This window comes from Cyprinus carpio, chromosome A7, assembly GCF_018340385.1.
Source record: "Cyprinus carpio isolate SPL01 chromosome A7, ASM1834038v1, whole genome shotgun sequence".
Lineage (NCBI taxonomy): Eukaryota > Metazoa > Chordata > Actinopteri > Cypriniformes > Cyprinidae > Cyprinus > Cyprinus carpio.
The window spans coordinates 10,530,493-10,602,581 of record NC_056578.1 but is presented as its reverse complement, the minus strand read 5'-3'; the positions used below and the strand labels follow the sequence as shown (position 1 = coordinate 10,602,581).

The following is a 72,089-nucleotide window of genomic DNA, read 5'->3' as shown; positions in this document are numbered from 1 at the left end:
TTATTAATGACATTTCGTTCTGCCCCTTTTTCTGAAACAACCAGTCAAATTTCAAAGTGTCAGTGTTTGATCTTTAAACACTGCCGTATATATAAAGAGGAAGCAGCCTGAAATAAGACATACTACCAAATCGACACTTTCAGCCACATAACCAGGGACTTTTAGTTCTTTTAAATACATATTTTAATTGTATTGTGTGATAGTAATCTAAGCTTAATATACTGGATCTGTTTTACCGAAATCGTTATTAGAGGACTGTACTATCAAATTAACATCTTTCTTATACGATTGTAAGTAATCCCTTTAAAAATTCAAGAACTTTACCAAATTAATGATAGCAAAACGTTTTTTTTTTCTTAGCCTACTGTATTGTATTATTTTATTAACAAAATTTGGCTAATGAGTTCTTTTATCTCATTAAAATACTTAGATTCTGATGTTAAAACAGTCAGCATGTTTAAATTGTTAGAGTCTAAAAGTCATTTTGTCCATTTAAACACACTTGCATGTTCCAGACTTCTCTATACATGTGTGCTTATTTCTCTTTTAGATTAAGTACAGGTGCTACAAAATGAAGTTTAGAGTTTTGTCTACACTTTTTCTCCTCACATTTGCAAGTATGTTTAAAATTGTATTTTAATTGACCATTTTGTTAATTATTTCTGTTTGTTACCATGTCACTTTTTTGTTTTTAGATGGAATATGTGAAAGTGAGGTTTTTATTCATCAACGTCCGTTGCTAGTTGCTGAATTTGGAAGCAGTGTGATTTTACCCTGCTCTCACTCAGACGACTTTATAAACTCTGTTTCATGGTATAAACATTCTTTTGGCAAGAAACCACTTCTCATAGCATATTCAGAACATGGCTCTGGAAGTATTACATATCAAAATGGCTTTAACAATTTAAATAAATACCATATCAGAACTGGAAATGGCTCTTTTAATTTGACTATCATACACTTGGAAGAATATGATTTTGCAACCTACTATTGTGCTGTGAGATTCTTTAACATTGTTAAATTTGGAGAAGGGACGATTCTTCTACATAAAGGTGAGTTTATGACAATATTCTGAGCTTCACATATGTGTGTGTTGTTTTAATGTATTAACAGAATGTTACATCTCTTTCAGAGAGTGACGGAATAAGAAGCACCACAGTTATCCAGCAGCCTGTATCTGACAGACTTCATCCAGGAGATTCAGTGACTCTGCAGTGTTCGGTCATCAGTCAGATCTGTGCAGGAGAATACAGCGTCTACTGGTTTAGACATTCATCAGGACATTCTCATCCAGGACTCATTTACACCCGTGATAACAGGAGTGATCAGTGTATGGAGAGATCAGAGAACGGCTCTTCTGCCCAGAGCTGTGTCTACAGTCTCTCTCAGACTGAACTCAGACCATCTGATGCTGGGGTTTATTACTGTGCTGTTGCCACATGTGGGAAGATACACTTTGGAAATGGAACTAAGTTGATTATTGAAGGTAATATTTGATTTGCTAGAAATTATTTTTAGTACCGCAATGTCTTTGGTCATAAGTTGAATGTTATGTATTTATTGTAGCACATGAAATCTCACATCTATGTGACTATTTCAGATCTACAGTTCATGTGGAACCCAATTACTTTAGTTCTGGCAACACTGAACATCATGACCATGATTGTGATTACAATTCTGCTGATAGTGATTCAAAAGATCCACATTAGAGGTATAGTTGTGCTTCTTTGTCTGTACATACAGGTCCTTCTCAAAAAATTAGCATATTGTGAAAAAGTTCATTATTTTCCATAATGTAATGATAAAAATTAAACTTTCATATATTTTAGATTCATTGCACACCAACTGAAATATTTCAGGTCTTTTATTGTTTTAATACTGATGATTTTGGCATACAGCTCATGAAAACCCAAAATTCCTATCTCAAAAAATTAGCATATCATGAAAAGGTTCTCTAAACGAGCTATTAACCTAATCATCTGAATCAACTAATTAACTCTAAACACCTGCAAAAGATTCCTGAGGCTTTTTAAAAACTCCCAGCCTGGTTCATTACTCAAAACTGCAATCATGGGTAAGACTGCCGACCTGACTGCTGTCCAGAAGGCCATCATTGACACCCTCAAGCGAGAGGGTAAGACACAGAAAGAAATTTCTGAACGAATAGGCTGTTCCCAGAGTGCTGTATCAAGGCACCTCAGTGGGAAGTCTGTGGGAAGGAAAAAGTATGGCAAAAACGCTGCACAACGAGAAGAGGTGACCGGACCCTGAGGAAGATTGTGGAGAAGGACCGATTCCAGACCTTGGGGGACCTGCGGAAGCAGTGGACTGAGTCTGCAGTAGAAACATCAAGAGCCACCGTGCACAGGCGTGCGCTTTTGAACCAGAAACAGCGGCAGAAGCGCCTGACCTGGGCTACAGAGAAGCAGCACTGGACTGTTGCTCAGTGGTCCAAAGTACTTTTTTCGGATGAAAGCAAATTTTTGCATGTCATTCGGAAATCAAGGTGCCAGAGTCTGGAGGAAGACTGGGGAGAAGGAAATGCCAAAATGCCTGAAGTCCAGTGTCAAGTACCCACAGTCAGTGATGGTCTGGGGTGCCATGTCAGCTGCTGGTGTTGGTCCACTGTGTTTAATCAAGGGCAGGGTCAATGCAGCTAGCTATCAGGAGATTTTGGAGCACTTCATGCTTCCATCTGCTGAAAAGCTTTATGGAGATGAAGATTTAGTTTTTCAGCACGACCTGGCACCTGCTCACAGTGCCAAAACCACTGGTAAATGGTTTACTGGCCATGGTATTACTGTGCTCAATTGGCCTGCCAACTCTCCTGACCTGAACCCCATAGAGAATCTGTGGGATATTGTGAAGAGAAAGTTGAGAGACGCAAGACCCAACACTCTGGATGAGCTTAAGGCCGCTATCGAAGCATCCTGGGCCTCCATAACACCTCAGCAGTGCCACAGGCTGATTGCCTCCATGCCACGCCGCATTGAAGCAGTCATTTCTGCAAAAGGATTCCCGACCAAGTATTGAGTGCATAACTGAACATAATTATTTGAAGGTTGACTTTTTTTGTATTAAAAACACTTTTCTTTTATTGGTCGGATGAAATATGCTAATTTTTTGAGATAGGAATTTTGGGTTTTCATGAGCTGTATGCCAAAATCATCAGTATTAAAACAATAAAAGACCTGAAATATTTCAGTTGGTGTGCAATGAATCTAAAATATATGAAAGTTTAATTTTTTATCATTACATTATGGAAAATAATGAACTTTTTCACAATATGCTAATTTTTTGAGAAGGACCTGTATACTTTATATCAACTAGCTTAATCTTTTCACAGAGACACATACATCATCATCATATTTTAACCATAAATTTTGATTTGTATTTATCAAGATACCTTGAATCATCCCAGAAATCAGTGGAAGAAGGTAATTACTTTTTCTTTTCTCACAGTTTAAATACAGAACGTGATTAAAATACAAAAATGATAAAACTGTCTCTACTGTAAATAAGGTTAGGTTTTAATTTTTAACTATGCAATACTAAATTACTTCAGCTTCCATGAAGGTGAAGTATTGAACTACAGTAAATACCAAAGTAAAACTGGGATTGCATTCAGATATTAAATTCAGTTACTGTTAGTGATTAATTTTTTTGCAGAATTATTATATTGCTTGAAGTGACTGAATTAACTTTACACAAAACTGTGACTTTGTATAGTAGATTATACAGCAGATTTGTAGCAGAATTCAAAATTATGATTTTATTTCCAATTTTTCCCTTGGCAGATCATGGATACTGATACCTTAAACCAAGAAGAGACACAAGTCCTTTATACCCAGTCCATCAAGCTAGTTGACAGTAATGATGGCTGAAAACATTATCATTGCATAGTTGTTGAGGACTGATGATTATGTTAGCGAACATAAGTTTTTTCTAATGACTGAAATGTTTGTAATATGCGTACAAGTTCACATTTTTATATTGCTTTGGATAACAGCATCTGCTAAATTAATTCATGAAAATGCTGCATTAATGGTTAAGTTCTGTTATTGTTCTCTTGCTTTTTAAGTATTTTATTTAATGTTCGGACACAAATGAGACTTGAGAAATATTTTAGGAAAAAAAGTCAAAACTGAGAATGTGGTGGAAGAAACATAGAATATCTCTTTACTGTCTTTCTGTAATTTCTGTCAAGACTGCATAATAGGAATATTTTATGCCTCAGAGTTTGCTCTTTAAACTCATGAGACTTAGTTGTGATTCTCATGTATTTCTCATTTTAGTATCAATGGTGTCTCAGATGTTTCTCCTAAAATTCCTTAGGATAAATAAAAGTAGACACAACTGAGACATGAGAAATATCTGAGAGAGAGGAGTACAAAATGAGAATGGACTTTGAGAAATATGGGAGATCTCTTTATTGTCTTGCTGTAATCTCTTTAAAGAACCCATTATAAAAATGTTTTACAGTTTGCCCTTTCTTTATTTTTTCTTGATTATATTGGGTTTTTTCACCTTTAATGATCAGGACAGTAGGAAAAGAGATAGGAAACGATTGGACAGGTGAGAAGGGAACAGGAGCAGGAAAGTAGCTTCAGCTGGGACTTTAGCTGTCTGAGTTGTAGTTTTGCCTTCACATGGATGTGCTGCCCACAAGGCTATGGCTCTGACAGGTTATTCTGCTCAGGATACCAAGGGCTGATTCTCTTATATGTCTCAATGAGATAATCAGCTTTTTCTTAAGATGTCTTCAATTTTATTTTAGGAGAAACTTTAAACATTTACTAATATTTTAAATACTAAAACTATGGAATTTAAATAGTATTAAACATTTCAGAATATCAAGGGTAACTAGTTTATATTTATCTTCCATGCCAGGCAGCATTGTATATACAGCTAATTTTCCAAGACTTATATAAGTGCAAGATGTTTAGTATAAGATCAGTTCTTTCTTATTAACAAATGTAACACTAGTGTACATGCCCGGTTCAATGGGGGCGCTAGAAAGTGTTCAAACAAAATCAATAGCATCCTTAGTTAAAGCTGTAAAAATAGCATTTCATTGCAAATTTGGCAAACTATCCAGTGTGTTATTTTTAATATAATAAAATAAGAGATTAATTGTGCAGCACTGAGAACTTCATTGATTATAATGTAACTTGAGGTTGCGATGAACTAAGAGAGCGCTCTTTGCGCCATAGCAATGGAGGGTCTTATACATACACACACACACAAACACACGTATATATATATATATATATATATATATATATATATATATATATATACAAGGGAGAGAGAGAGAGAGAGAGAGAGAGAGAGAGAGAGAGAGAGAGCACCCTAAGTGATTTGAATGTGCAGTCAGGCCTGCTAGTGTACCAGTGTCTTTTTTTTTTTAGCATTAAAAGGTTTGTCTTGTACAGCCCATTTTTGCATGCCTGTTAATATAGGTAATGTTGTCCTCTGTTAAATTATTGCGCAATAAAACACTGTCTACACAAAACAACTTCAAATATGAAAATGCATATATTGTGTTTGATTGAAATGGTGTTGATAAATAACATTATAGCTAACCAGAGGGGAGACAAAATAAAATAAAAAGAGATCTCTTTAACATCCCAAATGTTTCTGCTAGACAGACATGAGGTTACTTTAACATCAAATAGAGACTTCTCAGAAAATCAAAAGTGAGACCTCTTTAACATCTCAAATATTTATCCTAAAAAATGAGGTTAAGATGGAAATTTTTGCTTGAGTTTCATGCTTCTCAAACTTGTCACATTTGTCACAATGCTCTCACATTTGTCTCCGTTAAAGTTTTAGAAGAGATCTCATCATCACACGCTTTGTCGGATTTTCTCCTAAACTAAACATGCTGGTGGTCTCATATTTGTCTCTTCCAGTGATCCAAACAAGATCTCAGCAACATCACACACTGTACTCAGATTTTTCTCCTTAGCTAGAGACACTGGATCTCTCACATTTGTATCCTCAAAAGTTTTGAAGAGATCTCAATAGTGTGTTACATCTAACGGGCTTCCAGCTGTTCAGAGCAGACCGCGTCACTGAGTCATCGGGGAAAACGAGAGGCGGTGGATTATGTTTTTATATCAATGAAGGCTGGTGTACAGATGTGACAGTTTTAAAGAAGATGTGCTGCCCAAATTTGGAAGCTCTCTTCATTAACTGTAAGCCTTTTTATTCACCCAGGGTGTTTTCCTCATTTATTCTGGTGAGTGTGTACATTCCTCCTGACGCGTGTGTGAGTGCCGCGAAAGAACTGTTGGCCGATCAGATCACACACACACAGAACAACGTTATCTGGACTCTTTCGTTATCGACCTCTGTGATTTTAATAAAGCTAATCTAACCCGTGAACTGCCTAAATATAGACAGAACATCATATGCCCCACCAGAGACAGCAATATACTGGACCACTGCTACACTGTTTTAAAGGATGCATACCACTCTGTCCCCCGAGCAGCGCTGGTATTCTCTGATCACTGTCTGTTTTATCTTCTACCAGCCTACAGGCAGAAACTCAAATCTGCTAAGCCTGTAGTAAAAACTGTAAAGAGATGGACTGCTGAAGCAGAGCAAGATTTACAGGCCTGATTTGAACTTACTGATTGGAGGGTTTTTGAGGCTGCAGCTACTGATCTGGATGAGCTTACTGACACCGTGACATCCTACATCAGTTTCTGTGAGGACATGTGTGTTCCCACCAGGACTTATTTAACTTTTAACATTGACAAACCTTCGCCAGGCCAAAGAGGATGCCTACAGGAGTGAGAACAAAGACTTGTACAAACAGGCCAAATACACACTAAATAAGGAGATAAGAGTGGCAAAGTTAAACTACTCTGAAAATCTAAAAAAACAGCTTTCCTTCAACAGATCCCTGGAGCTATGTGAAGTCCCCACCTGCTTCAAATGTTCCACCATCATCCCTGTAGCCCAAGAAACCAAAAATCACAGGACTTAATAAATACAGACCTGTTGCTTTAACATCTGTGGTCATGAAGTCATGTGAGAGACTGGTGTTGGCCTACTTGAAGGGCATTACTGGACCCTTGCTGGACCCTTACTGAGCAAACAGGTCTGTGGATGATGCAGTCAATATGGGATTGCACTACATCCTCCAACATCTGGACAAACCAGGGACTTGTTGCAAGGATCTTGTTTGTGTTCAGCTCCGCTTTCAACACCATCATCCCAGACACCCTTCAGAATATACTAACTCAGCTCTCCATGCCCACCTTCATCTGTCAGTGGATCACCAGCTTCCTGGCAGACAAGCAGCAGCTGGTGAGGCTGGGAAAACTCACATCCAACTCCCGCACAATCAGCACCAGAGCTCCACAGGGCTGCCTTCTCTCCCCACTGCTCTCCTCCCTCTACATCAATGACTGCACCTCTAAAGACCCCTCTGTCAAGCTCCTGACGTTTGCAGATGATACCAGTCATCGGCATCATCCAGGACGGAGACAAGTCTGCTTATAGACAGGAGGCTGAGCAGCTGGCTGTCTGGTGCAGTCACAACAACCTGGACCGTAACACGCTCAAAACTGTGGGGATGATCGTGGACTTCAGAAGAAACCCCCTGCTCTCCCCTGACTCACCATCATGGACAGCACTGTGGCTGCAGTGGAGTCATTCAGGTTCCTGGGCACAACCGTCTCTCGGGACCTGAAGTGGGACATTCACATTGACTCCATTGTGAAAATGGCCCAGCAGAGGTTGTACTTCCTTCTTCAGCTGAAAAAGTTCAACTGGCCAAAGCCACAGATGACACAGTTTTACCCAGCTATTACTGAGTCAGTTCTGTGCTCTTCCATTACTGTCTGGTTTGGGTTAGCCAACAAATCAGATTTTTAGAAGACTGCGCCATATTTAACAATAAGATAATCAGATTTAACAGAGTGTTAGGACAGCAGAAAGGATCATTGGTGTGCACCTGCCCAGTCTTCAGGACTTGTACAACTCCAAAGTGAAGAAACGGGCAGGTAACGTCATCAAAGACCCCTCTCACCCCGGACACAACCTGATTGCACTTCACCCCTCAGGCAGATGCTACAGATCTCTGTGCACTAGAACATCTAGGCATACAAACTGTTTTTCCCCCATGCCATCTCCAGCTTAAACAGCTAACATATGAATCATTACCTGTGTTCATTTCTGTAATTCATTCTACATCTTTAATTATTGCCTTTCTCAAGTATTATGTAAATACATATGCATATCTCTTAATTTATACAGTTCTATATAGAGTAAAAATGCACAAATCTGTACATAAATCAATCAACTGTTTCAGATTCATACACATTATTTATTTTGAAGTCTTACTATTTACATGTTTTTTTTCTCTTCTCATGTCAGATGTGTACAGTATGTATGTATGTATGTATGTATGTATGTATGCCTGCATGTATGTATGTACCAGGAGCACCTTAAAAAAAAAAACACACAACAAATTCCTTGTGTGTTAGCGCACACCTGGCGAATAAAGCTAATTCTGATTCCATAACATCATGCATTGTGCTCAGGTTTCTCTTAAGACTCTTGGGGTCTTATATTTGTCTCCTTTGAAGCTGTATAAATATCACAACCACTTTACAAAGTGTGCACCAAGTCAAGTACTTGAAAGGCTCTAAATAAAGGGGGAAAACAAATAAATTCAGAGTTTAAGAGGAATCATGTAGAAATAAGGATAATGTTACTTTTTATATGATAAGGTTAATTTGCTTGGGCACAATTTGTTGTTGGAAACATTAATGTACCTAATGCCTTTATTAAAAATGATTTACAGAAAAAAGTAACCCTGGAGCTTTTCTTTACTGAAAGGCAAATAAATAGCCTATGACTCCGTCTTGATTATTAATTGACTAATTTGATTATTAATATGTTATATGTATTAATGTACTTGATTGCAAATTATTGCACAGATACTATTTAAACTGAACTGAGCTGCATGATGACATCACTGAATTCAATGATGAACTGCCTTTAACTGTCATTTTGCATTTTGCATGTTTTCCTAATGAATGTTGTTCAGTTGCATTGACGCAATCTTTTTTGTTTAAAGCGCTATATAAATAAAGGTGACTTGACTTGACTTATATGTGTTGCCCCCTTGGACAATAATGACGACAAACCTTTGCTTTTCTGTAGATTTATTCACCCAGGGTTTTTTTTTTTTCTGCAACAGATTTTGGCTGTAAGCTTTAACACCAACAATTCCTTAACCGCCCTTATTCTCTAACCTTTTTACTCACATGTCTTTCTTCACACAGTGCCACCAACAGTATACAATTTTTTTTCTTACATATTATTAGTGCAACTTATCTACAATAAAGAAAGAAATTAAACCAATTAAATAATTATTTGAGGTCATTACACCACCCCCCCCCCAAAAAAAAGTTACAAAACATTTTTTTTACTATTTCTGGGTAAATATTTAAAATGTAAGTTCCACTGACAGTGTAATGTACATGCTTTCTCACTGCTTAACAATACAATCAACATCTTCTACTTCCATACAATTGTGACATTACTACAATCATCTAAACTTTTAGACTTGATGTGTGTTGAGAGGTGTCTTGTCTTTAGGCTCACTGGTGGGCCCCCCAAAACATCCTGTAATGACAAGTGGACACAACCACATACACCTCCACAATGTATTGACACGTTTTCAATGTCACTTTAGCACTGCATTAATCTCAGAACGTTTCATCTCCATACTGGTTTAGTGTATATAAAGGTATGCAGGAAAAATGGTCATTAAAGCAACTTATTTCGCACAATTGCAGCTCGTTGAACGGACCACATATAAATCCTGAGCTTTGGCTTGACATCGCATGCGATTTACTCATACAGTGAGAGTTGGTATTTAACAAAAACGTTGCTGTAATCACACAGTGTATGCGTGGCCTAACAGAACAGACGTATGAGGGGAGCGTGGGAAAGAAACAGAAGCCATTCTCCATATTAGAAGTCAGTGTATCATCAGAATGAATTTAAAAATTGATATCAAGTTAAAACACTTACAGTTACTTTAAGCTGGCATATTTTTTTTAGGCAGCCTATTTATTAGATTTTCACTTTTATTCAATGTCTATATGCTACAGAAGCATTTAATTGTAAATAAAATTATTTTTGTTCTTGATAATAGATTGTGCTTGGTCACCAGCTCTGCTTGTGAATATCTACATCTCTAAAGGAAATTTCGCTCTGCCCCTTTTTCTGAAACAACCAGTCAAACATCAACATGTCAGTGTTTGATCTTTAAACACTGCCGTATATAAAAAGAGGAAGCAGCCTGAAATAAGACATGTTACCCAATTGACACTTTCAGCCACATAACCAGGGACTTTTAGTTCTTTTAAATACATATTTTATTTGTATTGCATGTTAGTAATCGTTATTAGAGGACTGTAATATCAAATTAACATCTTTCTCATAAGATTGTAAGTAATCCCTTTAAAATTTCAAGAACTTTATCAAATTAATGATAGCAAAATGTTTTTTTTTTTCGTAACCTACTGTATTGTATTATTTTATTAACTAAATTTGGCTAATGAGTTCTTTTATCTCATTAAAATACTTAGATTGGGATGTTAACACAGTCAGCATGTTTAAATTGTTAGTGATCTAAAAGTCATTTTGTCCATTTAGACACACTTGCATGTTCCAGACTTCTCTATACATGTGTGCTTATTTCTCTTTTAGATTAAGTACAGGTGCTACAAAATGAAGTTTAGAGTTTTGTCTACACTTTTTCTCCTCACATTTGCAAGTATGTTTAAAATTGTATTTTAATTGACCATTTTGTTAATTATTTCTGTTTGTTACCATGTCACTTTTTTGTTTTTAGATGGAATTTGTGAAAGTGAGGATTTTATTCATCAGCGTCCGTTGCTAGTTGCTGAATTTGGAAGCAGTGTGATTTTACCCTGCTCTCACTCAGACGACTTTATAAACTCTGTTTCATGGTATAAACATTCTTTTGGCAAGAAACCACTTCTCATAGCATATTCAGAACATGGCTCTGGAAGTATTACATATCAAAATGGCTTTAACAATTCAAATAAATACCGTATCAGAACTGGAAATGGCTCTTTTAATTTGACTATCATACACTTGGAAGAATATGATTTTGCAACCTACTATTGTGCTGTGAGATTCTTGAACATTGTTAAATTTGGAGAAGGGACGATTCTTCTACATAAAGGTGAGTTTATGACAAAATTCTGAGCATTACCCACAATCTGACTTCACATATGTGTGTGTTATTTTAATGTATTTACATTTCTTTCAGAGAGTGACAGAATAAGAAGCACCACAGTTCTCCAGCAGCCTGTATCTGACAGACTTCATCCAGGAGATTCAGTGACTCTGCAGTGTTCGGTCATCAGTCAGATCTGTGCAGGAGAATACAGCGTCTACTGGTTTAGACATTCATCAGGACATTCACATCCAGGACTCATTTACACCCGTGATAACAGGAGTGATCAGTGTATGGAGAGATCAGAGAATGGCTTTTCTGCCCAAAGCTGTGTCTATAGTCTCACTCAGACTGAACTCCGATCATCTGATGCTGGGATTTATTACTGTGCTGTTGCCACATGTGGGAAGATACACTTTGGAAATGGAACTAAGTTAATTATTGAAGGTACAGATATATTTATATATATAGTACCACACTGTCTTCAGTCTGCCAATTAATGGAATATTTCTTTATATTTATGTTGGAACATGAAGTCCTAAATCCTTGTAACCATTTCAGCTTCTTCAGCTTTGACCTTTTGGAATCCAGTTGTTTTAACCCTGTTCACAATCAGTATAATATCCATTATTGTGAACATATTTCTGATGAGACTGATTCACAAGAATCAGAATAAAGGTAAATATATTAAAATAAGTTTATTGCAAAGTCAAATAAGGTACTAATATTCAACAGTAAATTGCTTTTTATGAAATGTATATGAGTGAAATTAACAAAGTATATTTTATTATTATCCAAAGAAGCTTCAAAACAACCTATAAATCAAAGGAATCAGGTAATTTTTTATTTTTTTTTCCTTTAAGCAAAGAAATTCAGATGTTGTTTTGATTAAATGTTTTTAGAAGTCAAAACTATTTTCCACACATTTTTTTTCTTCATATCAATCAACAAACAATCTGGTCTTTACTACACTACAGTTCAAAAGTTTGAAGTCAGTAAGAATTTTAATGTTTTTTAAAAAGAGGTTTCTTATGCTCACCAAGACATTTATTTGATCAAAAATACAGTAAAAAAAATAGTTATATAATAATAGTATTATTACAATTGAAAATAACTGTTTTCTATGTTTAAAATAAAATTATTCCTGTGATGGAAAAACTGAATTTTCAGCATCATTACACTAGTCTTCGGTGTCATAAGATCCTTCAGAAATCATTCAAGTTCAAAATAGCAGGATTTATTTTAAATGTATCTATTTATTTATAACAATGTAAAATTATTTACATTCTTGCTGAATAAAATTATTAATTTCTGGAAAAATCTTACTGACCCCAAACTTTTGAATAGTGGTGTGTATGATAAATATAGTTTAAAGTGATATATCTTTACTCAAAAAGATTATTTTTATTAAAAGCAACATGCATCACACTACTGATGATTTGCACCACTTATATCAATTTAATGATCAAGGGAAACGAGTGGGTAGGCTAAGATAACCTAATTGTTTGTAGGTATTTATTTATTTATTCTGTTTTCTGTGTATTTTCTATATATGGATAGTAATTCATAAAATGTTTGTTTTTCCAATTATATAGTTTGATGGTTATTATATTTTTCCTGTGCAGATTGAGGAAACAGATGGCTTAAATTATGTAGCCCTGAGTTTTTCCAAAAAGCCTACCAGCTCAAAAAGATCTTCACAGAAAACCAGCCAAGAAGAAACTGTTTATTCACAGATTACAAAGCAATAGTTGAGAATTAGTTGAATTACTAATGCTAAGAAATTGTTGATTTATTTCTCCACTGAACTGGGTATTATCTGTATCTGTATACTGTTAATATAATATAATATGCTGTTGTACTGTTTTAATATAATTGTATCATTTCTGTTTAAAGTAAATAATTTTAAGTGACACCTTTTTCATTATGATCCTTCAGTCAAGGGCCTTTTCTTAAAAGGTCAACAAACCCTACAATACATTTGTGATTTTAAAGGATATGTAATTGTTGCATATCATTAAAAACAACATCACATATTATTTTTTAATACTAAGGCAAGATTATTTAAAATCTTTGTTGGGCCATTTTGTTATTCCCTTCTCAGTGTAAAATCTGAATCGTGAGGGTATAAAGAACCACAGGAAAGATTTTGGTGTCATTAGATTCTTCGCATTAATCAAGAGACAGAAGGCCCACTGATGATATCCTTTCAATCACAAAAGCAAACATTCAGTAGGATCTGTGTAGTTCAGTTCATGAACAATTTACTCTTTTGAGCCTATTTTAATGCACACTTAAAAAAAGAAAAGAAACTTAGAAAAAGAAAATTGAATCAAGAGCTTATAAATCAAATCTGCAAATCTGTGTTATTAATATCCAGCCTTTCTTGTCCAGCTAAATTCAAATAAAGGAATAGTTCACCAAAAAGTGAAAATTTGCTTAATATTTACTCACCCTCAGGCCATACAAGATGTAGATGTCATCTGTACAGATTTGGAGAAATTTAGCATTCCATTACTTGCTCACCATTTGAGCCACGCAGTGAATGGGTGCTGACAGAATGAGAGTTCAAACAGCTGATAAATATATCCCAATAATCTACAAAAGTAGTAATTCACATGACTCCAGTCCATCCATTAACATCATTTTTTGGTGAACTGTTCCTTTAAATGTTCTCTTTGTTTGGGCCTGGGTACTTAAAGTGCCCCTATTATGGATTTTTGAAAATTGCATTTTATGAAGTGTGTAATGCAGATTTATGTGAATGTAAATGGTCTGCAAAGTTGTAAAGCTGAAAGTGTATCATAAATAAAGTTATTGTCTCTCAAAAGAAAGAGTCAAATCTGAACCGCTTAAATTAGTTGTTTTAAATTTGAATCCCATTCCGCAAATTTCACGTCACAAATTCTTACATTTGCATAATGCCCACCTAGATTCTGCGAGGACATCCTGCGAAAACAAACTTCAAACCCTATAGCTTGTTCGTGTGGATAATGTAATGTCAAGAAGACGCTGTGCTCTGCATTGTGAAAGTGAATACAGTTTATTTTTACTTCCAAAGGATGAGGCTGTGAAGAATCAGTGGTTAAAATTCATCTTTACTAAGACACCACACCAGTATAATAACAACTTTTTGCTGTGTTCTCACCATTTCACTGACGACTGCTTCTCCGATCTGCATCTGAAATCAAATGAGATTGGACAAAAAAGTTTGCTTGCAAAACTTTAACAATTAGTATCCTCAATTCCCAAACAATTAAACATTGTAATTATAAGGAAAGTTGATGTGACACAGTGTTAAACATGCCTCTGTCCCAACTTTTTTGGAGTGTGTTGCACCCATCAAAATCAAAATTTGTTTATACAAAATACATTAAAGTTAGTCAGTGAAAACTTTTCTTTGTACTTTTGTCAGTTAAATAAAGGTTAAAGAGAATGAACAAATAACATATTCTCGATTTTATGGCATTTCACAAAACGTCCCATCTCTTCTGGAATTTTGGGTTGTAGAATGTCTGTTGTACTTGGAGTCATGATAAAGTATGGAGCAATGCGTTGGTTTACAAACTGCAGTGCTTTATCAGTACTCTTTGTCTGTGTTTGGCTAACACACATACCATTATTGTTTGGGACTTTACTACCAAGCTGTGGGTCCGGTTCGCTAACAAACATGTAAAACAACTTTTTCCCCTCTGCTTCTTTCATTTTAGAACAGAGTGGAGCACTACTATTATTATAATAGGATATATTATTGATAAGCCGTATTCCAGTACTGGTGATGGGCATTCCTTTTCCTGACATGCGCTGTACACAGTAGATTAGCCACAACAGACTGGGTCATCGAACCAATCAGAGCAGAGTAACATTATGCAAAGGAGGGGTTTGGAAAGATGCATAAGAATATGAAAGTGTTTTTGTTGTTGTTGTTTTTGTTTTTTGGTCCTTGAATGCATGTAAACCTGTTGTTAGGGACAAAATCAAATTATAAAAAATTTCAAATAGCATAATTGGGGCACTTTTAGAGAGGCTGGGTCAAAAAGTTATTGGGATTATTTAACAAGAACAAACCTCACACAGTCTTGTGTTTCTCTCTGGAGTTTTATAGCCAGGACACTCACACAATACACACGCTATATCTGGACAGGCATGCATCTTTCACTCCTAGATTCTTCTAATGTTTGATGCTTTATGTTGATAATTTGTGAATGTATTAATATTGAGCTTTTATTTTCTAACTGTGTAACATGACACATTTTACCTGGCAAACACACACACACACACACACACACACACACACACACACACACACACACACACACACACACACACACACACACACACACACACACATAGTGCTAAATGTAGGCTAGTTAAAGGGATAGTACACTCAAAAACAAAAATTATGTCATTAATTACTCACACAATGTCATACAACCTTTCTGGGCCTTGCAGGGTCAGAAATTTCTCGGATTTAAAAAAAAAATATCTTAATCTGTGTTCCGAAGATGAATGTAAGTCTTAGGGGTTTGGAACGACATGAGGCTGAGTAATTAATGACAGAATTTTCATTTTTGGGTGAACTATCAGTTTAATTCTGGATTATTCCTAAATTGTTTTCTCTAGCAGATGACAAGAGGTTTGGTTATACTGCAAGTCTATGAGCAGGATAAGAACACAATAAGGCCCATGATTCCACTGAAGAGATCACATCTACTGTAAGAAATATTATCCAGGAGTGCAAGAATAGATGTACATGTAACAGTCCTTCTCCCACTTTACTGAATTCTTTCACTGAGCTTGCGGGTGGTTCTTATAAATGTTATAATCTGCCTTACTCAGGGTTGGGCAAAGATACATCAAAATGTATTAAAAAAATAAATAGAATAATTTTAAGTGTATCAAAATAAATTACAAAATACAGCTGCCACACCAAGTATCAAATTAAAATACTGTATTTTTGTATTTTAAAAATACAAAAAAATATTTTTACATTCAGCAATGCTTCAAACACATTTGACAAGCTAGTTGATAAAAAACAACAACGGATAAACTCTTAAAACTGATTGGCTAATGCTATTTTCCCCCTTGTTTTATTCTTTCACGTAAACTGAAGGCAAATCTGAATGATGCGCTATTTTAACTTTAATCAACATGTACAACTGACCGTGACACCCTCACCTTATCTTATTCCAGAAAAGTCACTCACCCAAGGTGATGAATGTTGGGTTTGGGGGAGGGGTGTGTCTGAACTAAATCAGCACCCTGATAAAGAGGCTGACTGGCACAAAGTATTTTATCTATTTAGAAAATACAAATACTAATCTTAAATGTATTTCAGTACAAATTATATTAGTTTTTTACCAAAGGCTTCAAAATACGAAATAATGTTTGGTATTTTTAATAAGTATTTTAAATACATGTATCTGAAATACTGCCCTTCCCTGGCCTTACTGTCTCTTTACAGATAATAAGCATATTTAGGAACAACATATTCTTATAAAAACATTTCATCTTCTATACTGGCATACTGTGCATATGTTTTCAACGTGGTTGACTGATTGCATACAGTAAACAAGTACAATCAACTCCAAGGAAGCATAGGGATGTCTCTTATGTTGGGATATTTTTAAATAATAATTTTGAATAATAAAAACATGTTTCAGTATTTGCATTTGACAGTTTGCATTTGTGAAGCTATATTTTACAAAAATGATCGAATGAAACCAACTGAAATTAGGGTTTACTGAGTCACTCTAGGTATCAGCTAAATGGGATATTGTTTAGTGTTTTTATTTTTTATTTTTTGCTTGTGCCAATTCTTACTGCCATCCCCATATTGGTGTGTGTAAAGACACAATCATGAAAATGACTCATGGCAGTAAAATATAGTTCTGCCCCTTTCTCTAAAACAACCAGTCAAACATCAAAGTGTCACTGTTTGATCTTTGAACACAGCTGTGTATAAAAGAGGAAGCATTCTGAACTCGTACTACCAAACAGACACTCTCCACCACATAACCAGTTTATTTTAAACTGTGAAATAAAATTATTTATATTTTATTGTCCAATTGTAATCTGACCTGAATATACGTTTGTTTTTGTTTTTTGTTTTTAACTTCCATGGGCCTAATTTATATTTAGAGGATTATATTAGCAAATCATCTTTCTTGGAAAGTAAGTATTTCCTCTGAGCTTCATCAATTTAAATTAATAATTTTAAGTTCTCTTGATCATTCCAAAAATTCTCAAGACAGCTGTGTATATTTCTCTTTTAGATTAAATTGGCAAGTTCTGCAGAATGAGGTTCAGAGTATTGTTTATCGTTTCTCTCTCCTTGTTTGCATGTAAGTTTGACTAATATCTTGATTGTTGAACACTTAATTTAATATTAGATTTCCTAATCATATTACTTTTATTTTTAGATGGGACATGTGAAATAAAGGGTGTCATTCACCAGCTTCCTTTGGTAGTTGCTGAACTTGGAAGCAGGGTGATTTTACCCTGCTCTTATTCATTTGACTTGATACACACTGTTTCATGGTTTAAACAGTCTGTTGGCAAAAAACCTCTTCTTATTGGATATTCATCTCATCTCTCAGGAAGTTTTATATATCAAAATGGCTTTGACAAGGTCAAACAGTACTCTTTTGAAGTTGGAACTGACTTTTTAAATATGAGCATTATAAACCTGAAGGAAAATGATTTTGCAAACTACTTTTGTGCTGTGACCTTCATCAGCACAATTCAGTTTGGAGAAGGGACGATTTTGCTTCACAAAGGTGAGACTTCTTTAAAACGAGCTGTTTTGTGAGAACTTTTACTGATGTTACTCCTGTATTAATAAACTAAAATTGTATTAGTAGAAAATGATATCATCTTTATGGATTTCTTTCAAAGGTAAAGATTCTGCCAGTGGGTCCACAGTTCTCCAGCAGCCTGTATCTGACAGACTTCATCCAGGAGATTCAGTAACTCTGCAGTGTTCGGTCATCAGTCAGATCTGTGCAGGAGAATACAGCGTCTACTGGTTTAGACATTCATCAGGACATTCTAATCTAGGACTCATTTACACTCATGATAACAGGAGTGATCAGTGTATGGACAGATCAGAGAATGGCTTTTCTTCCCAAAGCTGTGTCTACAGTCTCTCTCAGACTGAACTCAGACCATCTGATGCTGGGGTTTATTACTGTGCTGTTGTCGCATGTGGGAAGATACACTTTGGAAATGGAACAAAGTTAATTGTTGAAGGTACAGATATATTTGATTTTGATACAGAACATACCACACTATATCTTCAGTTGACAGTTTGACTTATTTCTTTGTATTTATGGTGGTACATGAAAACTGTTACTATTTCAGCATCTTCGACTTTGACTTTTTGGAATCCAGTTGTTTTAACCCTGTTCACAATAAGCATAATATCCATTATTGTGAACATATTTCTGGTGAAACTAATTCACAAGAATCACAAAAAAGGTAAATATATTAACATAAATTCTATAATAAATATATTAAAAATTCTATAATGTACTAATATTAAACCGGAAATTGCTATTTTTGAAATTCAAATCAGTGTAATTAAAGTATATTTTATTATCCAAAGAAGCTTCAAAACAACCCAGAAATCAAAGGAATCAGGTAATCTGTTTTTATTTCCCCTATAAATAGAATAAGGAATTCAGATGTTTTATAATAGAACATTACATAAATGCTGACAACTCGCAGTGATGATAAATTTCACTTCAGGGAAATAAGTATATGTGTCAAAATCAAAAAATATAAAAAATATAAAAAATTCTTTTTTTTCTCAACATTTTGTCTTAAACCATTTCCAATTTACATGTGTGGTTTCTGTTTGTCACAGTACAATTATACCAATTGATGTTGATGTTTTTTTTTTCTTTTTGTATTTTTCCTTTGCAGACAGAATCCAATGCCGTAAATTATGTAGCCCTGAGTTTTTCCAAAAGGCTTACAACCTCAAAAAGATCTTCAGGGAAAACCAGCCAAGAAGAAACTGTTTATTCACAGATCACAAGGCAATAGTTCAGATAATTACTAATGCAAAGAAACTGTTGTTGTCAGCATAGTTTTTGTAGTAGATGTTAATTTTACCAATCTGGACATTATAGAATAGATTAGAATACTACTTTATTGTCAATGAGCAACTGTACAACGAAATTTGGTGCTTCTCCTCAGAGGTACATCTGATATTTTTTTGTTTTTCTTTTTATGTATGTGTATGAACAGGATTAGTACAATTAAAAATACTGTCCTCAGCTTTCTTTATTTTTTTTCACCACCTGTCCTTTTTGTCTCTGGCTGCTCGTGCACCTTCCTTTCAGTCCATAATTTGGAAGAAAAACTGTTGAGTTGATCAAGCGTTCACATTAAAGATGATAGGAAACACCTTCCGGTTGATTTCGATCGCTGCACTAGCTGATACATGAGATTGTGTAACTGCCAACAGTTCCAAAACGCTTGCTTGCTTGCTTGCTTGATTAATTGATTGATTTTTTTTATTATTTGTATTTATTTTATTTATTTATTTATTATCCAAATTAAAAATATTTATAAATAGCATTGATACAGCTGTATGAACTATCATGAATGCAATGACACAATGGTCATTCAGTGCCAATGCTCTGTCGATTAGAAACTGTGTTTAAAGGGCCAAGTATGGTGACCCATACTCGGAATTAGTGCTCTGCATTTTTCCCATCCAAAAGTGCACACACACAGCAGTGAGCACACACACGGAGTAGTGGGCAGCCTTTTTTTGCTGCGGCACACAGGGAGCACACAGGGAGCAGCTGGGGGTTCGGTGCCTTGCTCAAGGGCACCTCAGTCGTGGTATTGAAGGTGGTAGAGAGCGCTGTACATTCACTCCCCCCACCGACAATCCCTACTGGTACGAGACTCGAACCCACAACCTATCGGTTATGAGTCCGACTCTCTAACCATTAGGCCACGACTTCCCCATGAAAAACACATGGATTCACTACAGGAGGCCTCTATTCACCCCCCGGAGCTGTGTGAGGCACGTTTTATTATGGATGCACGTGCTTTATTTGACGACTTGTGGACTGTTCAACTGCAACACCCACTGACTGCAATGATGGAACTTGGAATAGTCAGGAAAATTTTTAATATAACTCCGACTGCATTCGTCTGAAAGAAGAAAGTTATATACACCTAGGATGCCTTGAGGGTGAGTAAAACACAAGCTAATTTTCATTCTTGGGTGAACTAACCCTTTAAATTATCTAGATTTTGTTATTACAATGTGTGTGTGTCTCTGTGGTGTGTGTGTCTGTGTGTACTGGTATTCCCTACTTTATTCAAATGTACCCACAAGTTTAGTAATACCAGTACCTTGGGACATTTATTTTGTCCTAATTAGGAAAACAGTTTTTTGAAAGTGTTTTGAAAAATTAAAAGGTGTAGGGTTAGGGTAGGGGGATAGAAAATACAGTTTGTACAGTAGAAAAACCATTAAGCCTAAGGAATGAACCCATAATGATAGGAATACCAGTGTGTGTGTGTGTGTGTGTGTGTGTGTGTGTGTGTGTGTGTGTGTGTGTGTGTGTGTGTGTGTGTGTGAGAGAGAGAGAGAGAGAGATAACATGTTCTCTAAAACTATAAAAATTAAATTGTAAAATACAATGAATATTTTGTATCCTAATAAAGGGATAGTATAACTAATGAGTTCTAATAACAGGTATAAGAACAACTTACTTTTTTCACCTTTAATTTGATAATTGGCCTTCTATCCTATAAATTGTTTTATACATAAGCTAACCATTTATATGTTGTAGTGATTGTAAATTGTGACAATATGCTTCTTGTGTATTAGGCAATTTGTTGACGTATTGTTGTTAAGTGGTGTGATGTCCACACTGTTAGGTCCTGTCCACCCTGTTACCTCAGTGTTTTTTTTTATGTTAATAAAATAAGTACAACAAATGTTACGCATATCTTTGTGGTTACTTGTAGGGCATTAAATGCTAAAATTAAATAATTTTAAATGGGGCCAAATTCCATTATGTGTTGAAATTACATTGTGCCTTAAAATACAACAACTTATTAAAGAATAATAACCTGAGCTGGACCAATATATGTTTCTCATAGTTTAACAAGCCCTTCTTCAGATAAAATGTTTAAATCATGGAAATGTAAACTTTTTTGTTAGAAAGTTACCAAGTTGAAATTGCACCAAATTGTGCTTAACTGTGTTGGACTGTAGTGTTATTTGAGTCTAGTGTAGCGAATCAGCTCAAAGGGGAAATATGAATAAATATTTAGATCCGCTGTAAGTATTTACTTGACATCTCAGTGTCAGCTGTCTGTCAATTCTAAGAACGTTACTTTCCTGTTTAAGGAAAACAACTTTCTTACTCACACACACACACACACACACACACACACACACACGCATACAGTTGGCATAGGAAGAGGGGTTAAAGCTTAAGCAGTAAAGAGAAGAGAAATAAAGACATGAAGCTATGATACAATTTGATATTTTGCAGATCTACGGCCTGAAGGAAACATCAGTTTCTTAGTTCAAACACATCTTTGTAAAAGGTGCAAATGATACTTTATGTATCAATTAATAAGATTAAGTTTGATACTTGCACGTCTCGCCTGTTTGAAAAAGAGTCCTGATGCACTTTGGGGCTCCAGCTGGTCTCTACTGAAGTGAGTTGATGAGAAAGACCAGTTCGAATCAGAGGATCTTGATGAATGGAAAGCCAAGGCAGAAGGCTCTTAGCTCAGCATCTTCTCCTGGAATTCCTGAATCAAAAAAAAAAAAAAAAAAAAAAAACGCTCTGAGCAGTGATCAGTGGTGATGATGTCACACACTCAGGATTTGAGTGAGCCAATGAGGAATGGTACCTTTTGGAGGAAAGTTTTACAACTCTTTGTCTCTAGTATGGTGTCTTGCATACTGTATGAAATTAGATTGGGGGGGTTCAAGAGAAGAATCTTTAAGATTCGTATAAACCTAATGTGTTGCATAGGTATCAACATATAATATACACTCTCATTTAGATCATGAAAATATGAACTCATAGATACCAAACATCATAGAGATGAGGTTATAATAACTAGTGATCTATCATAAGTATGCATAAAACATACACAATACACAAAAAACAATATACAAGAACATTAACAGCATACACAATGCCCTGAAGTATATGTGTGTTCATTCAAAGAAAGGTTTTTCTATGAATTAGAGAAGAGTCCCTTTTTATGGGCATTATGTGTCTGTTTTTGAGAGACTTGAGTTAAGAGTTGCTTTGCCACATTCCTGGGAGCCATAAAAATAGTGTTATCACTTATCAGATAGTGTACCTTTGGTTGCTATGCAACCAGTGGCCTGTTCTGCCTTTTTTGTGGTGATAGTTGCATTTCTGGGGTAGGGTCCATAGACCCTTTGGTTAGATGAGGGGGCATTAGATATTATTTGTTAAATATAACAAATAGTTGTGTGTCTGATTGGTCCAAATGCTACACTAGTGTTTTTTAAAGTGAAGATATTAAGTCTGTGAATGATATGGGGTTTATGGAACATAGTTATTAGGCCGACCTGTTGCATCATCTCTGAAATATTAAAATATTTTTTTTTTGTATATTTAAATGCTTTATTCATGGTAACTGTTAGTATTGTGTCTTACAAAAAAAAGATGCTTTGGGACCTTGTTTTGATGTTTCATTCGTTTATAGAGTTTAGATCCTGCTGTTATAAACAACAAAGTGTATCTGAATGCAGCATCCCTGTCTGTCATGGTAACATGAGACACATCTGGGTTTCATGTCCATCTTTGTTATCAGTATTTGTAACCTTCATGGCAACCCACCATATCACCATCTGCAGATCGGAAGTTTTTCCACACAGACAAACAGTTCAGATTATTCTGCAATGAGTACCTAATGCCAACATAATACTGCAAAGGTGACAGAGGATACAGCTGTAGCAGCAATATATACATTTACACAGACTGTTTAATGTTGCAGAAGCAACAAATGCATTTACACGGGGTCAACAATTGTTGAAATATTTGATGAAATTAATATTTTAAAGGTGTTGTTTGTAGGATTGACACCAAGTGGTCGAACTAGGTATTGCAGTTCAAATTCAAAATATTGGAGAGGGTTTTATCACCCGGCACCTCCTCCTCAGACTTGACGCACACGCAGGTTGCCAGATTGACGACACCAACATGAACGAGCGATAAATGAAATGAAATACTATGTTTTCCGCTAACTGGCAACCTGGGGTGCCAAAATATAATTGGGTAAACTGGCAGTGGGCGGGTTTCACAAACCAAAACAAAGACATACATTCCGGGCCAGAACGCACAATTTCAAAGGAGAATAACTGACTGTAGCATTGTTTTTCAGATAAACAAGTATGTTAACTTAGCAAGTTTCTTAAACATCTGCAAACATATTGTGGTATTTTTATGCTTTAGTAGAGTCAAAATCTTACATACAGCACCTTTAAATATGATGTTATATCTATGAAAACATGAATTCATGAATGAAAATAAATTCTCTTTCATAAATCTTCTGAATTTATCAGGACGGAGAAAAGTCCAGTAAGACTGGATCTAACACTAGCTCAATACAATGCAATTAACAGTGATTTGTGGTTTAGCATAAGCAGAGTTTCACTTGTGTTTTGTGACAGAGGGTCTGATGATCTGTGGATCACCGTGTGGCAGCATAAACTACATTAGGCTCCACCTCCTTCAATCTTCTTACTGGTCTTCTGTTCTTCTTCTTGTCTAAACTTAAAGCTGCATAGTTCAAGTCTGCATCTTGCTCCTGGCAATATAAAAAATGCAAACATACTATGGATGTGCTCTGCTCAGCAATTTTTAAAAAATATTTATATGGGCCTGTCATTTACCATTTATGAATCTCAGCACAAATCAAATGTATAACCTGTAAGTTAAACAATATTTTGATATGAGATACCTGCTCCAACTGTTTGTTCTTTGTTCATATCTTAGTTGTTTTCATGGCGCTGGGCATCTAAACAAAACAAGAGAGTCATCATTATTATTTGCCGCCCTAAGGCAGTAGTTATCATTTATGGAGATATGGTAATATCATTATTAATACCATAATTACAGAAACATAAAATAATAAATGAATCTAATAGTTAAAGGTTTTTGCCAGTGTATTTACTATTCTATATGTGCTAGTGCATTGTCCACACGCCTTCTTTCTGCTTGTTTCTTTCCTTCAACCTGATGAAGATTGCAATCGCTAAAACAGTGGGAAGCAAAACCAAGCCGCTTAAGATCAGTGTAATCTAGAAATAAAAAAACATAAAGAAGAAGAGACGAATTTAGTTTAAAATGCATGGCACATACAACAATCCACATTTGTTATATCCCTTTTGGACTGACTAGTCTCTCTGAAGATAAAAAAAGAATACAAAATAATTAGTAGTCAGTGACTAGCAACAATACTGAATATAAATAATGCTGGAATAAATAAATGATATAAACATTAAATGAAAACGTAAAATATTACCATTTACTACAACTGACTGTGTTGTGTCGTGAAACATCATGTGGTTTGTCAAAACATATCCACAGTAAAAAATTCCAGAGTCAGAGACATCCACATTTACAGTCTTCAAGGAAGAAAATGTTTTGTCAACTGACATCTCTAAATGATTCTCCTTAACAGATGACACCTGAAAATAATAAATAATGTTATAAGAAAAAAAGTGAAAGACATCAATTCAGATTCAAATGGAAGATGCCTTTTGCATTTTCATCGCATCTAAACATTGTGTTGCACCATGTCTAAAATAACTGTGCATGGCACAATGTTACTAAGTATGTCTATGATTTATTTCACTTCTGTGGAACTCAAAACTAAATATTATGAAGACTGTATGTGTCAAAACAATACTGGAGGTCTTTGAAAGACTGTATGAAAAAAAAATCACAGAATTAAAACTGAGAACGAACTAAATGAATGTAATGTATAATCATAAGATTAAAAATTAAATGACAAAGCAACAGCAAATTATATGATATAAACAGATTTTGTAGAACATTTACTATATTATATTGTATATAAGACGTGGTACAGTATAGTATAGTAGCTATACATTGTTATATATTACTGTTACTGTTATATACAGTATTTATTCAATTCATGGCAAACATTGTCATTCTGTTACTGTCCCACATTCTATAGCAAACATCATAAAAGTTTATTTACCTATTAAAAAGAGCAGACGAGGATGTGTTGCAGACAAATTCATGTTTACGTTCCAGTCAAATCAGCTTAACTGAGAAGAATCAAATTCAGATTTATTTATTTGAAGGGGGTGTGGCTTTTACACTGTACATGTGCCCATTTGTATTAAAGCAGACTATGTAAGAAACAGATCACATCTACTGTAAGAAATATTATCCAGGAGTGCAAGAAAAGATACATGAAACGATCCTTCTCCCACTTTACTGAATTTTGTCCCTGAGCTTGTGGGTGGTTCTTAGAAATGTTATAATCTGCCTTACTCAGGGTTGGGCAAAGATACATCTAAATGTACTTTAAAATAAAATACTAAATACCTTAATTTTAAGTGTATCAAAATAAACTACAAAATACAGCAGCCATAACAAGTATCAAAATAAACTATGTATTTTTGTATTTTAAAAATACTAAAAAATACTTTTGCAAGGGTGCATGAAATTTCTTCGCAAACCTTCCATCAATTGGCCTGTTTGATCTATCCCTTCACCATTACACTGACTCAGCTGATAGTAAACAATGTTTGATAGCAACAGCTTTTCTCTGCCTGAGTCATGCAATAAATCTGACATATGCAACCAGTTGACAGATGAAATATTCACTCATCCCCGTGATCTCCCAGATGAAGGTAAGTTTTAAAGTAACCAAGAGTTTAATATTTAGAGTTAGAGTTTAAAGAGTTTAACAAGTCATTCAAAAGAAGACACTGATGGCACCTGTATTCATAGCAACCAGCTTATTAATCATAGCAACCACAACTAATTAATCATTTGATTGTTAATCATAAATATAATAATATATTATGTGTCAGGCAGTCATTCATGCAATGGTATGCAAAATCATATCAAATTAAGATACAATTTTCAGCAATCAAATATTTATTTCTCAATCATTGGACACCTACAATATTTGGAAGTTGAAAACAAACATTTTAGCATTACAACAAATATTAAATGATCAATATATTTTGATTTTAAATGTAGCCAGAAACATAATCAGAAAGTAGCAATAGAACTTGTCAAGGAGTATTAACCCAACCCCAAGCACTGAATCTATTGAAAGCCATAGAAGTATAGAGGACACATATATATTTATAATAAGTACAATTGCATCAAGTGCATCACATTCTATTAGTTATTCATCCATGCTTCCTTTTCCACTCCACACTGACTCTTGTCAGTGCTCTTTTATTCTTTCATGTTAACTGAAGGCAAATCTGAATGATGCACTATTTTAACTTTAATCAACATGTACAACTGACTGTGACATCCTCACCTTAACTTATTCCAGCAAAAGTCACTCATCCAAGGCTGAATGGAGCTGTACAGCTGCAGCTCACGTGATGAATGTTGGGTTTGGGGTAGGGGTGTGTCTGAGCTAAATCAGCACCCTAAAAAAGAGGCTGAATGGCACAAAGTATTTTATGTATTTTGAAAATGCAAAAATACTAACCTTAAATGTATTCAAATACAAATTACATTAGATTTTTGCCAAAGGCTTTAAAATACAAAATAGTGTTTTGTATTCCAAATATGTATTTTAAATACATGTATCTGAAATACTGCCCATCCCTGGCCTTACTGTCTCTTTACGGATAATAAGCATATTTAGGAACAACATATTCATATAAAAACATTTAATCTTCTATACTGGCATACTGTGCATATGTTTTCAACCTATGGCTGACTGATTGCATACAGTAAACAAGTACAATCAACTCCAAGGAAGCATAGGGATGTCCCTTCTGTTGGGATATTTTTAAATAATTATTTTTCAAAAATATGTTTCAGTGTTTGCATTTGACAGTTTGCATCTGTGTAGTTTATATTTTACAAAAATGATCAAATGAAACTAACTGAAATTATTGTATTGTACTGTATTGAGTCACTCATACAGCTAAATGGGACATTGTTTAGTGTTTTTTTTTTTTTTTTTACTGCCATCCCCATATTGGTGTGTGTAAAGACACAATCATGAAAATTACTCATGGCAGTAAAATATAGTTCTGCCCCTTTCTCTAAAACAACCAGTCAAACATCAAAGTGTCACTGTTTGATCTTTGAACACAGCTGTGTATAAAAGAGGAAGCATTCTTAACACGTACTACCAAACAGGCACTGTCCACCACCAGTTTATTTCAAATTGTGAAATGAAATTATTTATATTTTATTGTCCAGTTGTAATCTGACCTGAATATACTGTTTTTGTGGGGGTGTTTTAACTTCCATGGGCCTAATTTTTTAGCAAATCATCTTTCTTGGAAAGTAAGTATTTCCTCTGAGCTTCATCAATTTAAATTAATAATTTTAAGTTCTCTTGATCATTCCAAAAATTCTCAAGACAGCTGTGTATATTTCTCTTTTAGATTAAACTGCAGAATGAGGTTCAGAGTATTGTTTATCGTTTCTCTCTCCTTGTTTGCATGTAAGTTTGACTAATATCTTGATTGTTGAACACTTAATTTCATATTCGATTTATTAAATCATATTACTTTTATTTTTAGATGGGACATGTGAAATAAAGGGTGTCATTCACCAGCTTCCTTTGGTAGATGCTGAACTTGGAAGCAGCGTGATTTTACCCTGCTCTTATTCATTTGACTTGATACACACTGTTTCATGGTTTAAACAGACCGTTGGCAAAAAACCTCTTCTTATTGGATATTCATCTCATCTCTCAGGAAGTTTTATATATCAAAATGGCTTTGACAAGGTCAAACGGTACTCTTTTGAAGTTGGAACTGACTTTTTAAATATGAGCATTATAAACCTGAAGGAAAATGATTTTGCAAACTACTTTTGTGCCGTGACCTTCATCAGCACAATTCAGTTTGGAGAAGGAACGATTTTGCTTCACAAAGGTGAGACTTCTTTAAAACGAGCTGTTTTGTTAGAACTTTTACTGATGTTACTCCTGTATAAATAAACTAAAATAAACTTGTATTAGTAGAAAATGATATCATCTTTATGGATTTCTTTCAAAGGTAAAGATTCTGCCAGTGGGTCCACAGTTCTCCAGCAGCCTGTATCTGACAGACTTCATCCAGGAGATTCAGTGACTCTGCAGTGTTCGGTCATCAGTCAGATCTGTGCAGGAGAATACAGCGTCTACTGGTTTAGACATTCATCAGGACATTCTCATCCAAGACTCATTTACACCCGTGATAACAGGAGTGATCAGTGTATAGAGAGATCAGAGAATGGCTTTTCTACCCAGAGCTGTGTCTACAGTCTCTCTCAGACTGAACTCAAACCATCTGATGCTGGGGTTTATTACTGTGCTGTTGCCACATGTGGGAAGATACACTTTGGAAATGGAACTAAGTTGATTATTGAAGGTAATATTTGATTTGCTAGAAATTATTTTTAGTACCGCAATGTCTTTGGTTATAAGTTGAATGTTAGGTATTTTATGTATTTATTGTAGCACATGAAATCTCACATCTATGTGACTTTTTCAGATTTACAGTTCATATGGAACCCAATTACTTTAGTTCTGGCAACACTGAACATCATGACCATGATTGTGATTACAATTCTGCTGATAGTGATTCAAAATATCCACATTAGAGGTATAGTTGAACTTCTTTGTCTGTACGTATACTGTATATCAACTAGCTTTCCACAGAGCCACATATCATCATATTTTTAACCATAAATTTTGATTTGTATTTATTAAGATACTCTGAATCAACCCATAAATCAATGGAAGCAGGTAATTGTCTTTTCTTTTCTCACAATTTAAATACAGACTGTGATTAAAATACAAAAAATGATAAAATTGTCTCTACTGTAAATAAGGTTATGTTTTAATTTTTAACATTGCAATACTAAACTTCAGCTTCCAGGAAGGTGAAGTATTGAACTACAGTAAATACCAAAGTAAAACTGGGATTGCATTCAGATATCAAATTCAATTACTGTTAGTGAATATTTTTTTCCAGAAGTTATAATGCTTGTAGTGACTAAATTAACTTTACACAAAACTGTGACTTTGTATAGTAGATTATACAGCAGAAAACAAAATTGTGATTTTATTTTCCATTTTTCCCTTGGCAGATCGTGGATACTGATGCCTTAAACCAAGAAGAGACACGAGTCATTTATCAGTTCATCAAGCACTAGTTGATAGCAGGGCTTGAAAAAAAAAAGCAGACTCGATATTTTAACGTTTCTGTTCCTCTGTATAATTATCATTCCGAAACAGGTTTGCCTAGAAAAAATACCGGTTAATAATGTTATTTTTACTTTTTTTCTTTGTCTGTAATAATAATAATAATAATAATAACAACAACAACAGCAACAATAATATCCTCCTAATAATAATAAAGTACAGCGTTTTTTACTCAAAACAGAGAGAAAAAAAGAAGAAAAAAAGGAAGAGATCTGGTAGCCTATCTTAACCCGCTGCGCTTAATCAATACAGCATAATTTTTTCTAGATTTGAATTCAAGATCAAGATTCAAGATTTTTATTCATCACATACACAATTATATAGAGCATATATAACCAGCAGTGAAATGTCTGGCCAAATTATAGGCTACTAAACAAAAGAAAGAAGAAAAAAATCCGTTAATGGTTTAAAGACATTAAAGTACTTTTTAAGATATTTAAAAATGTTTGCTGCATTGTTAAAAAAATGCTATTCATTTAAAATTGCGTTTTGAGAGAGAGCGAGAGAGAGAGAGAGAAACATAAGTCACTATAGGCTCACGTGGCATTTTATTATTAGGCTACATTCAGAAATAATGTGCCAAAATGCCAGTAAAGCAAAATGTTTACAAACATAATAAACTCTCTCTCTCTCTCTCTCTCTCTCTCTCTCTCTCTTTATATATACACACTCATCTCTCTCTCTCTCGCTCTCTCTCTCTCTCTATATATATATACATACACATACATTGGCTATCTATTATAAACAAAGTTATTAGTTTCCTTCTCTCCACAACAAATCCTCTAAAGTTAAGGCTATGCCTTTAGACTATAAAAATGTCAATCCGAAAAACAATTAATTTAAGGTGAAACTGATGCCTACCTAGATTGGTACGAATCCAAATGTTTTCATATTCGCGATGTATCTGGACGCTAAAATATTATTTATTATGTAATAAGCTTTGTACTTCACTCGCATGACATCATCCATCCTTCTCATCGGCTTTATCAGCACAGTGAGGCGGTGGTCACGCTGAACGCAACAGATTGTACAACGGAGCAGTGCAACTTCTTTATGTTTCTTTATTAACTGTATTTTATTATGATAATGAACAGGCCGCAATGTTGCAAAATTTGTTGTGTCTGTGTGCGCTTGATGATCATGTTGGTGAACACGATTTTTTCTAATGACTATAATGTTTATAATATGCTTACAAGTTCACATTTTGAAGTCGCTTTGGATAACATCATTTGCTAAATAAATTTATGAAAATGCAGTTTCACTTGTTAAATTCTGTTATTGTTTACCTGCTTTTTAAGCATTTGTTAATTTTTGCAATTTTGCCATGTTATTTTTGTGGCACATAAAATTGCATGATTTCACACGTTTAGTTGCATGATTTCTGTCTTTGTTGTTGTTGTATGTGTGTGTGGTTCAGGTATACCCTACATCAGGAGTGTCCAATCCTTCTCCTGTGGGCCTGTATTAGACCTTGGTAAGCTGGTTCAGGTGCATTTATTTGTGGTTGTAGGTAAACTCTGCAGGAATGTGGCCCTCCAGGAGTAGGATTGGACACCCCTGCCCTGCATTGGGGGGACAAAATGTCCCCACAAAGATCCAAAATCCTTGTCCTTGTTGGGACATTTTTTGGTCCCTCATGAGGACAACAGCTTGTAAATCATGCTAAATTAAGTTTTTTGAAAATCTAAAAATTCAGAAAGTTTTGTGCAAGAGTTAGGGTAAGGGGATAGAAAATACAGTTTGTACAGTATAAAAACAATTATGTCTATGGAATATATCAACATAAAACTTGGGAACTTAATGTGTGTGTGTGTGTGTGTGTGTGTGTGTGTGTGTGTGTGTGTGTGTGTGTGTGTGTGTGTGTGTGTGTGGTTGATTTTGTTGCAGAGGATTTGGTAAGCTTACTAGCTTCCGCAAATATTTTTGAGGTGTAAAAAGGAGACTCTGAGTGCTTATATTTTAGTTTTAGTTTTTCAGCACAAATTATCTATAAAATAAGCATTATCAAATGCTTACCCAGAGCAGAGAAATTACTCACAACCAGGACCCACAAGGTTCAAAGAAAGTTTATGATTGAATGCTCTGTTGATTAGAAACTGTATTTAAATTGTCTTGATTTTGCCATTGTAGGGAGTGAAATTTAAAAGTATAAATAATGTTCTAATACATTGTATAGGACTGTGCTTATAATATCGTGAGAACAGTGCCCTGTGATTAAGATCACACGAGAGACCACACGTGGTGTTGTAGCAGAGGAGGCCTTCTGAGTTACCTACCACTTCATTGTCCATTCGGGATGTGCTTCCCAGGACATGTTGGTTGCCTTGTCCTGGGTTGGACTATGCACTTATTTGCTGACTACTCTTTGTAGTTATGTTTCTTTGGTTCATGTAAGGTTGATATGTAACAATTGGAAATGTTCTTCGGCGCATGCTGACATACAGTATTCATGCCTTAAGGATCTGTTTGATCTATAAGTTTCAGTATTGCTAAAAGAAAGTGTTTTTGTTCTTTTTGGCCCCCTGTTCATACAGATTTTGGGGATATGTTTTGTCTTGTTCCTGATATATATATTTTGTTTTGTGCCTCATTTCAAGGATTTTGTTGTAGAAATGAGGACAATTCTTGATAGGCAAGGGAGTATTATGTAGGGAGTGAAATTATGTTCTAACACATTGTAGTGGTTATAATATTGCGAGAACAGTGCCCCGGAATTGAGATCACACGAGAGAACGCATGTGGTAGCAGAGGGGGGAGAGGAGATGCATGCTCTGTAATCTGCTATGGCAACTTATGTTCATCCCTGAAGGTTCAGTAAACAAGTGTTGTGTTCACCAAAGCTACTAGTCTGTGTCACTAATTCAGCAGTGATAAACTGATGCACCAAATGAAACCAAGAACCCACGAGACAGTTGGCCCACGCATGTTACACCATTACAGTGTGTGTGTGTGTGTGTGTGTGTGTGTGTGTACTGGTATTCCCTACGTTATCCAAATGTCACCACAGGTATAGTAATACCAGTAAATTTTGACCTTGGGACATTTATTCGGTCCCAATGAGGAAAAGAGCTTATAAATCATACAGAATGAAATGTTTTGAAAATTTTAAATGCCTGTAGTTTAGTGTGAGGGGTATGTTTAGGGGTAGGGTTATGGTAGGGGAATAGAAAATACAGTTTTTACAGTAGAAAAACCATTACACGTATGGAATGAACCCATAACGATAGGAATACCAGTGTGTGTGTGTGTGTGTGTGTGTGTGTGTGTGTGTGTGTGTGTGTGTGTGTGTGTGTGTGTGTCTTGTTTGTGAGAGAGAGTGAAATAACATGTTCTTTAAAACTATAAACATTAAATTGTAGAATACAATGATAAACATATTTTGTAGCCTAATAAAGGGATAGTATAAGAAATGAGATCTTATAATAATAAGTATAACAACTTACTTTAATGTGATAATTGGACCTATCCTATAAATTGTTGTATATAGAACCATTTATATGTTGTAGTTATTGTATATTGTGACAATATGCTTCTTGTGTATTTGGCAATATGTTGATGTACTGTTGTTAAGTGGTGTGATGTCCACACAGTTTCCCCTCTGTCTATATTTTTTTCTTTCTTTTTGTTTTTTTCTTTTTTTTTATGTTAATAAAATAAGTTCAACAAATGTTATGCATATCTTTGTGGTTATTTGTAGGGAATTAAATGGTAAAATTAAATTATTTAAAATTGGGCCAAAATTTCATTTAAATTTCTTCTTATTATAAAAGAAATGTGTTGAAATTACACTGTGCCTTAAAATACAACGTTTTTCAAGATAATGCCTGTTCACGAACACTCTGTTAAAATACATTTGCAGGGTAAAGGGAGGGACATTTTAGCTCTTAGAAAATGTAAATATTACAATAACTGCATTCAAAAAGCGTATTAATTGAGATGAGAATGTCCTGTAACAGGGTGGACATTTGACCCTTGCATGTGTGAAGAATTAAAAAAAAAGTTATTGACTGAATTACAAAATTTATCTGAATGCAGTCATGGTAACATGAGACACACCTGGGTTTCCATCTGTCAGGATTCTGGACTGTCTGTGTCATGTTTTGCCCCTGTTCCTGTTCCTGTTTGTCCTTATTTGGTCACTTCCTGTCCATGTTAATTTGATTATTAGTTGATTCCCCACACCTGTCTATCCTTCATCAAGTCTAGTAAATAATGTGTAGTCTGCATCATGTTTCCTTGCCGGGTCTGCTAAATTGTGTTCGTGTGTCGCTCCTTGTTACTGAGTTGGATTAACCCATATCTTGGATATAATAAAGACTTTTTAATGTGTTCCACGGCTCCGTGTTCCTTTCGGCAGTGATCTGTGACACCATCTTTGTTATCAGTATTTGTAACCTTCATGGCATCACACCATATCACCATCTGCAGATCGCAAGTTTTTCCACATAGACAAACAGATTATTCTGCAATGAGTACCTAATGCCAACTTAATACTGCAAAGGTGACAGAGGATACATCTGTAGCAGCAATAGCTTCATTTACACAGACTGTTTAATGTTGCAGAGGCACCATAAATGCATTTACACAGGATTTACAATAGTTGAAATACTTGGTGAAATTAATTTTTAAATGCGCTATAATTATGAAAACATGAATTCATGAATAAAAATTATCATAAATACTCTGAATTTTTCAGGACGGAGAAAAGTCCAGTAAGACTGGATCTAACACTAGCTCAATACAATGCAATTAACAGTGATTTGCGATTCAGCATAAGCAGAGTTTCACTTGTGTTTTGTGACAGAGGGTCTGATGATCTGTGGATCACCGTGTGGCAGCATAAACTACATTGGGCTCCACCTCCTTCAATCTTCTTACTGGTCTTCTGTTCTTCTTCTTGTCTAAACTTAGAGCTGCATAGTTCAAGTCTGCATCTTGCTCCTGGCAATATAAAAATTCCAAACATACTATGGATGTGCTCTGCTCAGCCATTTAAAAAAAAATATTTATATGGGCCTGTCATTTACCATTTATGAATCTCAGCACAAATCAGATGTATAACCTGTAAGTTAAAGAATATTTTGATATGAGATACCTGCTCCAACTGTTTGCTCATCTCTTCATTGTTTTCATGGCGCTGAGCATCTAAACAAAACAAGAGAGTCATCATTATTATTTGCTGTCCTAAGGCAGTAGTTATCATTTATGAAAATATGGTGATATAATTAATACCAGAATTACAGAAACATAAAATAATAAATTAATCTAATAGTGAAATGTTTTTGCCAGTGTATTTACTATTCTATATGTGCTAGTGCATTGTCCACATGCCTTCGTTCTGTTTGTTTCTTTCCTTCAACCTGATGAAGATTGCAATCGCTAAAACAGTGGGAAGCAAAACCAAGCCGCTTAAGATCAGTGTCAGTGTATAATAGACATGGCAGGATCTCAAAGTTTCTTTAGTCACCCCTGTTAAAACCATTCAAAAATTAAATAAAGAGAGAAGGGGGAAGAGAGAGAACAAAATTATTGCTGTAATCTAGAAATAATAATGATAATTAAAAAAAACCAAAAATAATAAAGAAGAGACTAATTTAATTTAAAATGCATGGCACATACCACAATCTACATTTGTTATATCCCCTTTGGACTGACTAGTCTCTTCGAAGATAAAAAAAAAGAAGAAAAAAAAGAAAAAAAAAAAGAAGAAAAAAAAGAAAAAAAAAGAAGAAAAAATAATTAGTAGTCAGTGAATAGCAACAATACTAAATAATATAATGCTGGAATAAATAAATGATAGGAACATTAAAAGAAGACGTAAAATATTACCATTTACTACCACTAACTGTGTTTTGTCGTGAAACATCATGTGGTTTGTCAAAAAACTTCCACAGTAAAATATTCCAGAGTCAGAGATGTCCACATTTACAATCTTCAAGGAAGAAAATGTTTTGTTCACTGACATCTCTACATGATTCTCCTTAAAGCCATTAAAATATATGGAGTCCGCTGGTTTTTCACTCACATATTGAGTAGCAATGCAAAGTGGGAGAGAATCGTTTGTCTGCTTGAACCAGGCTATGTAACTGGGCTCTTTCAAGATGTTTGAACACAAAAGAGTGACAGTTGTTCCAATGTTCACAGTTTTCATGAAAGTTAAAGATGCTTGTTTTACAAAGATGACACCTGAAAATAAAAAAAATAATGTTAAGAAAAAAAGTGAAAGACAACGATTCAGATTCAAATGGAAGCTGCATTTTGCATTTTAATTGCATAAACATTGTGTTGCACCATGTCTAAAATAACTGTGCATAGCACAATGTTAAAAAAGTATGTCTATGATTTATTACACTATCTTCTGTGGAACTCAAAACAAAATATTATGAAGAACGTTGGTGTCCAGACAACATTGGAGGTCTTTGAAAGATTGTATGGAGAAAAAAAAAAACTTCATATTTCTGAATGAACTATCCCATTAAAACTGAGAAGGAACTAAATGAAAGTGATGTACAATCATAAGATTAAAAATCAAATGACAAAGCAATGGCAAATTAAATTATATGAACAGATTTTGTAGAAAATTTACTATATGTGACCCTGGACCACAAAACCAGTCTTAAGTGTCAATTCTTCGAAACTGAGAAGCAATTCTTCAAAACTGAAATAATCTGAAAGCTGAATAAATAAGCTTTGCACTGGTGTATGGTTTGTTAGGATAGAACAATATTTGGCCGAGATACAACTATTTGAAAATCGGGAATCGATAAATCGATAATTTTGACCCATACAATGTACTTTTGGCTATTGCTACAAATATACCCCAGCGACTTAAGACTGGTTTTGTGGTCCAGGGTCACATATTATTTTGTATATTACACGTGGTACAGTATAGTATAGTAGCTATACATTGTTATATATTACTGTATATTTATTCAATACATGGCAAACATTGTCATTCTGTCATTATCCCACATTCTATAGCAAACATTACAAAAGTGTATTTACCTATTAAAAAGAGCATCAGAGGATGTGTTGCAGACAAATTCATGTTTACATTCCAGTCAAATCAGCTTAACTGAGAAGAATCAAAATCAGCTTTTTTTATTTGTAGGGGGTGTGGCTTTTACACCGTACATGCACCCATCTGTATTAAAGCAGACTATAATATGCACTGTACAGAACTAGAGGGTCATCTAAAATTTTAATAAATTGAATAGTAATAATAATAATACTAATGAATTCACTTCATATAGATGTTGAATTCTCAAATTTTTCCTTTGTCATAGACAATTTTTTATTTTATTTTATTTATATATATATATATATACATATATATATATATATATATATATATATATATATATATATATATTATATATATATATATATAATTTTTTTTTTTTTTTTTTTTTTTTTTTTTCACTAGGTCTATAGACCTAGTTGTACATCATTTATTATCTTCTAAAATCAGTCCAAAAGGTCAAAATAAATTAATTTACTTGTAAACAAACAAACAAACTAGTTAGTTGATATTCAGTTTAAAATATCAAATTACATCTTGTGAAAGTCTTACAACATTCACAAAACTAAAGGTAAAGGTCAGCCAATAGGTGGAGACATTGCTGTCATAGTATCATGATTCTTTTTTGTATGTTTGAAATGTTGTGGGACATCATATTTGGCAAGCTGGTAGATCTACATAAATAGCACATTGTCAAAAAGATAAAGAAGGTTTATTATTATTATTTATATAATATTTATTCAGCATAAATTGGGAAACCCATAATGAGAAGTGCAATAGCTGTAAGTAAAATATATATGTAGGCTACTAGCTAAATAACAACATTGTGAACAGTAAGTGAAGTCTGTGAATACATCATGAATAAGTTGCATGTGCAGTACATACATCATTAAATAAGTTGCATGTATAGCTTAATTTGTTTTTTTTTAGAGAGCATTTTGATTGTAGACCAACCACACCACAAACCGCGTGGCTGTTTTTGAGCAAAAGCAGCCTCTGATCTAATAAAGTGGAAAACAAAGAATCATTTCCTGTAGGGAGTGACAGGAAATAGCAGTTCAGTGCAGAACGAGTCCTGGTGAGGTGAACTTCAGCAGACCAACACACACTGATTGAGCTTTAGTTCAGTTTTAGATTTGCATTAACTGTTTCATTTTATCATATACCACTATATTAGCGATAACTGTTATATGCAAATCTACAGAGTCTACACACATCTACACACTAAAATTATGACTGATTGTTTTATAGTATCATGTGTGTAGACAATTTAAAGGCTGCAGTTACATTGTTTTTTATTCTTAATTCAGAATGAATTCTTTGGTCATTAGCTTCAGTGTGTAATGCATACACTATGCTTAAGTGTAACAATTGAGCAGAAATACAAGATTTAGGTCTGTGTCTGTTGTTTTCACTCACAATACTGAGTTTTACAAATATCAGTATTTTAGGATAAAATATATATGAATAAGGAAAAGTGCCCTCTCGGGTCCGGTAATTGGTCACTATTTATCAAAAAAAAAATAATAAAAAAAAAAAAAATTAACTGTTTAATAATCTTTTTTTTTTTTTTTTTAAATTCACATTTAAATTATGGCATGAATATTTAAATGTATATAAATTCCAGTGACCTCTCAATTCATATGAAAATCATTAGGTGCGTGCATAATAATTATAAATGGAAAATGTCATTTAGAATAGTTGGAGTATAGTAAAAAACAAACCAAAAAAAAAACTTTTTTTCTCCTCTCTGTTGTCTGGTGTTGGTAGAAGCAGCAGCATGACACTTTATACACTTGTGGTTTTGGACTATGAGCCCATACCACAAAAAAATTGCAATCACCTAGTAAGATCGAGAATGGAAAAAATGAGATAGCCCCCATCAGTGCTCTCACCTCTGTGGCTGAAACTTTCCATTGTACCACTTATAATTAAAGTGTGAGAGTAGCTGACTAAACTTCAACTCAATAAAGTTTGACCTCTTGTTTTAGGCTGGTGGAATTAAATAAAAGGCCTACATTGTAGTGTAAAAATTTCAAATGTTCTCAAATGCTACTGTATATTTAAAAATATACTTTTATCTTTTACTTTTATCGTTTACAAGTCAGGACATAAATAATTAATCAAAAGCAGGTGGAAGTTATCTGATTCAACACAGCTTGTCATAAGTATGATTTCAGCACCTTGGACAGAGACACATTATTTTTGTTACATTTCACTTTTTATACTTTTTTTTAAAGGAATAGTATATATAGAATCGATATAAAGAAACAGAACCACAATGTACTACAATGTCCTTAAATGCTAATATTCAAATTCTAATTTGCATTTTCACCCAGCAGATTTAGTTAGTTTACACTTTGTGTCCTGCAAAGCACATGAAATCTTTTCAATTACTAAATAATTAGTAATCAGTTTTTGATTCATCTTAGTTATGTTATGTATGACATGGGGAATTTGCCCCTTACTTTAATGATTGGTTTATTTTCAGAAAGCACATGGCTATGTCAAACTGAAACTTTTATCTTGTTTGCCATACTTGTTTGACTGTATTTGACTGTATGACTATTTCTGTATGACTAATTTAAGCGGTTAATGTTTTTTTTAAGCATCAAAAGCAAATTAATATCTCACCTACACGTAAAATCATTAGCCCCTAAAACAGCTCAGTTAATCATATATCTGACAATTATGAGACAGATTATCTTATTTGTTTTTAAAAGGTCAGTTTTAGCACAAACCACAGGCTCTTGCACAAACAATGCATAAGCAGAAGATGTTACAGCGACTGGGGCTCCAACCAGAAGACAGAGTTTGTTGGCAGCATCACTTCCTGTAGAGAATGACAGAGAGAATCTGCTCAGTACAGAGTGAGAAGTGCTGATGTGAACTTCAGCGGACCAGCTTTAACATTCAACTGAGTGAACCATATCATTACAATATTTGATATAATCATACTTTGATGTAATCATCAATTATATAATGAACACATTCATACTTCACAAGTTGAGTAAATGTGAAAATGTGACAGCACAAACATTCTGAAAAAAAAAAATTGAATTGGATAAAAAAATTATAAAATAATCTGAGTTTCTTAAAAAAGTTTCTAAAAGAAAAGGTGTTTTAACAGTTATTTTTGATTACTTAAATATTTGTTGCAATTATTACTGAAAATTACCAATATATAGATGAAAAGATGAGATCATGAGATGTTTGTTTGCACTTCTTTGTGTACCTTTGTGCATGCATTGCTTGCGCACATTGTGGTTTGATCATTTTCCAACCACAGGACTGACCTCTTGCCTCTGTTTTGAAGCCCCTTTCTGAATCAAAACCACAAAAACATCCTTCTCAACAGACAAGCATTTCTATGTAATTAAAGAAAAAAAAAGCCTACCCAGTTTACTGTTGATTTTTTAAATTAAATTAAACAATGAATTAAAAATTTTTAGTGAACGATTTGTTCTAACATGTTGATGTGCATGTTTATGCATAACGTTCTGCTGTGTTACAGTTTATCAGTCCTTTGTCTGACCTGCTGTATGCATCCTGAGTGCAGTTTTAAAACAAAAGAAGATTGCACTGATAAATGCATCCCATAGAATCTGAGACATTTAGAACATAAAGACTTCATAAGAATGGTTTGAGAATTTTTTTGTAATAATATTATGGATTCTGGACATGTAACAACGCAATGTGTGCAATGTGCATTAGCAGTATTAAAAAAGAAATATGAATAAAATGCTTTTGAGACATGCAAATAAATGATCATATATTAGTGTTTATTACAGACCACTGTTATTAGTACAGCTGCAGACTTTCAAATGTTGTCCTCTTACAGACCACAAGAAAAGATGCCGCTCTCTATTACAGCCCTATATGGTAGAATGTCACCTCATCAGTTCTCACTTTGTACTGAGCGGCTTCTTCCTGTCTCAGTTTCTACAGGAAATGATGCTCTTCTTTGCTCGCTCTCTGACTAGAGTCCCACCATTGCAAAGTCAAACTTGTGTGGTTGAGAACAGACCTCACAATCAGAGACATTCTAACTTCAAAGTTGAGGTGATCACAAACAATAAAATCTTTATTGCAGTGAGCTACAGTATTAGGAAATTAAAATAGCTTAGAGATTTTTTCTGTTACAGACCAATCATAAAATAAAACTTAGATGTAAATTTCTTTCTAGAACAGTCTGTGAGTTTAATCATTCTCACATTCAAATATGAATTTTAACAGAGAATATGACCTTATGAAGTTCATACTGGATTAATGCACAATGCGTTACAGTGTTGTGCCATTATCAAAAAGGAATATGGGGAAAATATTATCACATACTGCCCCCTACTGGCACTTCTTGTCACCTGCTTTCAACAGCCTCACCTACAGCATACCAAGCAGAAAACAAACAAAACAACTCTTTACTTTAATTATTATTATAATATAATTGATTGCAATATTTAGTGTATTATAAAATGTAATAAATGCTGTATTATGGCTTAGTAATTCTGAAATGATTTTGGCTATACTTTTGCAGGCTGACATAGACTGTAACCAGCAGCTGTTATCTTAAATAGCTATTCTGTAGTTTGTTGTTAAAAAGCAGGCAAAAGCACGCACATCAATCTTAACTGGGTGCTCGACCAAGAAACAAGCGGAAAAATATTTAAACGTAAAGTCGGCAACACCAAAGCTCCAAAAGTAGCAAAAAATGTATTATTAAAAAGCTATGGCATAGCGTATGTAGTGACGTTGACGTGTATTTAGGTTGATTTAGCGAAGTTTATTTATTTATTTATTGTTAACTGTTAATTTAGATGTTGCCATTTTTAACTTACCATTTTATTCAGTATAGTAAATAAAACAGTTAAAATATAAAAAGTAAAATAGGAGCTTGAATGCTATTATATGACTATCATTAATATGAGTGTGGTGTTATGCAAGAGAATGCTTGTCCTCAGTGGTTTCTATTGAGCTTTGCATGCATTCTGGTAAAAAAAAAACTTTAATGAGGTGTGTCACTGAAACTTTACCGTGGTTTCTCTTCACTTCGCACTTTGATTAATTTACAATTACACCCAAATTTAAAACTAACTTAAAAATGAAAATGAACAGTTTGAATGTATTTTAAAATAAAAGCTGCTATTGTAACTGAACTAAAGACACGGTTCAGAGATGTTGACTTCTTAAGGATTAAGAGATCTTTATTATTTCTGTTAAATATGCTGGTTTTGACCTTATTTTACACCAGTGTTGTTGTCATAAACTAAAGAAAAAGTTATTAAAAACAGTATGTTAATTAAAATAAATGTTAACTAAAATTAAATAAAACTAAAACCCAAAACCCATAACCCATAAGACCAGTTCTGGACTAAACAAGCTTTCAACAGTGTGGGGCCAGGTGAGGTCAACTTCAGGTCATTTGCTATGATTATAGCACCAATATGTTGTTTGTTTTTATAGCAAATGTATGAGGCATTCAGACTGTTTGCAGTTTGCACTATTTGCATAAATTTGTTAATCATAGTTTGAGTCTTTCCAACCCACAATAATGACCTCTTTTCATGCCTTTGTGCCAAAACCACACAAACAGTAAGCAAAACATTTTCCATTACCAAAAGCACCTGACTGCATCAGTTATGATAAGAAAAATAGAAATAAGTTTTAACTTTTTGTGTTTGCATTTTGTAAATTCATTGCGATTTTACTTCCATTGTCTTTATTCCACTTTTCGTTTGGGAACCTAAACATGTGGCACAAGACAATATAATCAACCACTTTGTTTGATGCTTCATGTTTGCAGAGAGATGAGCTGCTACATGCAGTTTCGCTTTTGTTCTATGATCTCAGGCCACAAAGCGCAGCCTACAAGAGTAAAAATACAATGCACCTCAGTCAGAGCCCCATCAGAGCTCACATTTATGTGGTCAAACATTTCCTGAGGAACTAACACACTTTTTCACTGTACTTTTAATACAGAAGATAATATTCCCATAATGAAGTTTACGTTACACTAATATCCCAGGGGGGTGTCTTCATGACGGATAATAAAATGTACAATAAAGATCTTTGAAGCAAACATGTGTTACTTTTTTCAAACATTAATAAAATAATTTATTTGCATTCATTTAATCCAAAAGTACTTAAGCATCAGTATCTACTCATGATGTAAGCATTCAGCACCACGGACAAGAACATGCAACCCCATATAACTCTTTTCACTGCTTTACATACAAACTTAAAACAAAAATTGAAAAAACACACAAAAAAATTTTTTTGCCAAAAATGCATATTTGCTAGAAACCAATTAACAAAAAATAACAAAAATGTCAGCTAAATTAAACTACTTTGCATTAAAACAATTTCTAACAAAACAATTAAAACACTGTCTTGTAATGTGACAACAGCAAAGGTGGACTTGGTGTATGAGTTTTTTTATTTTTTCAAGATAACCTAACAGTTAATGCTTTAGTTAATTAATATGTAATTTAAAAAGTGCAATTAAATATACTTTTCACATCTTTTATCAGATTAATAATTAATAATTTATTTATTTACTTAGTTAAAGTAGATAATCGGCTTAATGTGTTGGGAATGTTTTAAAAATCTGAACACAAAAACTCACAAAACTACATTAAATGCTACACATAAACATTAAAAAATATATATATTTACATGTTTACATGTACTCTGTAAAAATTTGCAAGTTTTATCAAAACAAAGATTGTAATAATATTTCAGTCTTTCTACAAAATTGCATTTTGAAGTCAATGTGTAACTTATCATTTCCTTATAATTACTTGTGAAATCCTCCAGCAATTTATGAGTGAAAATTTTTTCTATACCATGTTTTTCAGTGTAGTTTGGATAGACCTACATGAATTTAGTTTTAGACTAATTGAATTTATGTTGGCTTATGTTCTTATATTGTGCATGCTTTATATTTTGCCCTCAAATTAATGTGTCGTTCCTTCAAATATGTATCCCTAAGTCATCGATTTTATTACAATAGTGTAGGCCATTTCTGCATGAACATAATAAATTAAGGACCCCATCAATCATGAAAAATGCTTGACATTCATTTTGACTAAATGTTGTCCTTAAAATGTCTCTCAACCAACATTCAGAGCAAACCCACACCTGTGCACTTTGCTCTCCTTGAGGTACACAACTCTGTATACTGTATGTCGTCCTATATAAAGCACAGCTCAAAGCCGCTCTCTTCACAACACTGCCTGTGTGATGAGTTCTCACTGATTGGCACTCAAGTTAATAGATACGTAAGTCAGTTTTACTACTTAACCTGAGATAAGCAGGTATTTACTAAATATTTTAAATGTAAAAAAAAAAAAAATGTGTATGTGTTAAACAATCCTATTTCATGTCTCTCTGTTTTAGGTGACAAAATGGCTGGTAACATTTCTATAATATCCGCACTTGCAAACTGTCTCTCAAATTTCTGTAATATGCAAATACATATTAACTTTAATATTACAGTTGCAATTTTAATAAACTGCATTGCTTGTTGAATGTAAATGACAAATTATTGGTGAGAAATTATTTATTTACTTATTTGTAAAATACTACAAGTATTGAAAAAAATTTAAATGTATACCTTGAATGCAATGTACAGTGAGTCACTTTGGATAAAAGCAAATGCAAAAATCAAAAATTAAAATTTAAACTTAAATTATCAAGCTACTAGAACACAATATTCCATACAGGATTATTTTTCCTTAATATCATGATTAGTACTGTTGGTAACATTTATTACAATAAGGTCTCATTTGTTAATATTAGTTAATGCATTAACTAACAGGAATTATCAATGAACAGTGTATTTTTACAATGTATTTTTATTTTAATGTTATCAAAAATAACTTTTTATTTTAATAATGTATTAGTAAATGTTGAACTTAACATTAACTAATAAATGCTTTATATAATATTGTTCATGTTAAATACTATAATTCACTAATGATAACATCTGAAACATTGTAAAGTGTTACTATATTATTTATAGATCCATCACATTTTTGATTTATAAATTATTTCTCATTTGTTCCATAAATAGCATTTATATGTTTATTATATGTCTTTGTATTTTCTGTAGGCTAACTAAACATTCAAATTGTCAAACAATAATTATAAACCAAGTGGTTATATCTTCACCATATAATAAATTAACAACATCTTAGGCCTATTTTAGGCCTATCTAGATTATGTTTACAATTTTTCCCCCAATAATTTAGAATAATCAAACATAATGGAATAATAACACATTCTGAAATAACTTGTAATTAGGATACAATATTCCACCCAGGAAATAGATTTGTTTTTTTTTTTAATTAAAATCATTATTAGTATTATTTGTTAAATATCAGATTGATAACTTACATTTTTGCAGTGATAATTTACAGATCCATCACACACACACACACACACACACACACACACACACACACACACACACACACACACACACACACACACACACAGTCTTTCTGATTACAAATGGCAAACAGCCTAGCCATTTATTCTAAGATCATTTATATGTTTTTTTCCCCTTTATTTTGCTTAATTCAGATTGTTCAGCACTCTTCCATGTGGTGTTTGTCTGCAATATTGTGATTTTACTCTTCAGTGGGGTCCTGAACATAATTTTATGTGACAGACTGAGGAGAAGAAAATGTGAACTGTGTGCAGGTGCAGTACATATTTAAGTTGTTTTCATTTTGTTTCCTGAAATGGGGTATTGTAATGTTATGTAGACATTCAATACATGATCTTTTTTTTGATAGAGAGGGAGAGAGAATGATAGTGAGATAGTTTAGCAATGGCCATTTATTCAAATAATATATTTTTTAGTACCATTGTTTTCTGTACCATTATTTTACTTTATCCCATTCTTTTTGATTCTTGCAGCACATCACAGGAGGCTTCACCTGGCTGTCCCTCCTCAACAAAACTCTGTGTCTGATGTTAGTAGTAATCATTGTATTTCATGACAACTAATTTGTTTAATTTAACATTTGGTACTCAGCCATAACCTTCATAAATGTATATTGAAAACAAATTTGTCATTTCCCTCAAAGGATCAAGAGAGTGAGGTGAACTATACCATGCTGCAATTCCCTGAAGACAACACAAAAACAGAGAGCTCAGAGAAGAGCAGAAATGACACTGTCTATTCCAGTCTTAAATGCCAAATCTCAAACATCACTGAGGAAAACTAAATCAGGATTTTCAGGTGACTACTATAGCTGTGGGCACATTGGACATAAATATATACATAACATAAATCATAAATGTATTTATGATTTGGGCATAATTGCGAATTACCAAAAATATATATATATATATATATATATATATATATATATATAATTGACAATAGGCAGATGCAAAATATATATATACAATGCAAAGATCAAATACAACAGGAGATAAATTATTCTTATGTGCTCAAATGATAAAATAAGAATTTGTAAAATTATCTACTGAACGTGAAAAAAAAGTGAAAGTAACATGACATACAGCCAAGTATGATGACCCATACTCAGAATTCGTGCTCTGCATTTAACCCATCCTACGTGCACACAAACAGCAGTGAACTAACACACACACACACACACACACACGGAGCAGTGGGCAGCCATTTATGCTGCGGCGCCCGAGGAGCTGCTGGGGGTTCGGTGCCTTGCTCAATTGCACCTCAGTCGTGGTATTGCCAACCCGAGACTCGAACCAACAACCTTAGGGTTAGGAGTCAGACTCTCTAACCACTAGGCCATGACTTCCCCACATGAATCCATGTAGCCTACTACGGAAAAAGTAACATTTGCAGAAAAATTCTCTGACTATACGAGAAAATATTCCAGCATATTCCAGCACACGAAAAAAGACAGAAACAGTAACGCAAGTATTAGAAGATTTATTGGAAAAAGGTTAGTGTACTTTTTGCCATTGTATTTTTTTGGTGTGGTAGGGGCACTTTTTGCCTCAGATATCATGGTTATAATGTCGGCAAACGAGAAAGCTTATTTAATATGAATAATCATTTTATGTGTTTGTATGTGGGCATACAGTAGCCTACTAATGTTAGTTGATATGTCCTCAAACACCAGACACATCTTAATATTATGAAGGGCGAACTTTATTAATGACATAAGACTGTATCAAAAACTGATATCGGTTTGTGTGGGGGGGGACCACAGTATTTTACTTTAAAACTCCCACAAAACACTTTTAAATGGATAAGAACATCAGTGAAATAACATTGGTTTAAAATCAGTCTTTTATCCATTCATTGGAACAGATTTGGAGAAATTTAGCATTATAAAACTTGCTCACCAGTGGATCTTCTGCAGAGAATGGTTGCCATCAGAAGTCCAAACAGTTGATAGAAACATCACAGTAACAGAGATGACTCCTGTCTATCAGTTAATATCTTGTGAAGTAAGAAAAAAATCTATCATTGAGATAAATAAACTTTAAAATACCAATAAAATATTATAACAAAAACACAACAAAACACATTGGTGTTAAATTGTGGATTATGATGTGAGAGGAGCGGAATATGCACAGATCAAGCACTGTTTACAAGCAAAAACAGTTTATGGCTTTGATGTGAGAGTTTTCCCTGAAGGAAATGTTATTATGGATTATGGACTGGTATATGTGCCAGCAGTGTCATGCACAAGGGAGGGGAGGGGGGACCTTAGGGCCAGGGGGCTTGACATATATATATATATATATATATATATATATATATATATATATATATATATATATATATATATATATATATATATATATATATATATATATGTACAGTCATATCCAAAAGTTTTGAGAATTATATAAATATTGGAAATTGGAAAAGTTGCTGCTTAAGTTTTTATAATAGCAATTTGCATATACTCCAGAATGTTATGAAGAGTGATCAGATGAATTGCATAGTCCTTCTTTGCCATGAAAATTAACTTCATCCCAAAAAAACCTTTCCACTGCATTTCATAGCTGTCATTAAAGGACCTGCTGAGATCATTTCAGTAATCATCTTGTTAACTCAGGTGAGAATGTTGACGAGAACAAGGCTGGAGATCATTATGTCAGACTGACTGGGTTAGAATGGCAGACTTGACATGTTAAAAGGAGGGTGATGCTTGAAATCATTGTTCTTCCATTGTTAACCATGGTGACCTGCAAAGAAACGCATGCAGCCATCATTGCGGTGCATAAAAATAGCTTCACAGGCAAGGATATTGTGGCTACTAAGATTGCACCTAAATCAACAATTTATAGGTTCATCAAGAACTTCAAGGAAAGAGGTTCAATTTCTTGTAAAGAAGGCTTCAGGGCGTCCAAGAAAGTCCAGCAAGCGCCAGGATCGTCTCCTAAAGAGGATTCAGCTGCGGGATCGGAGTGCCACCAGTGCAGAGCTTGCTCAGGAATGGCAGCAGGCAGGTGTGAGCGCATCTGCACGCACAGTGAGGCGAAGACTTTTGGAAGATGGCCTGGTGTCAAGAAGGGCAGCAAAGAAGCCACTTCTCTCCAAAAAAAAAACATCAGGGACAGATTGATCTTCTGCAGAAAGTATAGTGAATGGACTGGTGAGGACTGGGGCAAAGTCATATTCTCCGATGAAGCCCCTTTCCGATTGTTTGGGGCATCTGGAAAAAGGCTTGTCCGGAGAAGAAAAGGTGAGCGCTACCATCAGTCCTGTGTCATGCCAACAGTAAAAGCATCCTGACACCATTCATGTGTGGGGTTTGCTTCTCATCCAAGGGAGTGGGCTCACTCACAATTCTGCCCAAAAACACAGCCATGAATAAAGAATGGTACCAAAACACCCTCCGACAGCAACTTCTTCCAACAACCCAACAACAGTTTGGTGAAGAACAATGCATTTTCCAGCACGATGGAGCACCGTGCCATAAGGCAAAAGTGATAACTAAGTGGCTCGGGGACCAGAATGTTGAAATTTTGGGTCCATGGCCTGGAAACTCCCCAGATCTTAATCCCATTGAGAACTTGTGGTCAATCCTCAAGAGGCGGGTGGACAAACTAAAACCCACTAATTCTGACAAACTCCAAGAAGTTATTATGAAAGAATGGGTTGCTATCAGTCAGGATTTGGCCCAGAAGTTGATTGAGAGCATGCCCAGTCGAATTGCAGAGGTCCTGAAAAAGAAGGGCCAACACTGCAAATACTGACTCTGCAGTAAATGTAATGTAATTGTCGATAAAAGCCTTTGAAACGTATGAAGTGCTTGTAATTATATTTCAGTACATCACAGAAACAACTGAAACAAAGATCTAAAAGCAGTTTAGCAGCAAACTTTTTGAAAACTAATATTTATGTAATTCTCAAAACTTTTGGCCACGACTGTATGTATGTATGTATGTGTGTGTGTGTGTCTATATATATATATATATATATATATATATATATATATATATATATATATATATATATATATGATTATGTCATTATCTCAAGATATACCTGCGTAAATCCTGTTTTATACTAAATATAACAGTAAATTCATAAAATAACTAATGTAAATATAAACTAAACCATGTATGTCTCATCAACCCCAGAAAAGATTTCAGTTTAACTAATATATTATTAAATAAGACAATATATATGATGACTCTATGGCTAATGTGTCAGAATAAAAACTAGTATATAGTATATGTATGAACAAAAATATATTTTGTAATTGCAAAACATTGGTTAGAGAATCTGTCTGAAATCAATGCTAGAGCTTACATATATACCAAGCTGCATGAGAAACTTAACATATCAGAATGCATATATTTTAAGCACTTTATGGCTTCTTAAGGCAGAGAAAATTATGTCTTTCCTCACAGTCTGTGGGTTTCCAAATCTTCTCTTCTCTATCCAGAGCTCCACAGTGCAGATTTCCAGCAGGACACTGGATCTCTCCCTCCGCAGAAGGATCATCACCACTGACCCAGAACCAATGACCAGCCATAAAGCGCAGATCAGTCCACACATAAACTGTCTGGGATGTTATAGTATAATTTATCACCTCTTCCATAATTGTCTCAGAACTTAGACTTGCCAGATCAGTGTACTCTTTTCTGCAATAGTCCAGGGCTTCATCCCACGTCTTATTCTGATGAACCAAAACTGGGCTGAAGACCTTCATACAGTAAAAAGATAGAGTCTCAGAGCATGGAATGTTGTGCAGTTTAGAAGTGGATATTTTTAACCTGCCACAATTTTCAGAATAATCATCTGGTTGTTCGCTATCCCAGTTGTCAATTGGTTGCCTCTCACCTCCAGACCAAATCCATTTTTCTGGGTTGTTAGAACTTCTGTATAGTCCAGCCCATTTAAAATGATACACAGAATCTGTATAAACGCAAAACTTTTCTGCCTCTCCTTTATTGATGGTGGAAAGGTCGTCGTAGTATTTTCTGCAGTATTTCTGTTCATCATTCAGTCATTTTTTTCCCCACAAAATAATGGATTCTATAGGCACTGAGGTACAGTCCAAAAAGACTCAAAAGTAAGAACACATTGACTGCAGCCTTCATTTCTGTATGGACGATTTACACAGTAATGCCTAAGTGTGCACTCAACTACGATGATATTATGGCATCTCTTAAAGATTTTTAATAAGAGACCAATAAAAAAGCTGTAAGGGAACTGGCCAATCAGAAGGTCTCACCCTTGAAGTATTTGTGTAGCAAATGTTTAAATAAATCATGCATCATTGCAAATATTTTGATAGTAAAGAAAACAGGTCATGCACGTCAGACAAAGTAAAAAAATAAAATAAAATAAATAATAAAAAAGCAAAGTTAAGTTAAGAGCACAACATTCTGATTTGACATAATAATCAATGAAACAAATAAACAAATAAATAAATAAATATATTATTATGTAATATTTTCTAAGAATGGGAATTGTAGGGAATTTAATAGTTACAATTCTGGTTCATTGGTGGTTCCATTAACACTTGTTTTACATGGTAAAGAAAGAAATACATTTAGAATAAAGCAATGAAATTATTATTACATTGACAGTCCTCAGCAGTTTTTTTTTTTTTTTTTTTTTTTTTTAGAAATAAATGCAGTTGTTTCAAAAAGTGTTTACATAGACTTTTAATGACTTGACAACAGTTCTCGGTTCATTTCGGACATGACTCTGGATTCACTAAAAAGAACCGGCTCATGAGTTGCTCGTTCGGGAATTTGAAGACCTACACAGTGTTGCCAAGTCCGCGTTTTTTTTTTTTCTTGTAAAAACCTGGCAACCCTGGCCCTACGTATTTGATTTAGATACGAGTTATTTGTTTGGGGAAAAGAATCGGTTCATGAGTCTTTCGTTTCCAATGTTTGTGTTTCCCTCTGTAGAATCAGACACGTTGTCAATAATTTAGTACGGTTTCCGTCCACATCGAGCGTCATAAAATAGGCTTTTATTTGGTTCCAGTACCATTAAACGTTTTTCAGTTGTAATTTGCCTATGTAAAGCATGCACCGCCAAGAGTCATTTAAGAGTCGTTCAGCAGCAGCTGCACGAGCAGGTTTTGGACTTGATCTTGAGGATCACGCTTTTGCAGGTTTGTTTTAATTGTTTACACATTCATATTTGATTTATAAGCGTGTTTTATTATCTGTTGTATCGCATTACTATTTAACTGTGTGAAAAACTTCTCCAAGCCATTCAGTGGGTGATCTCTCCAATAAATCCCGACCGCTGTGCTGCTAACCCGTTTGACCAACTCACAAAAAAAGAACCGACTCATTCAATCATGTATCATGCATAGCTAGTTCTTATTCTAAAGACATTTAAGAAAATACGAAACACACGACATGATTGGTGAAATAGAAAAAAATGATTATCAGGTCGATAAATTGTAGTGTCCATCACAAGGCAAGATTCAGTAACATTTTACTGGGGGTCATGGCCTGGTATATTAGTTGCAACCAAGAGATGGCGCTCCATGGTTTACTTGGTCTATTACACAAACACAATGACACTCTCACAACTCTTCTCCGGTCTCGAATCAAGCGCATTCAAACCCACTGAAACGGTTACCAACATGAGAGTGCTAGAAACACCAACCTGATTTTTGTTTCTCACAATATCAAAATCTCAGTGTACCCCTTCCTAAACCCATATTCAAAAATATACACATCATGATATTCTCTATTAGCTTATGAAAGCAGACCTTAATGCGTTTAAGTACAGTACACATTGACACTGTTTGTTCTTTACACTCCAGTTTATGCATTCATTTTTTTTTCTTTCTGAAGTATACAGCCCAGTAATGTGGTGGTGTGTGCAGTAATTGCATGTCATGTTCACGCTCACATGTTTTCTATTGAGACTATTTTAGTCCAGATTCTCAAACCAAATAAAAATAATAATAAATAAATAAAAAAGGCGCAGAACACCAGCTTGTCAGTCATGTACTTTATTAACAAATGTATACAGAAACCATACACATGTCTGATTTAAAGCAAACAGCTGATCTATTCAAATTAGGTGCACTATTTTCAATAGGTAAGCAGTCAGGCCATGTTTGTGGTTTTTTTTTTCCTTTGCCCAGTGAAATGTTTAATAATGTAATAATTCTAAAAAGGGTATACAAATTTTATGTGCTGCTGGAAAGTGTGAATATAGTCCTTAGCCATTCACCTGACACATCCACACATATGCAAATATGGGAATAATGTACACAAATTTGACCAAAACCATGCATATTTTTTTTAAGTAGACAAACGTGGTTTAGCAAGGCCATTAAAATCTTGGATAAACATTGTTTAACAGCACAAATTCTGAAATATGAAAGATAAAAAGCTGTGCACAGTGCTACCTTTGCGTGTGCTCAGTGATAAAGGTTGTTGTTGTTGTTGTTGTTTTTTTTAGACCAAAAAAAAAAAAAAAACTAAGGCACTGACCAACCAAATGGTCAGGCTTTTAGAGTATTTGTGTAGCAAATGTTCTGAAAGAAGAAAAGCAACATTAACTGAAACCTAGTCAGTGAAGTGATTTCTGAAAAACAGAATATGCAAATTTGTCCCCATAAAGTTTGCAAAGATAAAAAAGAAAAAAACATGTTCCTCCATGGGCAAAGTAGCCATTATAATTAGGGGGTACTTTTGTGAAACGATTACGTTTGGGAGTTTTGTTTTGTTTGGCTGGCAAATTTTATTTTTGCATCTTTTACATGTCTTTTTAGGCATTAGCTTAGTTTTCTGATTCAGATATTGTAGCTAAGGTTGTCCAGCCAAAGCAATGAATAATTATATAAATTTTTCTTGTTATAATGTTGTTTGATTATTATTCATCAGATTGATTATTATTCCTTCATTTTTTTATGTTTTTGTAATTTACAGTGAATCAATACAATGCACTTCTCATCTTGTCCCCCCCCCCCCCAACACTATTTGAATTTCCGTTGTTCCATCTGTCAAGTGTTGCCTCTTCACCGCTTTTGTGTTCACTGAGCATTAATGTCATGCTTAGAGAGTAAAAGTTTTGTATTTTAGGAACAAATGTTTACAGAACCCTCAAACCTGCTCAGACAAATACAAGACTGACAAACTCAATGTTGCCTCTTCTTTATTGGCAGTGGGCAGGTCATGATTACACTTTCTGCAGTATGTCTGTGCATCTGTCCAGTGGCCTGTAGCACGAAGCTGGTTTCAGTTTTTACCCACGTAAGTTCACGTTTAGTTTGAGCAAACTCTAAGTTTTTGGGCTCAAGAAGGTGGGTTGGTTTTATCGCCATGTTAACTACCCTGCTTTTTTTCTGGGTTAGAGATCACAAACCCAAACTGTACCAATCAGCTGTTAGCAAAGTGACATATATCTGATCCAATGGAGCCACTCCCCCGTATCTCTCACTCCAAATAAAAGATGGTTACAGTCAAAGAATTTTAGAGACTAAATGGGCCGACTTTTGCAGCTACTTATTTATTATATTTATATTATATTAATAGTAATTGTTTATAATTCATATAATATATTCATATGGCAATTCATTTTAAGCTTTGTATTTATATATATATATATATATATTATATATATATATATATATATATATATATATATATAATATATATATATATATATATATATATATATATATATATATATAGATATATTTTTTTTTTTTTTTTTTTTTTTTTTTTTCTCCAAATTTATGTTATATTAATTGTGCACAGAGGCAGCTGTGGCCTAATGGTCAGAGAGTTGGACTTGTAACCCGAAGGCCGCAGGTTTGAGTCTCAGGGCTGGCAGGAGTTGTAGGTGGGGGGAGTGAATGAACAGCGCTCTCTTCCGCCCTCAATACCCATTGCTGAAGTGCCCTTGAGCAAGGCACTGAACCGCCAGTTGCTCCCCGGGCGCTGGATATAGCTGCCCACTGCTCCGGGTGTGTGTTCACGGTGTGTTCACTTCTCACTGCTGTGTGTGTGCACTTGGATGGGTTAAATGCAGAGCACCAGTTCCGCGTACGATACTTGGCAAAATGTCACGACTTTCACTTTCAAACTTTTGGTGCAGCAGAAGGGTTTATTCCTGCCTTGTCAATGGATTTACAAGTAATACCATTTAAATGGTATTACATTTTTGATAAGACAATCTCTTAATCTTCAGCAGAAAAGTTAATTGCACTGACTCTTGTGAGAAGTGAATCCAAATGACGCTATGCTGAAGCTTTCCACACATTCCCTGTGACTGGCTGTTTGCTGCACGTGTCACACGTTCAGGTGCACGCTCTCCAGAGTTAATCACAATCTGGTTCTTGGTTCAAACTCTGAGTTGCGAGAGAAGGTTTATATCGAGCTTTGTGAGCCCATTGAACCTGATCTTAACCAGGTTGGCTTTATTGGGTTTTGTCAACTCCAAACTAACTCTGCAACTTCATTTTGCTTCGTGCTACAAGGCCACAGGTCATTAAATAAATAAATAAATAAATAAGATGTTATCTATATAGATTGAAGTTCAGGCCAAAGAGATTAAAAAAAATCTGTCATTTCTATACAGATGATCTACACAGTAATGCCTTTTGCTCACTCAGCAATAATGTTACACAATTCTTAAATGCTTTTTTTTTTTTTTTAAATAAGAGACCAGTAAAAATGCAGTATAGCCCTGGCCAATCAAAAGGTCACCCTTCAAGTATTTCAAGTTGCTATGGTCACGCAGGTTTGTTTACGCATTAAACTCATGACCACGAGAAAAATATGTTGTTCCCTCAACATAAGAAGTCGTGGCCATGACAAATGGATGTTGTTCCCTGAACATAGCATCTCGAAGCCACAACATAAGGATGTGGTTACCTCGACAAAATGGTCTTGTAGCCAGAACATAACATCACGTTCTATGAGTTAATATGACGTTCCCACAAATTAATATCTCGTGGCCATGACATATTATCAGTTTCCCACAATTTATTATGTCGTGGCCATGACAAAACTTAGTGAACCTACCATGTCACCTCCCGGGCACCGCAATAATAGCTTTTCTAGTGCTGCAAAGTTAGTTTTAGGTACGATATTCGCCGGACATTTGCTTTACTTTGCCACTGATTTATAGAGTCGTCAGTGCTACAAAGATATCACTACCATGACTTGTTTTAACAATATGCAACCACTTTATATAGACATAAAAAACATTCATTCAAAACAGCATATTTCTATTGTAGCTTCAAATTTAAACCGGAGAAGGCACGCTATCACACTGACAATTCCACTGACTTGGTTAAAACGTCCAATGTATTTGAATTAAAATTACTTTTAACATTTAAAGTAACAAATTGTAACACTATATATAGTACTCAATTATGGTCATAAAAATTACTCTTAAGTCCCCAAAAGGTTTTTTTTTTTTTTCTCTCTCTCTTCCATATTCCCTCCGGATTCCATGGCAGCTGCAGGGTCTCCTCCATGATTGTGACTGGCACTGGTGAGGTGGTGGGGATTCTTCTTTGGCTCCTTCTTTGGTTCCTTGAGTGCTGTGAATACTGTGCTGAATTGGGTAACTTGGTATCTGTGTATTGTAATAAAACAACATGTACAAGCGATAAAGCTTTCACTACAGTTTTATTGCCAGTTATTAGCCCGCTCTGATTTGGTGGGAAATAATAAACATGAACATATATAATATTTTATACTTCTGACTCATCCCTTTTCTTAAAAAAAGGCTCAATTGTGAGATTTTTAATTGTGTGTATGTATATATATATATATATATATATATATATATATATAATAGTATTACTACCTGTATCTCAACTGTAAATCAATTGCTATTTTGTGATCTACAACATGAAGGAAAGCCATCATAACATGTACATGAAAAATGTAGAAACATTGGACACAACTAGGCAATGTGAAGTAGGCAACCCTAGCAATAAGACCCACATCATCTCTATTTTATCATCTCCATTTTATTTTTTAAATAAATCAATAAAAAAGGCACAGGCCAATCAGTGTCAGTTGTATATTTGATTAACAAATGTTTAGAGAAACCCAAGACAAATCTAGAAAAGGAAACAACGGATCATTTCAATTTTGGTAAAAACTCCAAATTTCAGTAGGTATTCAATCAAGAGAGTCAAGTTATTGCTGCTTATAAATGAAGCCATTATTTGTGACTGCAAATATTTACAAAATATGAACAATATGTAAAATTTGTGATATGAAGAACATTTATGGATTCCTAAGGCAGACAAAGTTGAGTGTCTCCTCACAGTCTTTGGTTTGGCAAATATTCCTCCTCCTATCCAGAGCTCCACAGCGCAGGTTTCTAGCAGGGCACTGGGGTTCCCCCTCCACAGACCAGGCTTTATATTGAAGATAATTACCACTGACCCAGAACCAATGACCAACCATAAAGCGGAGACCAGTCCACACATAAGGTGTCTGGGATGTTATGGTTTTATCACCTCTTCCATATTCATCTAAGATCTTAGACTCACCAGGTCAATGTAGTTCTGTCTGCAGTAGTTCAGGGCTTCATCCCACGTCTTATTCTGATGCACCAGAATGGGCTCAAAGACCTCCATACAGTAGAATGCTATAGGCCAAGAGAACAGGGCATTGTGCAGTTTAGCATTAGATCTTCTTACAATGCCACACTCTTCAGTGACCCTGTTTGGTTCCCAAATGTCCCAATAGTCTATTTGTTGATCCTCACCTCCAGACCATCACCACTTTTCTAGGTTGTTAGAAATCACGTGCAGTTGGGAAAGGCCCATGAGCGCAACAGCCCTATATATCGGTGCACTGCCCACAAGGCTATTAGCAGCAACAGGTTTTTTTATTGTTTTTTTTTTTTTTTTTTTTTTTGTATTTACTTTTTTTATCCGAAATTTATGTAATAAATACTATGCAATCTTCATGTGTGTGTTTTTTCCTCTGAGGATCACCATTTACATTTCCATTGTCCCATCTGTCCCAATTGTTGCCTCTTTACTGCCTTTGCGTTCACTCAGACTCAGATTCAACTAGCTGACATTTAGAGAAGTGTGAAATGAATAATTTGCAATTAAATAATAAAGAATAATAAACTTTAGCAGCACTAACCATGAGCCTCAAAGAAGAGGAGTTATCTTCTGTATAAGGAAAAAATGTGAGACCTACTACAGTAGGCGGAGACAATTTAAGCATTTCCTGTAGTCAATAAGAGGAAGTAGATGTTCAGAGCAGATTTAGCTTTGCTGAGGTGAACATCAGCGGACCAACTTATACATTGAGCTTTTCGTGTAATTTACATTAGTAATGCTGATAATTTTTTTAATTAAAAATACATTACAAAAGTATCAGCATAATTCAGGAAACAGAAAAGGCTTAAAACAAGTCTGTTGGTTAGTATAACATGTATTTATACAATTACTATCATGTGTAATATTTGCACATGAATTAGATTCAGAACAGAAAGTTTAGATTATGCTTAAAGTTACACAAGAGCATGCTGTTTGCTTTTGAATGTTTATGTATCAATGTTTAGATGTTTTCCACCACAAGACTGACCCTCTTTCACAGCAACAAAACCACATCATCTACCAAGCAGTATTCTCACGAGACTTTAACAAACGCTCCTCCTCCTTCACAACTAACTGTGACGGTTATGGAAATAACAGAACTATGCTACAAAGCTGTCTAAAATAATGTGAGAACAGATCAATTTTGTTGCACACAGCTGTAATTGAGATTTATGTATATTAACAACATTAATTGTGTACACTGTATATAATAACAAAAATTGCAGATGAATTATTCATTAGACTTTTAAATTAAGATTTTATTTTTTCTGGGGGAAATAGCAGGTGGAAAAGCTGTTTTAATAAACAGCTACAATTAAAAGTTCAAAAGCAACAAGTCAAAAATATCCTCCTGAATCAATTGTGAGACCAAAGCTGTTAAAGCAGGAAAGAATTTGATCTATGGATTGCATTCATGCTAATAAACCTACCTTACATTTAGAGGAACAAAAAGACCTTTGTGAACAAAAGAAATGTGAGCAACTGTTCTGTTGTTTGTAGTTTGCACAGGCTTGATGCAACTTGCACTTGTGGTTTTGGACTTTGAGCCCAACCTATTTCTCAGTTTGCAACCACCCTGTAAGAATGAAAATAGAAAAAGGCATTTAGAAAGCCCCCAGCAGAGTTCACATTTCTGTGGTCAGAAGTTTCCATACAAGCTTAAGTGTAGTGTAAAAACTGTTACTTTTAGAAGTATGACAATTGTCCTCATGCCTTCAAGGTGGAATGTCAACAAATGGTCTGTTTTACAGTAAAAACATCAAAACAATGCACCAAAAAATTAATTACTTATACAAGATGAAATTAATATCTGTCTATGCTAACATAATACAACATCTAACTTTTTCCCTTAAATTGCACACATTTTTTTAATAACTTTTTGAAAAGTAATAGGGTCAAATGTTTTTACTAATGCTTCACAATACAGTAACCTTTTAAACCAAAACACAAAAAGCAAGCACTTATGTACTCTATATTTGCTGTTAAGTATGACTCACATGATCAAAGACAATATAATTGAGGATTTTCTAGAATGTGAGATGAAAATACACATCATTTTAAAAATATAAATGACGATCAATCAAAACATGAATTTTGAGGTTGTATTACATAGTCTTAAATAAGTTCACTTTTGATATGTATTTAATTATTTTTTTAAAAGCAAGAACTGGCTCATTTCATTTTGATTATTTTTTATAGTTTAATATCTTAATTAAAAATATAATGTGCAAGGATAAATCATTTATAATAAACACAACAATATTCTATAAAAAATAGGAATTGTCAGGTTTGATCTCATAGTGACTTCAAGGCCCACAGATTTCCTTACGTCAGTCTTTTTCTGAATATCTTTGAGGTTAGAATCGTTGATTGATTTGAATCTCCATCATTACATCTCAGCTTCAGTATTGGTCTTATTTTCTGTTACTGGAATTGATAACATTGTGGTCATCAATGTAACGTACATAACTACTGAAGCATTATTTTGTTGAAGCCATAAACTCTGTTAACATGATTCAGCACCATGGACAAGGACATGTGGAACAATACAGGACTCCAGCTCTACTTCTTGTGTAAATGTAAATAGAAAAAATAAGAATGTAAAAACAAGCTTGATTAAGCTCTACACAGCCTACAAAGCCTAGTAACCTCATCTACACAGGCCAAGCAACACCCCCTCACATAGAGCTGCTGTGGTTTTAAACAAGTTAAGGCACACAATTCATTTATTTTGTTTTTCCCCAATTTAATTTAAATATATTTAAAATGTACAATTAAATAGTTATTCAAAGAGAAAAAAGTTATTCAAAGAGAAAACTGATCATAGCTGTAAAATAAGACAACAACATTTTATTCAGTACTTAAAGCGGCAACTTTAAAGTTTCCACTTTACATATTTTTACTTTTTTTTTTTTCATTTTTGATGTTCATAAGAAGAAGATACATTTCCTTTGCTTGTGAGAGTGTCATCTTACACCCAAAACCTACAGCCAATGAAATTTGAATTTGTCATATGAGAATATATGAGCATAACCAATCACATCCAGGATCAGTTTCCATTTGATTAAGTTACTTTAGATTGTGCACATTGCCATATATTATTCTTTGCTAGCAAATCAAAGAAACATGAGCAGAGTTTTACTCCTTACCTTTGTTTGTAAGTACATTTCACAGACTTTTAACTGTGTTTAATGAATAGGATCATCTGGTTATGACAAATTATTTATTAATGTTAAATTTGATCATTTTTTATTTATTATCAGACATTTAACCAAAGTAATCCTAAAATGAATTTTACATATAAGGTTTGTGTAACACATTTTACTGCTTTTTCAATTCAGGTTGCGTTGGAGCACAAAGCATTGAGCAGCCAAAACGTTTGCAAGCCTCTAAACTGGGTGATAATGTCACTATTGAGTGCTACTTACCCAATCAAGATTTTAACAATATGGTGTGGTACAAGCAGGAGATGGGAATGAAGCTTCAAATCATTTCAAAAAGTTATATTTACCTGCCAAAGGCTGATTTTACTGATGGATATAATGATGGTCGTTTTAATGTAACTATAGGCAAAGGCATTTATCATTTACATATTTCCTTGGCAAGAAAGGAAGATATAGCAACATACTTTTGTGGAGTGATAACTTTAGGAGAACTGTATTTTGGACCTGGAACATTCTTGATGCTAAATGGTATGTTTGAACTTCCATTATATGTTATATTCATGTTAAAATCATGTTAATAAATATTGTCTCTAAAGAAGAGACTATAAAAGTTATAATATACTTCTTTTAAATGGCTTTTTGTTTGCTTTAAAGAAGAGCACTCCTCAACAATGGTTCTTCAGGAGCCTGTTTCAGGTAAAGTTCACATTGGAGACAACATTACCCTCACATGTAGAGTCCAAACGGTAGATGAGAAATGTGAAAGAGGACACCACGCTTACTGGTTCAGAGACGCTGCAGAAGAATCCAGTCCTGGCATCATTTACACTGATGGAGATATGAGGAAACATGGAGAGATCTGTAAAGATGATTCTACTAAATCCTGCGTTCACACCCTTGCAAAGAGGAACCTAAGCCTTTCTGATGCTGGTACTTACTACTGTGCTGTACTCGTGTGCGGCAAGATCATGTTTGGAAATGGAACTTATCTGGAATTCAGCTCAACACCTGGTAAAGACTTAAACCCTATTAAGTTAATCATAATCTGTTTATTAATACTTATATTCAGTGTGTTTCTTTATAATGTTATCATAAATATTTCATCATGTCAGTATAATTTTTATGCCTTTTGAAAAAACATTATAAATAACTTAATGTTTAATTATTAAACAAAATAAATATTTGTTTACATACTGTCCACTACTGCGTCACTCTAATAGTTTGTATATAACTTTGGTATAAAAAAGTAATACAAATGTATTTTTTAATACAATGTTTCAAACTAAATAGCTGTTTTTTAAGTTAACAAGACTTCCATCCAATAAGTATTTTTATGTTTAAACAGATTTTTATTATTTTTTTTTTTTTTTTTTTTATTATTTATTTTATTATAATTTTTTTTTTTTTTTGCAGATAGCGAGTTGACAACAAGTCCTTTTTTTCTCATATTGGTGTCATCAAACATAATTTCTATGATAATAATGATTTTACTCGTGGCTGTGCAATGGAAAGACCAAGGCAGATCATCAGGTATCAAGTTTTTCTTTAAATCCTATTCCTAGTTTTATTTGCAAAACTATAAAGCTCTTTTGAATCATTTACTTTGTGTCAGTCAACAGATCTTGTAATCAAGAGACATCTGAAGGTACTCAGGTAAATCATCACAGTTTTATTTATTTATAATGATACATTTGATGTCATTTTGATGCCATTTCAGAAGTTTCCTGAACGTATTGAACAACTGTATATTTTGTTTGTTTCCCAACATTTTCAGTGTTACATTTTTTCAATAATTTAAAGTTTACCTTCCTTAAAAATATGTAACAGTTTATGAACAGATGATTTACCAACAGAAATGTTTGAAATGATCAAGAATCTTTCTTTTTCAGGTTGGAGGTACAGATGTATTGACTTACACATCTGTGAGTTTCAGCAGTAAATCACAGCCCTCTAGAGGTGCTAAACAACACAACATTTCCCAGCATACCGATGTCTATTCACAGATCAGGTCCTAACAAAGGAAACACTGAAAAACCTTAACATGTTTTCTGTACTTTAGTGATCCAAATGTGCCAATGCATAAAGCATGGTGAACTAAACAGTACAAAATACAATCAAATCTATTATAAAATATTATACAATAAAATATCTATTATATAGCTGTTATCATCGAGTCTGCATTCACATTGGAACAAATGCATTTAAAAAAAATCTTGCTATTAAAATATTTTGCCTTTTACATTTTTTGCATTTTAGATTTTTGTTTTGTTATTGCATTTTATTATTTATATAATATTCTTTTATTTTATATGAAGTTGTTACAGAATACTGCTTAGCCTGGACAGTCAAAGCTAACACATTGCTATCAGGCCAGTTATTCTTAGAGGTATATTTTAAATACTTTCCCTTATCCTAGTTTATGTGAAAAGACAACTGAAAACAACTGAGACAGCTGGGGTTTTGTGAATATTGCTCTATTTGACAAGCTGTCCTGCTATTTTTTTATTTATTTTTTATTATTGATGATGATACATAAATGCTGACTGGCTGATGGCACAGTACCAAACCCTTCACCTACTAGTGACTGTCCAGACCACACAGTGAAAATTTAAGTCCATCTCATGGTTTAAAGAGCCCTCCAAAATGGAAATGAAAACAATTATTTTCTATACTGGAAAATGAAATATTAGCATTTAATGTTGATTGCAAAATTACTGCATGATACTGGTGAAATCTGACCTGTGATTTATCATAGTGCAAAACATTCCACCAACTGAGGATTTACATTTGAATTTGTATTTTAATTGAAATACTGACCTCAAAAGAACAAACTTCAAAGCAACATGTATTTCCTTTAAATACATATTACTGACTTATAAATTAGGACATTTTTGAAGGTATTTTACTCTGATATTGGATGACTGCACCAGGAACTTTCTAGGCCATAGACTTTATAATTTATCAGGTGTGGGTGTTTGTAGCCTCACCACCAATGCTAAAGCCAAACAAGCTCCTCTTGAGGTAAAAGGTGATTCTGTCTATATGGTGGTCTATATAAGGCACTGTTCAAAGCTTGTCCCCCCTTAGATCTCTGAGAACTCTGATCATGTGAGAAGTGGTTTTGTTGAAGGTGCCTAGGAAATCACAGCCCTCTAGAGGTGCTAAGCAATACAACATTTCCCAGCACACCGATGTCTATTCACAGATCAAGTCCTAACAGATGAACTACTGGAAAACCCAAACATGTTTTCTGTACTTTCTGTGAGTGATCCAAATGTGCAAATGCATAAAGCATGATAAACTAATAAAACAAGATATAATCAAAGCCAGCACTGCAGTTATAATGGCTGCTGATTGAAGATTGAGTCTGCATTCATGTTGGAACAAAAAAAAAAAAAAATCCTTGCCATTAAAACATGTTGCCTTTGACATTTCCTTCCTTGCTTGACTCCTATTTTGAAAAAAAAAAATTTATTATATCATTATATATAGCTTAATATTTTCTGTTTCCTTAGATTTTTGATATTAAATTCACTTTTGCTTTATAGATATTTGTTTGCTATGGCATTTTATTATGTATATCGTATTAATTTCTTTGATATGAGCGGTCACAGAAATACTGCTTAGCCTTAGATACCAAACCTGAAGAAAATAATCCCAAAATCCTATAACTAGTCAACTTAAAATATACCACTACTACTAATAACATCATAGCATGCATAATGTATCATTGTCTTTGTTTCTTGAGCACCACAAAAATTGACATCTTAAAAATAAATACCTCACCACCAATGCTAAAACCCAACAGACTTTCACACACTAATGACAGCACCTCTTGAGGGGAAAGGTGATTTTATCTATTTGTATGTGGTGGTCTATATAAGGCACTGTTCGAAGCCTGGCCCCCTTAGATCTCTGAGAACTCTGATCATGTGAGAAGTGGTCTTGTTGGCACTCTTCCTACTCAACATATGTAAGCTAATTCCCTCTTGATCCATGTTACACTATTAGTACTTGAGTATTGCAGAAATATTTATTATAACATACCTATTTTGTGGTTTCCTCTGTAGGTGAAAAATGAATGCGAATGTTTCTGAAACATGTAAAGTTGTAAAATGTGATGCAAGCTTATATAATATACAAGAACATGATGGCTTCATTTTTAGTACTGAAAGTTCAGCAGGATCCTTACATTATCAATGCATGCGGAGTAACCAAACCATTTGTGGAAATTTAAGTCTCCCTTGTAAAGGTAAGAACTACTTCAGTGATTACTACTAAAATGGATAGGTTATTGTATTACAAGAATTTAGCAAAGGAAAAATGCCTCATGAACGTAGGATGCTAATTCTTATATTTATTTTTTATATATTATAATTGAATATGTTCAGAACTTTAACTGCTTTGCCAATAATCATTTTGAGATTCAACACACACACACACACACACACACACACACACACACACAAAAATATATATATATATATATATATATATATATATTTTTTTTTTTTTTTTTTTTTTTTTGCTGTTATTTGTTTCTTGTACATTACTCATCTTCTGGCTTATTCATTTGCATAAACAAAATGCTTCCCCATGCTTTAGGATATCAGAACTGGCCTTACCATGTGGTGTTTGTCTTCAATACTCTCGTTTTGCTCTTGAGTGGAATAATCAACATACTGCTATGTAAAAGACTGAGAAGACAGAGTGAATTGCATGCAGGTACATTTCAGTTATGATATAAAGGGCTCAGTTGTTTTAACCCTATTATTTCTTTTTTTTACTTCCTTGTTTTACTTTCCTGGCACTAAAAAGCAAGTTTTAATTTGTTTCTGACCCTTCTCCACCAGACACAGCAGAGCCTGATGTCAGTTCTTCTCATGTAAGTCAGAATCTCTTAATCATTTATTTTGACAGTGTAGTGTTTACATTCATGCCCTTCTAATAAAACTTACATTGCATTTAAAGTATACATTTAGCAGTTCATGCATTTACTGGGAATTTAACCCATGACCATAGTGCTGCTACTGCAATGATCAAAGGATTGAGCTATAGGAACACAGCAGATAAAGTTGCTGTGCTAAAAGTTGCTATGTGCATTCAGCAAATTCCTCCCCTTTTCCCCCCTCACAGAATCAAGATAGTCTGAACCTAAACTACACAACCCTACAATTCCCTGAAAACAATGCCAGTGGAGAAAGTTCGTTGATTGAGCGAAGAATGACGAGAAAGGATACTATTTACTCCAGCCTTAAATGTCAAATGTCAGACATCACTGAAGAAAGCTAAGCTATTTCTTGTCATTCACATATTGTTTCGAACTGCAGCACAGTTGTTGAAGACTTTTTTTTTATAATAATGACAAAACCTAATGTTTTACTATGTAGGTTGTTAAGCTCCTTAATAGGGGTGAAGGCAATTTGTAGTTGGAGCTGCTTAACCTGGACAGATACTTCACTCCTGCAAAATATACTTTCCTGCTTTCAGTCTATTTTGCAACATTATTATAAAAATTGCACTTCTACTTTACAGTTCCTGTTTTAGTAGCTGTTTAGTTTATAGTCCCTGATCAATATTCAACTGATATTATTAAAACTGGCCCTGATCAATATTAAAACTTATATGCACTCAAACTAAAGCACAACTTGGAATCATTTAAAGGTTTTAAGTGCTATAATCGGGGTCCATCTACCAAACCAGGAGATGTGAAAAAGATTATCCCAGTAACTTTGTTTCGGTAAGCTTTTTCCTGCAAGCGTCTGAAAAAATGAGGGCGTCAGATTTCGCTCCCTCTGTGGCTAAGGAATCTTGTTATAATATCACTGCCCCTTAATCTGCACATTTCCACCCATGGCGCCATCATTCTGTCTTCGCAAGCAACAACGGTGTACCAGTTCTAGGGCCATGGGAAAAGTTTGAGCAAAGCATGCTAACCTTTCTTAGTTTAGTGCTCACATGCCGTGTGGCAGCACTTTCTGTGCACATGCTTCAGATGTGTGCGCTCAGAAAACCCTATATCAGAATTTTAAACTTATATAAACTTAAATTCACAGAATTCAGGAAGCAGACATTGTATTTAGAACTTATATAGGAAGTATGGCAATATTTTATTTGATTTCAACCTCCAACATGCACAACATGGACACATAAAGGACATGCGGACGAAATAGTTAACTCAGATGTAAATAGAGAATCTACTGATATTTCTTTATATCCTAAATATTTTTAGAGCTTTTTTTTTTTACCTCAAAACTCTTGGCAAAACTAACAGAGGTTTCTACCAAACTTTTAGGATTGTACATTAGCATTGCTATTTTCAAAATAAAAGTCTGTAGTCACCACTCATTAGTACTTTGTCACAAATTCATAAACTACTTTTGCTATCTCATGTCAATCAAAATATATAAAAAATAGATTATCAGTGTGTTTTGAAATGATACATACTGTACAGTAGTTTGTTAAGATTAGTTTAGGTTTAGAATAAAATTTTATTGTTATAAATATATAATAACACACCTTTCACCAGTGGGTTTAAAGTATGGTTTCAAAATGTGTCCTAAATAAAGGGGGCTGCTATGTTAACCAATGAAAGGTTAAAACACATGATTTCAGTGCGATAGACATGATAATCAACACCAAACAAATGGTTTTTATCAGAGTATCTGACGTACGAGCTGTAAAGGCACAGCCCTGGTCTGGAAAAGGGGGAGGGAACCAGCAGCTCAATTGCAGGCAAGAAAAAAAGCGTGCTTCTGCTTCCTCTCAAAATAGGCATTTTCAAAATTGCATATTACTGTAAATGATCTATACCTTATACTTCAATTAAACATCACAGAAACATTCATAATACACCACATACAAAAACACACATTAAAAAAACATTGCCATAAAAGAAAACCTTTAAGAATGAATATGTCAAAGCGGAAGGGATCAGAACATAATAATAATACCATCCAGTATTTCTGGTACTTTTCTTGCTTGTCTTCTTGTAATGGGGTCAGAGGCAAATATGCATTTATATTTAATGAGCTGTAGAGACCCTTGTATGTGCCCACAAGAACCAGTTACTAAGAGAGAAACATCATGTGGTTTCAAAGACAGGATGGAACACAAAGTGGCCTATTTTTCAAAGTTTCCTAAAGGTTCATTGTTGTAGCTTATCATTATAGAACAAAAACAGGCCACCACAACCTCAAAACTAAGTGTAAAAATTAAGAATACATATATGTAATGCAAAGTTTGTAAAATATCATTATTCAGATGGTTAGTCTGTCACTTTTATTCCAGATAAGTACGTCTGGCCTTTTTTTTTATAACCTCTTGTTTTCCTATTTGAATGTCATACTTCATTCAATTTATTTACGTTATCACAAACATTCTTTTTCTAAAGTGCATAATCTAGCTATGCTTAGCTATAATCTAAGCATAATCTTAAACAAGTTAACTTCTAATTTCCTTTAAAATAACTGTTAGAATTTGACAAATCCTAAAAAAGGTCATAAATCACTAAATTTGTAAGTTTTTTTGTCCAAAAAACTATAGTAATATTATAATTGCACCTGAGGGAACATAATAAAACAAACCAAAAAAAAACGTCATGATCCCTTTGAATTGTTGTAAATGTTGAATGCTTTAGAGCACATAAGTTTACGAAATTGTAAATTTTTATATTGTACATAAATTATATACTTTATAAAACATGTTGCACCCTAAAACTGCTATAAAATCAGTCATAAATGTAAACAATTAATGTTCCAAATTTGAGGTTGATATCGAAAAAAAAAAAAAAAAGCTTTCAGGTTGAATTTGTTAAAGCACAGTCCAAACTTTTCTACTATAACCTGCAAGCTCCACTGGCAATCCACAGCATATGGATGCACCCACTTTTCACATGACTGCAGCAATCAAAATCATATATTTCCATTCTATTCACAGAATTCATGAAGCAGACATTGTATTTAGAAGTTATATAGGAAGTAATATTTTATTTAATTAATAATTAAAGCTTTTTTCTTCTCAAAACTCTTGGCAAAACTAACAGAGGTTTCTACCAAACTTTTAGGATTGTACATTAGCATTGCTATTTTCAAAATAAAAGTCTGTAGTCACCACTCATTAGTACTTTGTCACAAATTCATAAATTACTTTTTTTCAAATCTCATTTCAATCAAAATATATAGAAACTAGATTCTCAGTGTTTTGAAATGATACATACTGTACAGAGTTTGTTAAGATTAGTTTAGGTTTAGAATAAAATTGTATTGTTATAAATATATAATAACACACCTTCCACCAGTGGGTTTAAAGTATGTTGTCAAAATGTGTCCTAAATAAAGGGGGCTGCTTGGTTAACCAATGAAAGGCAACTCTGCCATCTGACAACATCTACCAATCAGCTCAAACAACATTTTCCTTTTGGTGGCCTGTGTCTCTCAGTCTTCACAATGAGCAAATGCTTAGAAAAGATGCATGCTGTCAGTGCAATCATCCTTGCTTTTTGTGGTAGGCATATATTGTTCATCTTCTTCTCAAATATATTGTTAAGAATGGACTTTTATTTCATTGCATTTTTTATTTACTTTTTAAATTTAGGTTGTTTTACAGCCCAAGCTATTAACCAATCAAAACCTGTGCAACAAGCCAAATTGGAGACAGTGTGACAATAGAATGTCATTTTCTCAAAAAAGATTTTAATCTCATTGTACAAGCAACTATTAGGAAAGAAGCCGAAGCCAATAGCAATGTCCTAATATAGGAACAATGTCCATTTTCTAAAAGGCTTTGATGATGGACGCCTCAGACAATGGGGAATGGAACTTTTCATATAAACATTTTCAGAATGACTCAAGAGGATGTAGCAACTTACTATTGTGGCGTGAATAAGTTCACTGCATTGTATTTCAGTCCTGGACATTTCTGATGATAACAAGTAATTTATGGAGGGCTGTGCACAAAATGTCTATGCAAAGCTCAGGAGAATCTCTGTCTAGAATTATAGATGGCCACAAAGATGCTTATTTTATAATGATAGCTTGTTGTAGATAGATTGTAAACATGTGTCTATAACTTCACAATGAGGATCCTCACACTCTCTTATACTGGTACCTACTACTGTGCCATGGATGCAGATGGAGAAATAATCATTGGACATGGAACTAAACTGACTATCGCTGACACAGGTAATATACAGAGCATTGATTTTATTAAATGTTCATGAATGTTGTGCTGGTACTTTAAAAACATAACCATGTGCAATGCATGCTTTGCAGATCAGAACATTACAAATCCAGTGACTCTCATTTTAGTGTCTTTAAACATAATTTCTGCAGTAATATTTATCATAGTCAAGCAACATAAAAAAAAAAAAAAACAGAGACACTCTGCAGGTAAGTGCATTCTTATCTGTATTTATGTTTTATTAAAAGTTGCCTATTATATGTTTAATAGTAATAGTTGTCTAATCACAGTTTCTTTCACGTCTATACTGAAAGCTCACTGAATTGAGACATCCTCCTCTATCCAAGTAAGTCTATTTTGTCTAATTGTCTAAGTAAGTGTAATTTGAAATACTTTCCAAGAACATCTATCTCTGTCTAGTTTGTTGCTATATTATATTCATGTTGATGAGAAAATGAATGTTCAAAACTTGCAAATCACAATTATTCTAAATAGCTGTTCTAAGTACTGTACATTCTATTACATTTTGATCTTTTTCATGTTACAGTCATATTTCGTATGTTTATATAATAATAAAGTAGTGACTTATTTACTGATGAAATATTAGTCTTGTTGCATCTTTTAAATACTTGCATTGTTTTCATGTGAAGTTAAAGCATATATTCTCATTGTTATTTCTGATTCCTCTAATAGATTTTGCTTGGACATTCACTAAATTAGAGGCCCACATCAGAAAAATCACCAAATTTGTTGGTTACGAAAATGTTTCCTGCACAATACAAAATACCACCCTGTAGGTTCAGCATGTTCTGGGCTTACATACCCTTGTTTTTTGTATAATTAGTGTGTGTATTTTTCCTAAAGGAAAATTGTATTGTCGAACATGTTTATTCATTGATTTAATGTATTTTTAAAATGTGTTTGTGTCCCGAAGAACATCTATCCAATCCCCACTCTGTTATGGAATAAATATGAGTTGAGAACATTTTAATCTCTGAAATGTGTATGCATTTCTCATTTCTGCCTAATTCAGTTATTAAACCTAATTTGCAAGACATGAGTTTGAAAAAAGTAAATGCCATGTACTTCTCAGAGAATCAGTTCAGTTTATTTCTAATATGGAAACAGTCATGAAAAAAAACATTGTGTTACATGACACAAAAGATAATATGTTCAAATTATGTCTTTGTTTATCATCCTTTGTTACATATTATGGATGATCAGAAGCTGATTTCCTCAACAGACCTGGTCTTCCTTCTGGTTGGGACTGTCTATCTTGGAAAGCAATGGCAGATGGAGAACAGCCATCTTTTGAAATTCTTTTTGAATTCATGCAGTACCAAAAAGTAATTGTGGCAATTGTAATTAAAAGAAGGAATGTTCTAACAATGGAAAGAATTACAAAAGTCATCATCTGTTCTGCTAAATCAGCACCTGAAATAGACAAAATTGTGGCTATAATGTAAACACACCATAAAAGTGCTACTTTTTGAACAATGAATTCTTGAAGAACATACCTATAATGGCCAGTTTGGTGTCATTCCAAAACAGCATCTCCCCACATGCAGCAACAGTGCAGTTGTAAGCCCCAGAATCAGATAGTTTGAGGTCTTTCTTAGAGAAGCTGTAAATGCACCTACGTGCTCTAAAACCAGCTTCAGAGCTCCACTCACAATGACCAATACTCGTTCCATGTGCGCCAATGAATGTTGGGCGAGATTCTTCTGATTCCTGTATGATCCATTACACACTGTTGTTTCCCACACATTTCCCATTTAAAACTGTGCAGGTAAGACTCACTGAATCTCCATGATGTGATGGAATTAAAGCAGGTTGTTTTATAACAGTGTAGCTTTTCAACCCTGCATGAAAAATTCCATTATTGAGTGAGTTTTATGTAAGATGTATAGAATACTCATATACATTGCATTCCAATATTGCACTTAAAAGTTATATCATTGCTTTACCACCACTATACACTCTTAAACATAAAGGTTCTTTACTGGAATTGACAGTTCCATTAAGTGCTTTAAACATCTATGGAACATTTTCCCTTCTACAAAAGGTTCTTTAAAATGGAAAAAAGGGTTCTTTAGATTATTTACACCAACAAAAAAAGGGTTCTTTTAAGAACTGTTCACTGAAAGGTTCTGTTTGAAACCCAAATAGTTATATTATTGCATTGCTGCCAAAACACTCTTTTGAAACCTAAAAATAACAATATTATACTTCAAATATTAAAAATAACTCTAAAATTACTCAAAATTATGATTACCTTCAACTATCAATTCTGTTCCTCCGACAAATTCCATTACATTGGAATAAGCACTTCCACAGTAATATGCAGCAGAGTCTGAGAGCTGTATGTTTCTTATCACCAAATGATGCAAACCTTTGTCATTCACCACAGAGAAGCGTGAACTATTTTGGAAATTATGGTAAAACCGGGCTTTGTTGTCATACTTGTAAATGGTGGAGATGAGCCTTGGATTCTGTCCAAGTTTATGCTTGTACCATGAGAAGTGCATGGCCATCTGGCTTTGGTAAAAGCAAGACATATTAATGGTTTCTCCCAGTTTGACAAACACAGGTGGATTATTCAGGTGCGATGCAGTAAGGCCTAAACAAAAATATTAAAAGTAACAAGCAAAAATTGTTAAGCTTAAATTAATGTAAATACAGTTTAGTTCTGACATAAAAAACAGTTCAACTCACCCATTAGAAAGAGAAGCAAAAATCCCAAGATTATCATATCTGGATGGATTTATCCTAAACTAGAAAGAAACAGGTGAGCAATGACAAAACGAACATCACCAGAGATGCAATGAACGATTTGAGGAACCAGTAAGATGTGTTTGTCAAAAAGTGCTGTACCATATATTTTTTCCTCACTGATCTTTTCTTTCAGAGATGACTTCATAATCTACTTTTATTTTTGACAAATAATTGCACATAACTACAGCACCTAGCATCAGTAAATACCTTTA

The 72,089-nt window shown here is 34.1% G+C and overlaps 5 protein-coding genes, 2 long non-coding RNA genes and 1 pseudogene across 9 annotated transcripts; 6 read left to right on the top strand and 2 right to left on the bottom strand.

The window, feature by feature from the left end:
* Window positions 1-640: 640 nt before the first annotated feature.
* Window positions 641-4,417, top strand: LOC122145583 (the record flags this gene model as incomplete). The annotated part of the gene is made up of 5 exons (XM_042759580.1): window positions 641-1,052; window positions 1,133-1,486; window positions 1,601-1,711; window positions 3,403-3,437; window positions 3,798-4,417. Coding segments are annotated over 5 exons (999 nt in total), but the record flags the coding sequence as incomplete, so codon positions are not given.
* A 2,052-nt stretch (window positions 4,418-6,469) lies between these two features.
* Window positions 6,470-14,024, top strand: LOC109077932. Its single transcript, XM_042761343.1, has 8 exons — window positions 6,470-6,517; window positions 7,285-7,503; window positions 10,741-10,751; window positions 10,845-11,242; window positions 11,330-11,683; window positions 11,798-11,914; window positions 12,037-12,071; window positions 12,862-14,024. The coding sequence occupies exons 1-8, from the start codon at window positions 6,470-6,472 to the stop codon at window positions 12,985-12,987; spliced, it is 1,308 nt and encodes a 435-aa protein (XP_042617277.1). The 3' UTR covers window positions 12,988-14,024.
* A 3,487-nt stretch (window positions 14,025-17,511) lies between these two features.
* On the top strand, window positions 17,512-19,528 carry LOC109077928 (T-cell surface glycoprotein CD8 beta chain-like). Its single transcript, XM_042759578.1, has 5 exons — window positions 17,512-17,580; window positions 17,659-18,487; window positions 18,599-18,715; window positions 18,843-18,877; window positions 19,163-19,528. Exons 2-5 carry the CDS (start codon window positions 18,103-18,105, stop codon window positions 19,283-19,285), a joined length of 660 nt encoding a protein of 219 aa, XP_042615512.1. The 5' UTR covers window positions 17,512-17,580; window positions 17,659-18,102; the 3' UTR covers window positions 19,286-19,528.
* An 8,346-nt stretch (window positions 19,529-27,874) lies between these two features.
* On the top strand, window positions 27,875-28,980 carry LOC122145582 (immunoglobulin kappa light chain-like). The gene is made up of 3 exons (XM_042759577.1): window positions 27,875-27,949; window positions 28,029-28,385; window positions 28,509-28,980. The coding sequence occupies exons 1-3, from the start codon at window positions 27,904-27,906 to the stop codon at window positions 28,871-28,873; spliced, it is 768 nt and encodes a 255-aa protein (XP_042615511.1). The 5' UTR covers window positions 27,875-27,903; the 3' UTR covers window positions 28,874-28,980.
* A 14,977-nt stretch (window positions 28,981-43,957) lies between these two features.
* On the top strand, window positions 43,958-50,939 carry LOC109077917. The gene is made up of 6 exons (XR_002015654.2): window positions 43,958-43,996; window positions 44,115-44,129; window positions 45,303-45,422; window positions 45,642-45,697; window positions 45,812-45,966; window positions 49,631-50,939. It is a non-coding gene; the product is annotated as an uncharacterized LOC109077917 (long non-coding RNA).
* A 4,340-nt stretch (window positions 50,940-55,279) lies between these two features.
* LOC109077935 lies at window positions 55,280-58,367 on the bottom strand. The gene is made up of 3 exons (XR_006160408.1): window positions 58,189-58,367; window positions 56,693-56,790; window positions 55,280-55,761 (listed from the first exon to the last, which is right to left on the bottom strand). It is a non-coding gene; the product is annotated as an uncharacterized LOC109077935 (long non-coding RNA).
* A 1,455-nt stretch (window positions 58,368-59,822) lies between these two features.
* On the top strand, window positions 59,823-66,686 carry LOC109077903. Of its 3 annotated transcripts, none has more exons than XM_042759575.1 (10): window positions 59,823-59,915; window positions 60,100-60,450; window positions 60,580-60,933; window positions 61,336-61,452; window positions 61,535-61,575; window positions 61,812-63,895; window positions 63,993-64,174; window positions 64,528-64,647; window positions 64,776-64,807; window positions 65,059-66,686. In XM_042759575.1, the coding sequence occupies exons 1-6, from the start codon at window positions 59,885-59,887 to the stop codon at window positions 61,935-61,937; spliced, it is 1,020 nt and encodes a 339-aa protein (XP_042615509.1). In that variant the 5' UTR covers window positions 59,823-59,884; the 3' UTR covers window positions 61,938-63,895; window positions 63,993-64,174; window positions 64,528-64,647; window positions 64,776-64,807; window positions 65,059-66,686. The 3 variants fall into 3 exon arrangements, with proteins under 3 accessions (XP_042615509.1, XP_042615510.1, XP_042615508.1); XM_042759576.1 differs by having other exon boundaries at window positions 60,577-60,933; window positions 61,542-61,575; XM_042759574.1 differs by having other exon boundaries at window positions 60,577-60,933.
* Window positions 66,687-70,291: 3,605 nt separating this feature from the next.
* The window catches only part of LOC109077901, a 3,939-nt pseudogene continuing 2,141 nt past the window's right edge, over window positions 70,292-72,089 (bottom strand).

Bases quoted from the DNA above. Each gene is read 5' to 3' on its own strand.
- LOC109077932 (XM_042761343.1), top strand. From the start codon at position 6,470: ATGCATACCACTCTGTCCCCCGAGCAGCGCTGGTATTCTCTGATCACT. The intron at 11,684-11,797 runs GTACAGATATAT...TAACCATTTCAG, and splicing joins AACTAAGTTAATTATTGAAG to CTTCTTCAGCTTTGACCTTT. The intron at 12,072-12,861 runs GTAATTTTTTAT...TTTCCTGTGCAG, and splicing joins CTATAAATCAAAGGAATCAG to ATTGAGGAAACAGATGGCTT.
- LOC109077928 (XM_042759578.1), top strand. From the start codon at position 18,103: ATGATATCATCTTTATGGATTTCTTTCAAAGGTAAAGATTCTGCCAGT. The intron at 18,488-18,598 runs GTACAGATATAT...TTACTATTTCAG, and splicing joins AACAAAGTTAATTGTTGAAG to CATCTTCGACTTTGACTTTT. The intron at 18,716-18,842 runs GTAAATATATTA...TATTATCCAAAG, and splicing joins TCACAAGAATCACAAAAAAG to AAGCTTCAAAACAACCCAGA.
- LOC122145582 (XM_042759577.1), top strand. From the start codon at position 27,904: ATGAGGTTCAGAGTATTGTTTATCGTTTCTCTCTCCTTGTTTGCAT. The intron at 27,950-28,028 runs GTAAGTTTGACT...TTTTATTTTTAG, and splicing joins TTCTCTCTCCTTGTTTGCAT to ATGGGACATGTGAAATAAAG. The intron at 28,386-28,508 runs GTGAGACTTCTT...TTTCTTTCAAAG, and splicing joins AACGATTTTGCTTCACAAAG to GTAAAGATTCTGCCAGTGGG.
- LOC109077903 (XM_042759574.1), top strand. From the start codon at position 59,885: ATGAGCAGAGTTTTACTCCTTACCTTTGTTT. The intron at 59,916-60,099 runs GTAAGTACATTT...TTTTCAATTCAG, and splicing joins TTTACTCCTTACCTTTGTTT to GTTGCGTTGGAGCACAAAGC. The intron at 61,576-61,811 runs GTAAATCATCAC...TTTCTTTTTCAG, and splicing joins AGACATCTGAAGGTACTCAG to GTTGGAGGTACAGATGTATT.